Below are 72,089 nucleotides of genomic sequence, written 5' to 3'. Positions count from 1 at the left end.
CTCGCCCATTGAAACTGCCATGCGATGAACTGCCCACGTGATCAATCAAACCAATTGCATGTAAGCTTTGCACAAAAGTATTTTCATCTACTACCATTATACAATAGAAATCTTCAATACGTTTCAGACTGCTGTCATTTAATTCATACTTGTATAACACCTGTATTTAAAAAAAAACACTTAACATCAAAACGTACACATCGTATCTAAAATAAACCACAAGTTGAAGAAACTTCCTTGAAATAAAGATTTACGGCACAAATGCACGATTATTCTCAATGATATTTTGTACTGCATGAAACCTTAATACTCTCTCACTTCAGGGACGGAATATTTTAATGTTGCATTGAAACATTGAATGTACCAGCTTACAAGAATTTTTCGCTTCTAGAAGAGAACTGCTCTTTTAGTTTTTTTTTCATGTTTCTTTTTACGTTTTTGCAGAAACTAGTTCTTTAAGAAACGGCTGACAGATTTTTTTTACCAATTTAACTTTATCCGCTTTATTGATATTTTTCCATGAAAATTGTGTCACTGCTGCTCTGAAGTTTAAATTATGGGAGGGTTTGTAGCAATCTCTAATGATACACCGTCCACTAATGATATAATGTTGCATAGGTGGTCAGGATGTTGAACACTAATGATATAATTTTATCATCAACAAACAACCGAACCGTCCGCTAATGATATAACTTCAGATTTATATCATTAGCGGTCAAAACTCGAAACCTCTAATGATATGGAAAAAAATGTGAAATAAGTACTACCTTGACCAATAATGATATACATTTGCATACATTTTCAATTGCATTAGTGTATGTATTTGCAACCTTTAATGATATGATGTGATATAATATAATTAAATGATATATAGTCGAATTTTAAAATCGTACTTAAGTATACCTGCGCTCTATACTTACAAAGGAAAAATATTAAGGACAAAATGACGATATTTATATTTGCAAACAAAATCTACTTACGTGACGTCATAGATGGACAGGTCATGGACAATGGTGACTAATGTTGAGTCTAATATGTTAGACAACCTCTGTATAATGTTTGATAAAGATTTGATTTTAATACGATACTACATAAGAATTGGTTAAAATGGGGGAGGGGGAGGAACTATTTGATCATATATATAGTCCTTTATTGTATTATACACCATTCTGACATTACCCCTGACATTTTGTCGTTTTACTTGAAATAAAATAGTCGCATACAGACATAATACATACAAGTTTTGACTTTGTCTGTAAACTTCAAAATCCAAATTGATCATCATTAAACAAAAGGAGTTGTGCTAGATATTTTTAGTTGAAGAAAATTTGAAGAAAAGCAATTTTATGATATTAAAATAACATTGTAAAACTTTTAGAGGGATTTCATTAACACAATAAGGTTCAATTGATAAGACTATTTGCTATGTGGTCTGTAGTAAAATTTAATCGCGAATCTATTGTTAGGTTGAATATGTAGGTTTGCTAATTATAGATTAGATCAACAAAGAATATCAATTAATTTTGGTTGAATTAAAACTACTTAAACAATAATGATAATGTCGGTGTAACAAAAAATATTGACCCGGGTTAAAAATTGACCCGGGTTTGATAAAATTATATCATTTGTGGTCAACATCCTGACCACTAATGCAACATTATAGCATAAGTGGACGATATATCATTAGAGGTTGTTACATACCACGTTTCAGTCTAATGAAAAATCAAATGATTGAAGTCGGAAAAATCAACCTTTCAAATGTCAAATCACTCAAGTCAGCAAATATTGCGGACAATATGAAAGAGTTAAAGTTTTAAAACTGAAACTTTTAAGAATATACATGTACAGTTTAATTGTGAAGAGCAAGTTACTCTTCTGTTCAAAGTCAATTCAAAACTCTGAAGTCGGAGTCAATTTTCAACAGAGTTAAGTTTGTGTCGATGTCATTAGAGGTTTGAATAATATTTTTGAAGCTGTTAAAAAATGACTCCGGGTATATATCTCACGACTTTCGGTCTCAAATTTCAACGTTGAAAAATGCCCCCCCCCCCCCCCAATCAAATTTCAACCTGGGTCAATGTTCTTCGTTACCCCGGCGAATGCGTCATAATTGTCTAATACTCCCCAAACACACCTACAAAAAGTGCCTGTTTAGTATTTGTATTTGTATTGAACACATAATTTTTTTCTATCAAGTCATCAGAAGTAGAGATCATTAGCTAATTATTCATCATTTGATATAGGTAAGTTTAAGAAAAGTTTTTGTTAAGTTGAATTAATCAAATAATCACTGATCGCGACGTGCCTTATAAAAATATGACAACTGTTCATTATGCTGTCAGTTAATTATAATGACTTCTCAAAATAAATTAAAGTGGTAGAGATTTGCCGGAAATATTACATAAACGGCCGGATTTGGCTTTAACATCTTCGCAAACCACGGCCAAAATGAACATGAACGAGTTATATATACGGATTCCGGACCGTGGCTTGAGACGATGCTGTTTGACATATATTCTTTTTAGCTGTATCTTCACAGTTGAAAAACAGGATACAGAGTTCTTAGTCTTAATAACAAACTGTTGTAATCGGGAAAATAAAAAAAAAAAACCCGCATCCATATCGGCATGAATATCGGACAGTATTAGGAATTAAAATATGGAGTTGAAAATTTTAATCAGATACATGTTAATTGCGTAGAGCAAGTTCCGTTTCAAAGACAGTTAAAAAACCTGTAGTTGGTCAATTTTCAACGTGTGAGGTCATCAGAGATTAGAAAAAACTTTTTTAAGCTGTTGAAAAATGACCAACTGTAATTGATTATAATATTTTGTCCTATAGCTATTGTTTTCTCTTCAATTACAATTTCAATAGCTAAATCAAGGAACAATTTAACTTTTTAAAAGTTAAAAATCTAACAAAAAATCGAAGACATAGAAATTTTGTTATTTAGAACAATGTTGAGTTAAGGCAAACATGGAAAAACTAAACGTGAAACACGAACAAAGGGTTCTTAGACAAGGTTTTGAAAAATTATGTTAATCTTTATTTGATGTGGTGTTAACATCTTTTATATTTCACATTAAGAATTATACGAAAGATACAAAACGTTTTATGCTAAACTCCTTTAGTTTCTTGAGTTCCAAGCAAGAACAATCAGAAAAAACGTTTCTTAATCAGTTTGCTTTTTGTTTACAATTGACATAACGTAGTGCAGGTGAGCTGACTGAAGATTATTATAACCACGAAATTGATTGACGTTTAATCATCTGTCAATACGGTCATTTAGATGGAAGATTGACACACTGACAAACGGATTAATGGAATGATAATAAGACCGTTACACTAACCAAGATTGATAATGGTGTCAGAAGTATATATACCTACAGTTAAACATATCAATTAAATGAGAATATATGGTAGCTTAGAAGTGTTTCGGCAAATGATTGATTTGCGTCACAGCGAGTATCTTTTTTCTACTACGTATTTAAAAAAGGAACGGTACACCGATTAGTTATATAAAAGAACACTTATAAAGCTGATAAATGTTGAGCAGTGAAAGTTCTATCTCAGGCCTGTGTTAACTTTAAACCACGGAAGATATATTCCTGTGAAACTCAAACATGCATTGTTTATGCTAATGAATTAACAGTTATAGCTCAACCGGTACCACATAGACAATTCAATTGACCTATAAACATTACTTTTCTAAGAATTTGTATTTCTTCTGCATTTTAAATTTATAATTTTAGGAATATAAATCATTTTTGCTGTCGGAATAATTGATTTTTTAGCAAACTGAAATTTCATTTTATAAATTTAATTACTCGCAAAGTAATTATTTTTTTATAGAATGAATTCATTTATTAATTTTAACACATTGTTAATGATATCATCAAAAGAAAAAGTCACATCATGTCGAAAGAAAAATTCCGTGTGAACAGTATGTATTTACCATAGACAATGACTAAATGACTCTCTTATCGATTTATAGAATGAATTTCCCAGTGCATGAGCAGGCATTATTATCACTTAATTAAAATCATATTTTTTTTTCATCATTCATTGATACATTAACGTCAAACTAACGTTTGTACACAAAATATCATTGATAAACGAAATTCAGATTTTACTACATGTGTTGCATGCACTATCTAAGATCCATTTTTGTTGAATTGAAAAAAGGGTTTGACGGTTCAATATCGAATATTTACATTCACTAAGTATTTTGATAACTATTTTTTATGTTAACAGATTTTAATTCATGTAGAAATTATAAAGACTGATATATGCACAATCAAGTAAAACGACCTATTTGCGTATGAAGTCTGCTTCTTTTAACTTTAAAAACCTGTTTTCAAATGCATTGTTCAGCTACTATTTCTCTCATTTTCATTTCGATAATTGGATTTTTTTAATTGTAATTTGGGTGTTGTTTTGGCGTGGATTATTACTTGACAGATCTAAACTTTAGTTAAATTGATTGCACAAACTCCATTGACTTGTACGAGATAACCTTAGATTTCCCAGTAGATACCATTGTAGTGTATAAAATAAATATAATGAAATTAAGGTAGTCCCAGTGTCTTTGGTACCCGGTTCTTTTTTTTACACAGCGTGATATATTTTCCGGTTATATTTTAAACACATCAATGATCATTTAGGATGACTTGTATTTGATTTAAAGTATTGTACAAGTATGATTAGGTGACTTCAGTTCTAATATATTGCTTATATTTGTCAAAAGCAGGAAAACCATAAATATGTCAAAACACTTTGTGTAAAATTATTTGCCAAAAAGTGGGGAGAGGGTACTACTGAACTAGTTACTGAACTACTACTGGCCCCTGTGCATAAACTTTTTTCTCTTTGAAAAATGAATACGATTTATTTATGAAACTATATTTCAAAAATATGCCATATAATATTAATAATAATATATGTAATGAATGTTTATCTATAAATCCTCTCGTCGACAGATAGACCCCTATTTGTCGCAAGATTTCCGCATACTTTCGAAAAGGAAACTTTAAAAAAAACAACAGTCCAAATCCCCATTTTTTACGGTTAGAACACCCGCAGGAGGCACAAAACACCATCATGTCCCGTTATCGGCAATTTGATAGGTGATAATAAGTTTAATTGTCGTTTAAATCTAATTCAATAACAAAGATGGCTAACAGCACCTTCTCGCTCGAAGTCGCATATGACGTCACATAGCTGCAATAATGTAGCCCTCTCCGATTTTTTTTATATCTGATGTTTACTGGAGAGGGCTACAATTCCACAGGACCTCCGTAATGGTGCAAAATTAATTTTTAACGCGGCTGACTTCGGTCTGAAAAGATCGATTTTATATTTGACTTCCTTTAGATAAAATGATTTTTTAATTCAGATTGAACAAATTGACCGTATATAAATCAAAACCAGATAAAACACATAAGCATGTTTACCAGTCGTCTTTTTCAGCAGCCATGACAGTTCTCGCGTGATTTTATGGGATGTACGCTTGGAGTTTTGATGAGCTTGATAACGTGAATGTCAGTGTAAATAATCGATCTTACCTCGTTATATCACTAAAACATCATTTAAGGAAATGGTATAGAATGGAAAATTCATATTTACCGCGTTAATTATGTTTAAAATAGGGGAATTCCTATATTCAGTTCAAGATCCGCTCCTGAATTCTCATTGGCTGTCCCAAAATAAAACAGGTCAAGGTCAGTAAACATGGCGGACAAATTCAACTTTCGTTGTTGACATACATGAAAAATAACCGATATATGGACTATACTTGATATTTTTGGATTAATTTATGACATAGACATCTACAATGTTTGAGTTCTGGTAAGAAATGCAAATGTTATTGTCATTTATGTACGATTTGAGACGAAATTGTTGCGGGAGTGAATCACTCCCGCACTTGCACCATTACGGAGATCCTATGGAGTTGTAGCCCTCTCCCAAAAAAAAAAATCGGGAGAGGGCTACATTATTGCAGCTAGACGTCACACATCATGCAGGCGGGTAAATAGAGATATGCATATCACGACATGTGATTTTCATCGCTTTCAAACTCACGAATTAGCCAGATTATTTTATGAACACGATAAAAAAAACTTCATTTTTAATGAGTATAGAATAATTTTATTTTAAAAATTCCGAAAATTGAAAAACATGCGATATGTTTTTTAAATATGTCAGATCGAACTTGTGATATGGGTGTCTCAGAGGAGCACATGATAGTTAAAACGCTTTGAGTTTATCCTATTAGTGACTGTTAAATTACGTCTATTTGGTTCATTTCTATTTTTTTCAATGTTTGCAACCAAAAAAAAAACCCCGTTGTAATACTAGTCAAACAATAAATGTTTCATAAAAATAGTGTGTAAACTGAATAATTTTTAAGAAATTTCCAAAAATATGAAATATTGTGATTTTTTTGGGAAAATCAAGTGAAGACTAAATTTCATATTTTTTTGTATATTTTCTGTAGAAATTAAGTAAGACCTTTTCATTTAACGACTATCATAAGATTTTCTTAAATTATAACCTAATGTATTTTGGTGCATAATTTAATATAATATGAGATTTTGCTTTATTAATCAAAAACTTTCTGCTGAATTTTTTGATTCTGTGAGCTGATGCTAACTTAGAAAAATGAAAAAATAACAATAACAAACCGTCAACCATCTCAAAAATCCATAAAACGAATTACAAATTCAAAGAGCAACACGGACCCCTTAAAAGATAGAGGTAGGATCAGGTGCCTAGGAAGATTGAGCATCCTCTGCTGACCGGTCACACCCGCCGTGTGCTCTTTGTCGTAATCGGGAGGAAAAAACGGAAAAGCCCGAAGACAATTAGGTGAATAATTATGAAAAATTTCAGTTAGCGTGCGACCCACTGGAAGATTGTATTTGCTGACAAGGTCGTTTTATCGACCATAGAACTGGTCGAAAACAAACATGCAAAGGTATAAATATTTTGGCTTCTGTAGTAAGTTTATAAGTTGTTTTAACTGTTCAATTTAAAAAAAATTGGTTTGACACAAAGAACAAGGTTGGGTAATAGCCAAAAAACATTTGGATTACCTCAAACGCTTCCTGTTGGGTTTCTTACGGACTATGAAAATAGCAATCATTATAGAAAGCTTCTACAGAACCCGAGTTTAACTTTTTTGGTACATTATCTACCTTCTAATATACATGAAACTCTAAAGAATGCTTTTTTATGTTTTCACATGCTGTTCAAACTGACAGCAGCTAGGTTTTTGCTGGTTAAAATATTGAACCAAACACTCATGTTTAGATTAGACTGTTTTGAAAGTTGTCATAGACCGCACGTAGTACTTAGATAATGAGGTTTCACATTTTACATTCATAATTCCATCCACAATCAAATAACCCCAACACCCATTAAAATTATGTTAATTGTGTTAAACTATTCCTGTTTCAAGATAAAACCAATAATGATCAAACAATAATCTTTACAAAAACCCGGTCAATTATTTATGTCCTAATAACCGTTTATAAGTCACGACGAACACAAATGAAAAATTACATCAATCATTCAGTAAATTAGATATTCAGTCCTAAAATAAACGACTATACAATATACATGTCAACATTTTAACAAAGTAGATACACATTTGAAAGGTGATTGGAAAGGTTAAGCCCTATATTTGAAAACAAAAAGCAGGGAATACATAGTTGTATACCAGTGTTGCTTAGACCATGAAGTGCATAAAACGAAAAAGAAAGTTAATTATCTGTTGTGTCATTGTATTTTTTCCGGAATTATATTTTCTCCCCATGCTGATTTTGTTTTTCTTTTATATACTTCCGGTGTTTTAAGCACGAGTTTCGGACACAAGTCCCTTCAACAATTTTCATCTTGAGTTATTTTAATAGGCAATCATGTAAGTTTAAAACTTTATAAGTAGTATATGCGCTATTTTTAGTATCATGCTATTTTCAGTGCAGATTTTTTAGGCCTTTTATGTGGAACTTTAAACAGTAAAAACTCAATTCCCGTATGTATAATTTTGATATGTATGATATCATATGATGATTTGATAACTATGTATAATTTTGATATATGAACAGTTCATTTATTGTTGGTATAATTTTCCAGCTTTCACAGAATGTCCCACAAAAGGGCTGGTGTCTGTTTCCAGACGTGTTTTGTTGAATAAATTGAAGATACAGATTTGGGATATTTTGTATTACTGACTAAACATTATCTATGGTTTCTACTTAGGAAATGAAAGTTTTTGTGTATGTCAACAGACTTGATTTAATCAAGTGATTAAGCTCTTAGAAAAACAATTTAGAGGTAAAATATTATTTCAAGGTATTTTTCATTGGAACTTTACATTAAAACAATTAAAAATTTATCTCAGAAATAACGTACTAAATTGTATTGCGCAATGTCACAATAACCGCATAACACAACGTTGCATCATTGTTTTTAATCTTTGAAAAGAATCAATTCGGGACACATAAGGGAATGTCTCAAACGCTTCATAATATAAATTAAATATTGTATGGGATAAATAGAACATCTATAATTGTGTGATTCTATATTTGCTTTATCCAACTCGTTTAAATAGTTATATTCGCTCAACAAGCCTCGCGAATATATAGACCATTTCAAGTCATTGGATGGTAAAACAAATATAAATTCACACACACAATATATATATATATATATATATATATATATATATATATATATATATATATATATATATATATATATATATATATTCGAAACACTGAATGCATGATTATGATGTCCATAAAGCCTTCTAGCAAAATTTAAAAATGCGTGTCCTGTGGATAGGGGGTTCAGGCCCTTAAGGTAGGATCAATAAGGCTCTATAGTAGAAATTTATAAAATTTGAAAAATTGAGATGATATTTTAAAGATTAATTTGTTTATTTGAAATAAAGAAAAAGAACATTAATGTGATCAAACCCAAAAGCAACGCATGGTTCATTAAAAACAGAAGTGTAAATTAATGTTTATTACAAAGATATACGATGTAGTCTGTCCTCCATGAGTTTCAACTTATATAGCTGTCTCCAGTTTTATTATCCTTATAATTACTACATGTTTATAATGATTTTTTTGTACCTCTGACTCAATTTATATGTACATTGTAATAGTCTATATTTTTCCTCATGTACCATACGTTTGAAATTATGTTCAATGAACCGAACTGCACTGAGAAATACAACAATTTACCTTTTCTTACTTTTTCTCTTCGTATGGAAAATCAAACACTTTAACGTAATTGTCTAGACATTAAGCAATTAAAACAGTTAGCAGTAGTGGTCACAGACAGGAACCTGACCAAATGACATGTTATGTAATATGTTGGAATATCATTACAAAAGGTAACAATGACACAAACATAGACGGTATCTTCAAACTGTTCCCTGAAAACATGGAAAGGAGAAGTATTGACAATACTTTTGATAAAACGGCCAAAACAATGTTAAATCATCTCTGTGGCCCAATCTATAGTCTCTTGGCTAGATGGACTGCCAGATTTTGCTATTTGGTGCGACATTCAATAATGTATACGATTATTCTAAAAATGTTATAGTAAATGTGTATCTAATTTATACATTTCAAAATCAACAATACACTGAGTGAGAAGCAGCATTCAATGTTGTTCTAAACACAACTTAGTAAGCGATTTTTTATACTTATTATTTTTTGGCTATGTTCTGCCTGCCTTTAAGCAAACATACCTATTCAATATTAAATAATTTGGCATTGTAATTAACTAATGTTACATAGTAAACCAACACTTCAATTCCACATGTGTTCATTAATAACATACATTATTTCAATACTTCAAGCACGAATACAGTTAAGAATTCAATTTACTAACATGGCCGGTCTTTATATGATACTTTTTTTTAAAGTTACCTTACCGTTTACTGCAAATTGATTTCAAGATTTATCTTTTCAAGAATGAGCAACCAAACAGACTTTATCCATTACGTCTCGTTTTTAATGAATAATTATTGATTCTATCTTTGTTAAAAATTAAAAAGGAGAAGACTTTAAAATACCAACCTCACTGAACCAATAGGTCTTAGAAAACCTAACAAAGCATGAGTGAAAGCAATGTCAGCCACTACATTGTGCTCGAAAGCTAATGAAAATAATATCGATTTCCGTTTTTTTCATATGCGTCGAGTGCTTTTAGTATTAAGGAAAAAGATATAAAAGGCACAACACTCACGAATACGTCGATCATAAAATGTGAATTGCCTTGCGTTTTATTTAACTCTTGGTTTCAATCGTTTCAATTATTTCACAGCAAACCTTAACAACTTTTAATAAGCATTTCAAAATTTCAAAGGATTATCAGTGAGGCCAAAAAAGAATTGAGGTACGTAAAAAAGTAAAATCAAGACTGCGTAAAAGAGAAACTATTTTTTGGAAACGCTCTTTTCTGCTGTTTACGGACCAAAATCAACAGAATTATCAATAAACAACGTTCTTGGGATTGTATATTGACAAAGCCGCCTTTTATTTTGGATAACTCAAACAAAGGACAATCGAAAACCTTTTCATGTGATGATATATCCTTAATGAACAATTTGAGAACAAAAACCGAGGTTGTTTGACACCCCTAAATGCGTTACAGTCTTCCCGTTTATCAAACAGTTGAAAAAATCGGCAAAAAAAGGATCGTTCAAGATCGAAAGTAAATCAGTTTTAAAGAAACCAGGAGAAGGGTGCCACGCCAGGATGCAAAGTAATACTAAGAAGGCAACTTTAAGAAAAAACAGGTCACAGTTCTCATTAGCAGCTGGAGTCTTATATCCAACACGACATAAAACAAGTAATTCAGGATGCCCATATCAATGTAAAAACTGTTTCCGTGCGTGTCTTGTTTCTCAAAATTATATGCAAACTTTGTTGCAAAGGAACTATAACATTGGCTCCAATAACAGTGGAAAAAAATAAGATATATTTCATTCGGAATATTGACAATTGGATTAAAACTTTAGAATAGTCCCAATCTATCAAGCAGCTGATTTAGTGAAAACATGCAAGGTAAAGGGATATATGTTTTGTAACACAGACATACAACTACGTGAAAAAATGTACATGAATACGCATCTTCCTTTTTAGGTCAATTTATTCACTCGGAGTTTTCCAACCCCCCAAAAAGAAACGAAATGAACATATTAGATATTCTATGCGATAGATTTTTTTATGATCAATCTATCAAGAAATATACTACGCATAAAAACGAGACTGATTGTAACTTAGTCGCATTTCATAGCAAATAAACTACTAGTTTGATCGTTTGCGATTGTCCACTGTCTCTTAACAGAATCTGGTTGGTCGTAAGCCAGTTAAAATGTCACAGTAAAGAGACTTTGTGGCAAATTCTAAACGACCTCTTCCTTATAGAGGAGAGCCAATGCATTCAATGGACATTGTAGACAAAATGCATCAAAGCCTCTCAGCCTTTCTGTGTGTGACAATTCGTCCATAAATCATATATGTATGAACGCAGTTTACGGAATTCCGACGTGTTAAGTGCAGTGATTTCAGTCGTGTGTTGACCACGGGAAAACATATTTAGTTATGGGACATTGTTGGACTACAAATCGTTCAGTTCTCATTTTAGGAATTACTATTTTTGATTTAAATTATCAAAAAAAATTAATATTCACAATATATGATTTATGATTCCGTACTTATTACCACAAACAATGACCTTTGCCTCTGGCATGGAACCATGTATTTTAGGACTAGTTCAAGTTATGAAAAACCCTTTATGAAATTGTCATTCAACATCTCAATGCAAAAGATAGCTGTATTCTATTTTTATCAATCTTATTAAATTAATTAATAGTCTATCACAAAATGATGTATTGCTTCATTCATCAAATTAAATCTAGACAATCACCAGATTGGTGACGAGTTAATTGAATGGATTACGATTGTAAAAATGCGCTTTTGAGATTTAGGCTGACTCCACTCTGAAATAATTCTCACTTTGTTCATTGACAATTTATTTTGTTGTTTACTTTTGATATTACGTGATTTCGAAAAGTTTCATGAGTCATGCTACCTCTTCATACCAGGAAGCATACATCAATGTATAAACAATTAAAGTACATTGAACTCGTTTGGCATCCCTCCTTTTACGGTCATTCAAGTATCACGACCACAAACAAAGCAAAAGAGTGCAAATGTGTTTGCGGTTGTGATAATTAAAATGTTCTTGTTTCAAATTACATGTGCTTGAAAGACACAACTCGCCTGAAGGTTATTTATGTACACATTTTACGAGCTTTGTTAATTCTTTGTCAAATGGTGATTTATTTATTTACATAATTTTTCAAGTGGCTGTGTAATTTTTCATTCTTAAATGACTTGCAAACATTTTTTTTTAATTTTACGTTTTTGCACCTCATAGTTCAGCGAGACATATGGGCAATTCGGGACAAAAGCAAACAATAATAAACCACAAAACGGCATAATACCGTTTTTAAAAAACACCACTGTCTAATTCATTGACTGGTCTCCCCAACAAGTGCTACTATCTAAATTCGTATCGTAAGAATACAGTGATTATTCTTCCGTCTGAAAAACAATTTCATTCATTATACATTTATCTTTAATGGAAACATTGCACTATGTATTTGGTTCATGAATTGAACAAGAAACACTAGTATATATATAGAAAACGAAGTCGTAACCTATACTTGTAAATACTTTTGTATGTGTGCTATACTGGTTTACGATATTATCAGTAATGTATGTTACATATTAATGTCAAAATGCATTATCGTTAGGTCTTATACATATACTTTTAAATTTGCATACATATGTTACAAATGATTTTCTGTTTCATTATCTTCTGGTTCAGATTTTTAAGAAACTGGTTGGCGCACTTGAGAAAAAAATTTAGACCCTCCCTTTAATAAAACAGGGTAAGGCTAGAACGATGAAATCGTTACAACAAAGACCTTTTTTCATTCATTTTAATCAAGTTTCATATCCGTGATCAGCTCTACAAAATTTAGTAAATAGAAATTCCAGTTTTGCGACTCTTTATTAACATGGTTGAGAGAACATGCCAAATTATTCAAATCCATCCTAGAACATGTATCCCGTGATACGATCTATTTTGAAATGTTAGGAACAAATTTCTAATAATCTTACCACGATCGGCTAAAAATAATATAAATGACATCATTAACATTTCTATACATGGTTTGTAGAATTATTTACATCATTTGTTTATTTGTGTTGTTTCGCAAAAATAAAAATGTGATTGAATTAAGTGATGCACGTCACGTCTCATCGGCAGTGTGTCAAGTGCGTTTTCATTGGATAAATTGTCACACCTTGTTTTAGACACTTCGAAGGTTCGTAGCTATAAATAGAACGTCAAGTTAACATGGACAACATATTAGCTAAAGGCCTCATTTAGCGAGGACGGTGTGACTATACTAGTGCCTTAATCATCCAGCATGTGTTCTAAACGGAGTTCATTATTCGCCGTTATCACGGTTTTAATAGTTCTTTTTTGTGCATCTTGTATACATGCAGCACCATTAGAAATAGTTTCATACAAGGAAGGATGCAAAGAATCCAAAATAAATAATGGTTTGAAATGTGGTATGTTTTTTTTTTTAATCAATTCTTAAACCCTAGCTTATTGAAGTTTTGTGTGTGCTTTTTAAGTTGACAAGGAATTAATCCAAATTTTTTTGGCATGGGGATGAAAGCTTTTACGATATTTGTACTATATGTTACTAATAAATGTTCATTTATTTTCGTTTTAGCTAGAGAATTTGATAGACTTTGGAAAAATGAAAAAACTATACATTGTCCGTTGCAGATTATCATTTGTATGGTAAGTGGTTTCAATCCTTTTTATATATTCGTTTTATTGTTTGGAAATGATATGTCAATGATATATACCGATTATGTTAATACGAAATTAAAATTTTGACATTTAAGACGTAGATTATCAATATTATTAAACGAAGGGAATCTATTATTTAGACCATATAATTATCAATATAATGAAACAAAAAAAATTAACCTTATTTATCTGTTTTGTTTTACAGATGCGATTCCATATACAGGACTATGATACTTTAAAAGGGAGAGTGGACTTCATGCGCAAATAACTCTGTGATTAGTGTAAAAAAAAATGTCTTGCGTTGTATTTATTGCTGTTGATATGTATTAGGCTTTTTTCAATTTTCTTCATTATTTATGCACTGTTATGACCGTTTTGTAAATCCATCCAAGTGCCAAGTTATTGTTATTTTGTTATGATTATTATATTTTTATATAAAAAATAAAAATTTACTGCTTTTCTTTTTTATTGTATACGACGCATACATTTTCTAGCGTGTTATCTATTTAGGCATACATCAAAATGTAACCTCATCATTAAAGGCTTAATTAATATTTTTAATTTAAACATATTTGCAATGTTATACCATTCTTTTACACCGTAATTATTTCAATTAATTTTTCCTTAAAAAATTCATCATAGAACAATTTAGCTTAGAAAAAACAATACAAATATCTGGTATTGGTCAGAAGAAGAATATATGTCAGAATTTAGCTACATGCTTGATTTTTTTAAAATAAAAGAAATTTAGGGAGTGTGATATTTAAGAATACGCGAACATTAACGAAATATACTACAATACACGTTCTGGATGAAACGTGTTAAACTTGCAAAACCAGATAAGCAGAAACGTGGATTTAATAGAAAAGTAACCCGAATATTCCATTATTGAAAAGCAGTTATTAATATTCAATATGCGACTTTGTAACGTTAAAATTATATATTAAAAGTTTAAAGTTATTATTTTCCAATGATTCAGAGCCTTTAATAATATGTTTATTTCCAAACAAATTTTGAAAGGCAGTGTTAAACAAAATTAAACAAAAAATTAATGGAGTTAATTAATCGTGGAAATACATCTATTCTAAAAAAAAACGTATTTTTCTTCATCGTTGATAGAATTTTTCCCGGTAATTAAGTCTTCCTCTTTTAGAAAAAAATCAATGGCAGATCTGCAGCCTTTGGACTGAAGGTCGCAACATGAAGCGTGCATAGCATTTGGCCGAAGTAGGTTAATGAGTTTGACCTCGGTGCAGCCTGATGACCTGGGGTCCATGTTATAAAGTGTCTATCGTCTCCTAGTCTAAAGTCGTGCTTAAGAAGGGCATATGTATATTAATATTCTTAGATACAAGACACGTGCTAAGCTGGAGAATTTTTGTAAGTGAAACTATAAGCGTGTGGCAGATCTGACATATTTTATCACAAGTTTGAAACATGAATGACAAAATCCGGCATTTAAATAATCATAAAAGCATTGTTTTGTTTTCTTCATTTGCCATTAAAAACAATAAATATTTAAATTAGATCTATGTGAAATAGATAAAGTTGTTCATCACTAATGATAATATTGCCAATGCAACTGTTTCATCATAGCATATTGGTTAATATATAAATTTTAGGATTAATTTGATCGAAAATGAGTTCTCATTTTTTATATAAAACATTCCTGTTAATAATATCCATTAACTGCTAACCTTTTCTTTTCCAGAACACTTTAAACAGAATTCCAATTTCTCTATAGCACCTCACTTTTTGTCAAAGTATCAAATACAATTGCCAAAAAAAATTATGTGCCTGCGACAACTAAGAGTTTATAAAACATTTGAAAAATGAAGCAGGATTATTTCAATTAAAATCGAAAGTGTAAAAGAGATAGAAATACTTATCAATTAGGATTCTCCAAATAATTTGTACATGTATTCCAAATAATGTCATATACTGTTGATAAGTAACATACATTTTTTACCAAAGGTTACAAAACGTTAATTAAAAACTGTAAAATGGCATGACCTATATCCAAATAGATATGCAATTACATGCCTGTCTGCAGAAGAAAATTATCTCCTGCGGGTTATATTTTTTTTCAAAATTCATTCATAAAACAATATCAATCGGTAATGTAAGAAACGATTCGAAACAAATTTATAAATCTTTAAGATTGATCTACATTTTTTGGATTTGCTTCACCTATAAATCCCACAAATAAACATGAAGAAAAATTGCCCATCAAGTTTCTTTTATTTGTCTAAACGATACAAGAGGTAAACAACGATTTTTACACATGTACAAAATACAAAGTTCGCTAAAGAAGAGTAAAACAGTGAACTTTTACAAAAATAGACATATTTTAATAAGTTATTATCTGTAGAAAACATGGGAATCTCAAATTATGTGTGGCTTCGTTGAACTTGTAGATTACACTGGAGAACGTAAAGAATGTTAAATTGTAAAGCAAAATTTTAGATCATGTATTTATACATTTCTGATGGAGATGGGGCGGTCTAACAATATATATTAAATAGATAGATGTTTCAGAATTTGTCCATTATGTGATAAAAACTACATGATATTTTTACTATATTATAGAATTCACGGCGTTTTACTTCAATTTTACTTTACAATTCGACACTTTTTACGTACATATAAAGTCTTTATGACTAAATATGATATGGACCTAAAATGACCCCTAAAATGAACATCATCGTTTTTCTGTATTTCTTTGTACAAATATACATGTTTAGACGTCCAGAAGATTAAATGATATAAATTTGATATCATGCATAAAGTTACAATTATACATGTATAAAGTGACATTTTCGTCCAAGGGACCGGATGCAAATTCTTTCTTTCGACACATACTTTGTGTTAAAATTGCATATAAGCATAATGCCCCTAAAATGAACAATTACTTACTTTGCTTATTTTATCTTTACTATCAAACAATATTCATTCATATTCCTCTAAATTATAACATTTGAGCAACAAGAATAAATTTAAAATTTGAATACAAAATTTGAAATTTTGGTTTATTATTTTTATAATGTTTTCATAACCTTATGCATCATGGCTAGTAGATAAGAATGAAGTACATGTAATTAAACGACATATATCAAGTAAACCAATGTGGCATCTTGTGCAATCAAAACTTCTTATGTTCTATGATCTATTGAGGTACCATTCCACTACCTAATAACATCCTAATAGCATCCAGATACCTTTTCGTTTACAAATTTAAAAGGTGCATATTTGTATGGAATGGTTTGTAGCAACCTCTAATGATACACCGTCCACTAATGATATAATGTTGCATTAGTGGTCAGGATGTTGACCACTAATGATATAATTTTATTATCAACGACCAATCTAACCGGCCGCTAAAGATATAATTTCAGATTTATATCATTAGCGGTCAAAAATCGTAACCTCTAATCATATAGGAAAAAAATTTGAAATAAGTACTAACTTAATATAAAAGGAAATGTACTTTTATCCTTGCTTCACCCCTATGTTGTTAGATAAAAAATTTTGAGGCATTTTTGCAAGACCCATACCCTTTGATTTATTCCCCTTGTAAATATTTTGTTTTATAAAACTAAGACATTTACCACCCTTGCTCAGTAAGAGCAATAAACAAGATATCCATACCCTGCTATATGTCTGATTAAAGTTTATAAATGCGCAATAATGATTTTATCAAAAACATTCTTGAAATATGTTTGTAATAAAGGTAACGGCGTAGTATGGCTTCTTCCCATGCAGATTTGTCTCGATACGAAGCAAAAAAAGTCAGAGATATCATTTTCAAAAGTCTAAAGATGCATTTTCTAATCATACGTCATATATTTAAGTACGACGCCTGCCAGAACTAAAAAGCACGTCGAAAAGTAGCTAGTTTGAAGGCAGTATCTTAATACCTATTCTTTAAGTCTTCATATGATAACAATTTTGAAGCTAATAATTGTTGAGGACGTAAGCGACTAATCAATTTTGTTTATAAACATAAATTTTCAATATTTTGCATTTTTGTTGAGCGCGCCAAAATCATACATCTGAGATAAAAATAACATAATGTATGTTAATATATTCAAAAATTAGATTGAGTTAATCATCAGTAAGCACGTTCAAGAGAACTTCCTAAGGTACGACCTATTAATGTTTCTAAGATACATTTTGGAGAAAGTTAGGACCATCCCCAAATCACTTTATACAAAGTTTAAATTCATAGCTGGTCTGATGTCTTGCATACATTGAGGTCCCGATAACAAAGCGCTGATAGTAGGAAACTGAGTCCGAGATAAATTCATAATATAAATTGTTTTATGGTACCATGCTTGACCTAAAACATCATATATCCCTTTCACAAATATTACCGATTTAAAAAAAAATTGTTAAACTTTGATGAGCAATGTTTTCTCCTTTAGCGGATCGTTTTCTCCATTAGCGAATTTAGTGTGAAATATTCATTTCATTGAACCCGACAATTGATGAAAAAATAACCATGAATCCGATAGGGAAAATGACTACCTGCAGGTATGTTCACAAAGTTATCTAAGGACTATGAGCCCGTTTCACAAAACTATCTCATTACTAAGATCTATCTTCAGACTAAAAATTTTCATTAATTTCATCATAGCCGTTTTACAAAACTGTCATTATATTTTATGATTATCTAAAGATCTGTCATGACAAACAAATACACGTTTTAGGTCCAACTAAACATGGCGACAGCTTATGTTTTGGATCAACACAGAAAGCTCTTCAGGAGAGACCAGGTATTAAGAGATAAAAATAACCCCTTAGACTATATGAATGACGAGTATATCATGGATAAGCTTTAACGTCATTTGATTTATGAACTTAGCTCATTGTTTGTTTAAAGCACCCTACGAGGAGGTTCCATGCCCTCCCCATATTACTGCAAATCATGGTGGCACTCAAGTTTTATGCCGGTGTAATGAAGAATAATGACCCCCGTAGAATAATGACCGGGGGTCATTTTTCGACGTAAAATAGTGACCCCCCCCCCCTTGCTGAAGACTTATTGGATTTTTCTGAAGAAAAAAGACCCAGGGGTTATTTTGCTTTATGTGAAACATGACGAAAAATGACCCCCGTAGAAATATGACCCCCGCTGTAAACAGTTAGAATAGAAATTGGTTATCCAAAAGGCGACTTTGAAATTACTTGAATTTTCACTCTGTTTAACTGATTTTGAAGTTATAAACACCGAACTTGTAAATAAATCGCTGGATATAATTTTTCATATCCGTAGCAAGCACACACAAAACACTCTTACAGATTATCTGTTAACATATACGTTACTTTTCTCGTTGACCTATGGCGGGAAATGACGCAAATAAAGAAAAACAAATTCATTCACAATGAGGATATTATGTAATAATTAAAGAACAATAATCATGAAAGAATAATTGTTGTAATAATATAAGCAATATTCATTGGTGATTGAATTGTCAATCGAAAAATGATACATGTATATATTTTTATGGGAAAAGACTAAGGAGGCATGTATCGTAGGAATATGAATACATTTTATTTACATTCTGGGGGAAAGTGATATTTACAAAAATCATTTAATGTTAGTTTTGTTTTCTTCTACGTAATACATGATCATCAATATTCAACTTAACATTTGTTGTAAAGTTGTAATTGCGATCATGAAGAGACTTTATTCTTTTAGAACAAATGTGTGAAGAGTACATGACTATGGTAAATCTTAATAAATGATAAACACTGATCGATTATAATAAGAGATTGTTTCTAAAAGCATTGATAAGGGGTTCGGGCTCATATTTGGGGTTTTATATCCCCCTTGATTGTGATCACACGATCTTTACTGCATCAAAAGTTGTCAATGCTCATACAAACTATTGATACATTAATCATCTAGATATTAATTAAAGTATGCCGATGATAAAGTAAAATATGATCTCTATTCGAGTACTCTCAGTACTTTGACGATTTTCCTAATTGGCCGTTAACTTTACTGGCGTTGTGCCGGCTAACTTCAGATTGGTTATAATACCAAGTAACATTATTTTGGTTTCATCATTAATTCTGGGTGATGCACTTGCATACCCAGCAGTTTGTAGTAGGGGAAAATCGTCAATGCAAGTATAATTCATAAACAATATCGAGTATACTCTTTCGTCGCCAATAAACAGAATTTTGTTTTATAGTGTCTTGTATCTCTAAATAATTTTAATCTGTTGTCACTCGCGCGTAATGTTATGATACATATGGTGTTCTGATGGGGCCACTTCGACCTTCGCTTATTCACCAATGGGGCGAAGATGCGAAGATGCGAAAGCAAAGAAGCGATAATACAATTGCTCCTTCGCCTTCGCAACCTCGCAATCTCGACTTCACATCTTCGCGCTTTCGCATGCGCCTTTTTATAATTTCGGAGCTGTTTATCGTTTAAAGGGTTCCGAGTATGGTGTTCCGACCTTAGCACTTTCGGTCGAAGATGCGAGAGTGCGAAGTTACGAAGGCGAAAGTGCGAGAGTGAGACGGCGAAGGAGCGAAAGTGCGAAGATGCGACAGCGAAGCGCAAAGATGCGATGGCGAAAGTGCGAAGGTGCCAAGGCGAAGGAGCGATACTACTATAGCTCCTTCGCCTTCGCATCTTCGCACTTTCGCCTTCGCCTTTTTTGAAAGCATTCAGAAAGTCTTGGTCGATTACATAGAATTTGATGCAGGCACCATACCATCTTCGCTAGCCAAGGGTTTTCGGTACACTTTACCCCCAATAAACCCTTGGCGGATTTCATTACGAAAACTCGGTGATGTGGTGGCGCTATCTAGCGAGCAACTTGAGTTGCGCCCGTTGCATATTTACATTTTAATCGAATTAAACAACAGGTTATATACACACTACGGCATTAATGCAACTTGAAAACATGTTGACTACCGAATATCGGAACATAATTAACGATGCTATTAAACACGAATTAAATTATAACCTAGGGAAAGCACAGACTGTTTTATTCATAGTGTTTTGTAAGGACCTGTACCGGGAGTGAAAAAGTCGCCGATTTATATGAAAGCTTTCATGCTATAAAATCAGGTATCGTTGTCGTGAATATTGCGGACCAAAGAAATTAAATAAAACAGAGCTCACTGAACCTTTATAAGCAATAACCATAAGCTGGAACGTACATACTAACGGAATAGGCAACTTCTACATTCGCCATGTTTACTTCCCACGCTATCGCGCGAGCCTTGACAAGTTTGTAGAACTATGGTCAATCCAAGTAAAATATATGGGTATTTAAAGCGATCTGGTTAAACCATCGTTTGGGAGGCACTGTACTCGAGAACTTGTGTCTCAACTTGTTAAAAGCACCGAATGTTTTACCAAAGATCACACGTGTTTTCTTTTAAAGTTTATATTTACAAGCACTCGATTGGATCAGCTACTCGCAGCTGCAGCAAATCATAAAACGGAGCTTGTCACCGATTTTTCGTTATGAAATCCGCCAAGGGTTTATGGGGAGCAAAGTGGACCGAAAACCCTTGGCTAGCGAAGATGGCACCGTACTCGCCAAGGTTTTCCGATTAATCCATGATATTATTGGTACACATGCGCTAGGCCATTGTGCTTACTATGAATGTTTATAAATATTTTAATGTGTATATGTAACATATATGTTTACCAGTGCTGGCTATGCCTAATCATTATATACTCCACATAAAATGTAATGTCCGCCATAATGTATACATATGCACTTCCAGACTCCTGTCACCTACCAGCTGTCTGTTACCCGTGGATCAACACAATAACATTCTAATTTCATTATGCAAGAATAATAGCAAATGTTGTATCATCAGCATCAGCAAATGAAAAAAAAATGACAATAACAAACCGTCAACCATCTCAAAAATCCATAAAACGAAATACAAATTCAACGCAGAGCAACACGGACCTCCAAAAAGATAGAGGTAGGATCAGGTGCCTAGGAGGAGTTAGCATCCTCTGCTGACCGGTCAGATTAAAGATCAATTTATATAAAATTTCCACGTTATGATAGAGGTGTAAATGACACCACCCGGGTATCTTCTGGCATTGCTAATTTCCCAAATGTCATTGGTGCTGTCCTTTACAAAAAATACGTTATTGGGAATCAAAATTTGTCAATTGTCATGTATAGATTTTTGTAATGGACAGTGCAATACACGAGACTCATATTCCTGTAAAAGCTCCGAAAAATTATGAGCAAATCCTCGTGAACAGAATTTATTTCATTCTATTAACATTATGGCAGTTTGTGTTGCAAATTTAAAATTGAAAAAAAATTCTGGATCCACTCATGCCTCTGTGAAGTAAATAGAAAAGTGCATTATTTTAAATCTTAAAGTATTAAAAAAAAAAGAAACAACCTCTGCACAATTATATTATAATTCGCAATAAAAAAATTTGTATTTGCAAACATCAAGTTTGCCTTAAGATCGATAAAAAGATTTCTCACTTTTAGGATAGTTTAGTGAAATAGAAGTGAACAATCTTATGATTGTCATAAGTCAGATCATATGACATTCTTAAGGCAGATCTTGTTATAGATCTTATGATTGGTTTGTGAAACATAGCCTTAGTTCGTCTTAGAATACATATACGTCTTAGTATTACGTCTGTTTCTCGAAGCTCTCCTAATTTTAGGAACAGCCAGAACTTTGTAGTACATGCTTTGTCCTAAGAACATCCTGAATAGTAAAATCACGTTTTTTGATACTGGTCCTTTACTGGGACTAATTCTGACTACATCGGTTGATATAAGCCATGCATGATCATTCTTATTTTTTATCACTTCATGCTAAAAAAACTTCAAGAAAACGATTTTGAATAAAATGTACTTATGTATTTTTGAGATAGATAGCAATTTCTTATCTAACCTGTACCTACATTTATTTATATTGCAGATCAAAGGCATATTTTCTTTTCTCAAATTAGCGGTTATTTTGATTTATGTGGTTTTTTTTTCTTCATTGCTATTCGTCACGGAAATATATCTAAGAAAATGTATATTTTTTGTAAATGTACACAAATTACTGGTTTTAAAATTTTGTCGAAGTGTTTACTGATTTATTCCTGCATACGTCTATATGAATTGATGTAAAAATAAAAATGATTTTAGTAGGTTAGAATATCCTAACTTAAGATATTCCTAAGTTACTGTCGAGATACATGTACATCTTAAGATGTGTCCCAAGTGGATTTTAGGATGTTCCTAACTTAATCCCGAGGTCATATCTTAGAAACACTTAGGTCATATCATAGGTATGTTTCGTAATCACACGTGCTGATTTATAAACTTGATCCACCTATGTATGAAAAAATTTAATTTAAAGTCTTTATCAGTGATTAATATTGCTAATTTTATGTCTTTTTATGCAATTACGAAAAAAATACATGTAAATGGATACAGAAATCAAAGTACTGAAGTACTGACGGGAGTTGATTTTATCGATCATTATTAATCTTAAAATCAACGATATGTTATTTTGCACGGCAAGTAGTTTCTAAACTGTATTTTAATTCCGCACATTTTTATAATATGAATTCTCAAACTTTTCCGACAAGAATTTCGAGAAAACCCAATCTGAATCATGTTGTGTTAATTTCATAAAACTATGTATCAGTAATCGAAATATTTCTAAAAATTGTACACATGTCTGGATCCAAGCAATATTGAACTCTAGTCTCGTTCAATTAGACGCTCGGCTCTCTCTGTTAATCTCCGACTATCAAAAGACTGTTTGTCGGAGATTTACGGATACAGCCGAGCGTATGGTTGAACGAGACTAAATTGAACCCTTCGTTGGAATACAAACGACTACAAAAAATATCTAAATTGTTCGTACTATTTAAAATCTGGCTATTTTCAAGATATTTATAAATACGTTTCTTTGAAAATTTATGGTTCAGCGTACAGTACACCGAATTTTTCTGTTATTTTCAAGATCTAAGTCTTGTCAGTGGTGATGATTTGTGCTTAGGTCCAAACACTGTTTCACTTTCGGTTTACCAGAGAAACTGCATAGGAGAGTTAATTAAAATCAACTCCCAAAAACCGAATACGAGGGTTTTCCAAACGTTGCGCCTGCGTATAAGTGACGCTATTCAATTAAAAGAAGACACAAAAAATGAAGTTTGGGTCACAAAGGGTTTGAGTTATTCGCATTGAAAACATGTGCCAATATTAATTATATACTGTATAAGACGTAGTTGGTAAAATATACATTACTACATCTTGGAATTGATATGCAGCGCATTAACAATAACAAAATAAAAATCGGCATATAGAAAAGAACATCGCGAGGAAAAAACTCTCCAAAAAAAAAAATCTGCATTTTTTTTTCATTTAATCAATAAAAAAATTTAAAAAATTTTTTTAGCATAATTTACGTGAAGCAAATTGCGGTAAAATGCAACTTCAGGGTCTGAGGCGGCGTAACGGTAACTATGTAATTTTTAAATCAAAGTACTGAAGAACTGACGGGAGTTGATTTTGTCGATGTTAATTTATTTTAAAATCAATGTTATGTTATTTTGCATGACAAGTACAAATGTACATGTAGTTTCTAAATTGAAATACGCACATTTTAATAATATGAATTTTTGGACTTTTTCGACAAAAATGTTAAATAATATTTAAAGATAAAATTAATTCAATCAAACTATGTATCGGTAATAGAAATACTTCTATGGATCTATGGATCCAAGCAATATTAAACCCTAGTCTCGTTCAACCAAACGCTCGGCTGACACCGTAAATCTCCGACAAGGATTTACGGAGACAGCCGAGCGTCGAGTTGAACGAGACTACATTAAACTCTGACGTAGGAATACATACGACTACAAAATATCTAAATTCTATGTACCATTTAAAATCTGACTATTTTCAAGATATTTATAAATAAGTTTCCTTGAAAAACAATGCTTTAGCATACATTACATCGAATTTATCAATTATTTTCAAGAACTAAATCTTGTCAGCAGCAATGATTTGTGCTGAGGTCCAAACACTGTTCCATTTCGGATGGTCTGAGTAACTGCATAGGAGAGTTGATTAAAATCAACTCCCAAAAATGAAAAGATTTAGTGACAAATCCTATGAAAATTTTTTAAATAAATGAAATAAAATATATAAAATTACTTAGAATAGCATTTATTTATTTCATAGTTTAGCAAAAAAAAAATGAAAAACAAACAAACAAACAAAAAACAAAGCAAAAACAAACAAACAAAATTTTATAAGAAAGAAACCACCACCAATAGAAAATGGGGAAATATTTTTAAAACCCATCTAGAAATTCATAGTGATTTGAAAGCTGGGTTGTTCAAGGAAAATAATTTTTTCTATGACATGTACAAGTATGGAATCGGTGATCATTTGCACTTAAAAAATATTTTTAAAGTGGCATGGTCATGATTTTGGTCAAAATATATTTTTCTGATTTTAATGTTTACAATGCATCATTAAGGCAGTTTTATTAGGCAACCAAAATTTGAGTGTCATTTGTTAGTTACAAGTGAGTTAAAGAGTTTAAAATTCTTCACTATGTAAACAAAGCTTTTGTTTATTTTTTGAATGTTGTAAAAAAAAAATTAAGTTTCGGACCTAAAATGATTGTCTTAAACGTTAGGTACAGTTTATTCATGCTTAAAATAATTTTCAAAAACTCAATGTGCTTAAAAAGATTTTTTACTGCTATATTAAACCTATGTAAACAAAAACAGGGCACGAATTCTATTTACATGACAAAGAAATGTGAGTCCTGTATCTTGCAGATAACCCTACCACTGACTAATAAATAAAAATAAAACAGAAAAAAAAAATTTGACCAAGTAGTGACTATACCCCTTTAAAACAAAATTAGAAATGTATAGTGAATGGGCACGTGTTCAAGGAAAATAATATTTTCGGAAATCAAATGTACTGATTGTAATTGAAAACAATGTGAAGGTTTTAGCAACGACTTTTAAAAGACTGGTCAATTTCAACGTCGGTCGCACCTACTCAATGAACGGATTTTTTTTCAAATTGCGTTTAAACATATACCGTCGTGCATGGTTTGTTGGAAATACTTATGAATTAAATGCGAAAAACAATAATTATTATTTAACCTTGTTTAGCTTAATGGTATGTAATGAATTGTAAAATCCAAGAGATTAGCTTACTGGATAAACAGTTTTTTGATTAAAAAGTTTTTTAATAAATTTTTTTCCTTAATTTTCAACAATTACCACATAACAAATTTGTACTACCCCAATAAAACAAAATGCATCGCATAGGAACTGTCCCTCATTTTTTCATGTTTTAACTGCAGTTGTTAAGATGTATGGTAATCTGGTAAAAAATATCGAGCTATGCCAGACAAGAACATGATTTATTTAATTTGAAATGGAAATTAATTTTTTATCATATTTTAAATATATTTCATAACCGTAATATGACAAACGTGATGAGAAGATGCAATATTTAACTCCGAACACGACACAGTCCGGACTTTCAGCCACACTTTCGGTTAAACACAACCTTTGTTTGTTTATATATATCGGTGGGACAATTTTACTCTGATCCTATCATGTCAACCTAAATGTACACATTGCTCTAGTTTTCTTATAATTGTCTTTCAAATATCAAAGTTCCATGGGAGAATGGTGAGATTTTTCATCCCATTTAGAATCCAACCAAAATCCCAAGGGCGAAAAAGTACTATAGAATAAATTGCCCCACGTGGGAGGAAAAATCCTATTATTGTTAAAAGATAGGATTAATTCTCCTATAAAATGTCAACAAAATATCCCGCATAATAAAAAAGATGAGATAAATCCCATGATTTTTTTTTATATAGGATAGATTACCCCATTCATCACAGATATTTTTTCTCAGGATTTCTTATAATATTTTTCTTTTGTTATTTCTACTTAATTTGCACATTACATTAAAAATTCTGTCTCATAGTCATTAATTCGATCAACAACTGCACAAACATTTAATGTTTTCAAACGACATTAATCTTTTAGACATGTGAGAATTTATTGGGTTGATTTTTCAAAATACAATAAGTTCAAGTTTGCTACAAAAAGCAGATTCTAATCCTCAATTAATACTGTTATTATTTGGTTTTCATTTTTAATTCATCTAATTAGACTTTCTTGTTACCTATCTCTTAGAAACCTAATTTCAATACATATCATATCAATACACAACGTAATGAGAACAAACATGATTATAGATATATATATATATGTATATTAATTACGATGTATAGTTTTGTTAGATCAAAAGTGGCATGATTTGTTTTTCAAGAAAACAACCACCTTAATTGTTTATTAAAGTTATTTTAATATTTGTACAATATGACACTCATGTTTTTAAAATGAAGTGATCTATTAGGTTAGAATTTGAATAGAGGATTATGTTAGACTCCTATTGATTTATTAACAAATTCTGGGAGAAAACTGTTGTTTGGCCAGCGTGTTTTTCTAATATCTCTTATTTTAAACAAAGCTAATTCCTTTTTCCGTTGTTATTCGTTTATCCCTGTTTGCTGAATACCGTACGATTTGGAAAGAAAGATGGGGAGTAGGGAACTGTCTTTCTGCAATGAATGTCAATAATATTCTGGTAATTGAATGGGTTTTCCCCCGTTCTCATAGACGGTAAATCGTATTCATTTTTGTTCAGAAGTCATCATACTATCAACTCCTTGATATTTGATACAAAGAATTTGTAATTTATTCATATTTTTTCCAAGTACGTTAAGTGTCTCGTAATGAAAATTTTTAATGTACCTTCTTTGAAATATTTTTTTTGTCCAAAATTAAACCAACCATTTTACAAAGTACGTAATTTTTATCAACGTGCGTTGCTTCACTTCATGCATATTTGAATTTCTCGTAAATCGTACACTATTATATAAGATGAAAACATTTATATGGCCTTTGTGTAAAGTAAACTATTACGTTACATTACATATTACATATCTTACCCCCCCCCCCCCCAAAAAAAAAAAAAAAAAAAAAAAAACTGTTTTTCCTCTACAAAGTTATCTTACAAATATGACTTGTGTTTTGTAACCTTGAATCAGTAGGGCTAAATGTATATTCTAGAATCTCATTCATAAGATAAGGTCAATGAATTTAAAGCGCAATAAGAAAAATAAAACAGACGTAAATGTTTTCTGTGGTTAAAATCCCCTTTTAAAGAAGGGTTAATATTCTGAAAACAAGTGAAAAAGTTAGGTGTCATTTTCTGAAAACAAATAATTGAACACACTATCGTAAGTTTTCTTCTTTTCTAAGAATTCTATAAATGACCAACCTTTTGTAAATTGGTTAGACAGTCACTTCTTATATGTATTTTAATAGCTGAAGGTATGTCGCTCTCTGTCTGGAAAAATAAGGATGGACGACTTGGGAGCAACGGTGCCTTCCCCAGTAAAAAACTGCAATTTACGGCGCAAAAAAATATTGCGCCTGTTTTGTACTCATTAAACTTATTTCCTTGCAAATTCTATACAAATATTTGATTCTGAAAAAATCCTCAAACATTGTATCATAGATATCGTCACATTACTTGCTTCTGATATACTTTTAAAAACCATCACCAGTCCCGTAAAGTGAAGTGGTGCAGTTTGTTAACATGTAAAAATGGCGACTCTCGGTCTCGACGTTAATCCGTTCGCGTGTTTCGGGGAAAGTAATGAGACGATTTCAGTAGTAAATAGCATGAAAATATAATGTTACTATTTTTTTCTACAGAATTGTGTGTAAATAAGGTTCAATCAATTTAAAACAAGCGTAGATTTTTGTGCGCCGTGAATTGTAGATTTTTTATTATTGGGGGCACATAATTTTATTTCAGACCGGGAGCTGAAGACCAGCAGCTACTATTTTTACGGTTGATTCTCCATTATTGTTAAAGAGTTATTTGGCTAAAATGCATCGTATTGAACTTAAATGATTTTACTCTAATATACGTCTCTTTATTAGTCAAGGATGTCTGATTTAGCAAACCTTGGATGTTCAAAACCCAGATTCTCTGTTTGGAAGAAATGTTCTTCAGAAACCGTTTCTATTTTGCTTTGTATTAATTTTTTTTTAATTGTATTACTGTGTTCTATTGTGATCTATTTAGAATTTAAAAAATGAATATAAACATCAATCAATCAAATTTTCAATAAAAACACTTCTGAATTCCAAACATACATCTGTATTAGCTTTTAAAGATAAATTTATATTATATTGCATTGAACGGCGACACCTTTCAAACCAATGCGTTGCAATGTAAAATGAACAAAATACTGTCACCAAACACAACGTTAAAAAAACTTTTTGGGGGCGATTTTGGTCCATGTTACTAATTTTAAACGATGCTTCCTTTTATAGAAGGTGCAGTCCCTGCTATACCAAGATGATTTTGCAGAATTAAAAAGACAAACTATCTCATCTAATGCATGTTTGGAAGGAAAAATATTTGGTATACATAAAATATCTTTGTCGACCACCTTCATATTATATTGGTTGAAATATCTAATAATATAAGACGCCTTACCTTCAGTGGTTGATTTCCGCCTTCTGAGAGTGTTTTGGACAAAGGAATTCATGCTATTTGGTACTGAGTGAACTTGTTTTGATCGGGGAAATACAGAACATTAATGTATGAATTCCTAGTTACGTATACGTACAATTACATGCGTAAGTTCCATATTGTGTAGTTTTTTGCGTAAGTTCCATTTGAAGTAGTATTATTATCGAATAGTATGAAGAATATATAATCTAAAGGACGTCAATATACTAGTACATCAAATGCCTTTTCAAATAAATTCAATAAAACATCACACTTTTATATAAATTGAAAACAATTACGCAGTCTCAATTTTGAAATGTTTATGAATGTTTAAGAACAAATCGTCTTTCTGAGAAATGTTTTGAAATTAATTTTGAAAGGTAAGGAAATATTTTTGAATATTTTGGGCATATGTGTGAAAGGTTACATTGACAATGACAATGAAAATGTGTCTGTGGCATCGGCCAGTCCTCAAATTGCATTTTAATTGTATTATTCAGTTCTAGCCCTTAAAGCTGGAATTGTCGTAAACACTTCAATACATTGAACTAGTTGCTAGCAAAGTTAAAAAACAAGATAAGCACGGCATTGAGGGTCATAATACCACGATTGAAAATGTAATTTTGAGATCTGATATACAAGCAAGCGATTTATTAGGGTTCATTGAGAGTTTCAATGTTTTATGATTAATGCTAAAGCCAGCTGCGTATTTATTAGAATATAACTGATGGTTTGATCTCGTGTGTTTAAATTGCATAAACACATCACCAAATGCAACATTTTGGTACTGTCTAAGTACCGGTTTAAAATAATTAATGATCGCAAAATATTTCATGCAGGTAAAAAAAACCAGTTTCATCATCTACTATTCTACGAAAGCCTATTGATCTCATTTTCATTTGTAAAAAAAAAAAAAAAATATCTATCTCAAACAAACGCGAAACTTTCGCGATATTGTTCAAAACTTTTTAATTATAACGCAAAATTTTCGTGAATAAATTCGAAATTTTAAGATTTATTAAATAATAGAAATGTTTATTTTACTTGATAAAATGAGCCCAAAAGGCTTTCGTACCATTCATTGTAAAATTCGTTAAAACTTTAGTCACATATATAGACACGTGGAATGCCATGTACCATGTATACTCTAATTTTTGCATAATGAATTAGAATTTCCAACCTCATTTTCATAATTAACTTGAGTTAAAAATTATATTGGGCGTGGAATGGAAATCCAATTAACTCATCAAGAATGTTTATATGAATGTTGATTTCTGTTTCATAAATGCAGATCAAGATACATGTATTAACGATTCAGTTAGTACCTGCCACCTGTGGTCCCGACTTCTTTCTGGCAACATACTGTAGCAGTGCATATGTACTATTAAAACAGGAAATATGAAGAAATATTCATTCCTTGGGGTCACGACTATTTTGAATAATAATGCTGTGGTGCCCATTGATAAAACCCAAGTTTTCTCAACTGTGGATTTGATAAGGAAATGTTTTGTTTTGGAACATTCTTATCTTCAGCTCTCCCCAAATCAATTTTCTGAAACAGACCACCTATTAGAAATCTGTTGTGATTTGTATTTATGACTAATTAGGCGTAGTTAGTTCGCTATAGTGTCAAATATCCATTCTTTTTGGCTGTTTTGCCTCAAGTTAAAGTATACCAGATGCAAACTGTTGTACTTTTTCAGCAGCACAGTTCACATCCAATGCAGGTGTATACTGAAATTATGATAATTATGTAGATTTTTTTATTCATTGACAAATTGTGTTTATGATTTAATACGTGTATCAAAATGTAAATACTTATTATTTGAAGAAGGCGACTGCTAGAAATTATGAATAGTCAAATAAATATTAACAAGAATTTCGGGGTTTATTCCAAGTTCAACACGCATACATGTAACAATAATCAACAAGTGGAAAATCGTTTGTTGTGGATATTGAGTTTTGTCACGCCCCAGTGTTTGAGGGGATTATGGAACTCTAGCAGGTGAACGGGAACGTCAGTTATCTCCCCTAGATACTGTAACTCTTCAAGTTCAATCCGAATGTCCTCTACCAGAGTTTTGTGATCTTCACAGCTCCAACGTAGCCGGATGTCCTGGATCTCATGCCTCAGGGATAGCAGCTGCCTGGCAAGGGCCTGGTCCATCTGTCTCATCAAAAGCTGGCCAAATAAATAAAAAAAATATTGTATTAATGCGACTGTTTTTGTCATTTATGGTCGATAAATAAACAATATTCACTCACAGATTTTGTGGAACACATCACGGACCTATACGGTTCTATCTACAATATTTGGCCAGATTTTAGAAAGCATGAATAATATCTCTCATATTAATGAATTGTTTCAAAATTAAAGAAATCTATTTATACACTCAGTCTTCATTAATATCGCATCCGGAAATATTTTTTTTCTCCCGAGGCTCACATAATTTATGTTTTCCCCAACCCCAATCAACATTTGTGTAATATGAAAAGTTCATATATAATTTCTCATGTTTATCACCTATGTTCATAAATATTACTATTTTAGACCAAATGTTTCTTAATTGTTTGATTTAAAATTTAAAAAACCCAGAAGAATTGGAAATAAAATACGACTAACTAAATATGCCAGTAGTTGCCGAAAGAACCATAAGCACAAAGAAGGGTCTTTTTTAATTTTCTTCTTATGTGATGGTTTAGCCTTGCAAATTCCGGTGCGTCTATGTATACGCATTGGTTTTAGTTCAATTTTCAATTCCAAGCTTTAAGATAACAGTCCATCTTGCAGTAAGAGCTAACTATAGCCATTGTGAATTGAATTGTTTCTGCTTTTAGGGAAAAAATGATACAAGATGTTGATATGAATCTAAAATGCCAACCATCAAATACCATAAGGATTATTGTAATAATAATGATTTTGATTTATGATTTTTGCAAATGTCGCAGCTGTTAGATTTATAAAAATTTTCTCAGTCCAAACATTTCAATCCAATACAAACAGGATCTACTTGCACGGTTTTGATTCTAAAATTAGGTTTGAAACGTCCAATAAATTTTAATTGTCTTTCAATCGACTGCTTATTGTATACTCTACATGTACATAAACCTCTATTTTTAAAAGTTAGATTAGAAATACCTAGAAATGTATATAGTTAAGAACATTTACATTACGTGTCAGCCGAAAAAATGTATCTATCTATCGAACAGACATTTTATGGTATTGAAATATTTAGAACTAATTTGTTAAGAATCATTAAAATTTAAGATGACCTTATAAGAATTTCTAGCCTTTGAAAAAGTCCCGAAGAATGAATCTGATTCATAGAAATGATGAATATGTTAGTTTTTCACCTTAAATTTTGATGATGAATTTGAAGTAAAGTACATGTTTGTCCTGCGAATATGAATGACTGAGCGCGTCGATCCCTGCATTCTTGGAATGTCTGCAGGTGCTTGTAAAAATTACCCTCTAAATGGCTTCATGAATCATATTCTTCATTATATCGTGAGCAATCTAGCATTTTTATCAAACTTTGAGTGGGGTTAACATCCTGTATTAGCAAAGCGCGCATCAGTGGAATTGGTCATATGATATTTATCATAGAACTTATATGATCTGCTTATCACTTTTTTATCACTTTTTTAAATGATTGTACACCTGATTACCTGCAGTATATTTCTTAGGCGTTAAAAACAAAGCAATAGACAAGGAAAGGTAATTCATTAAATTCAGTGAAACGTATGTTATTGAATGCATCTGTGTTCAGTTAAGATTTGCTCGAATTTAAGTAATCGCTAATAGTGTGATTTGATGTTATAACGTTTAGAAAATAAAAGAATAAAACCATTCATGAATAGTGAAATTTTCCATTGCTATTCAATTCACAATCAAAGAGTTAAAAGTTTTAAATCATATAAAACTCTTTTATAGATATAAAGTATACCACTCTCGATTTTACGTTATCGGAACTTAATAAGTAAAATTTTTCACTGAATTTTCAGATCAAAGAGAAAACTAACAAACTTAAATTTCATTTCAAAAACATCTACAACAACTCTTTAACGTACCAATTCATTTCGAATCCAGTTTAATGCTTCGTCTATTGAAAGAGATTTTCCATCACAAATCACCTGTCCAGCAGTGGATGTCTTCTTTACTGGTCGTTTGGTTCGAATCTCTTCTGACCAGTTAGTTAAAGAACTGTCACACAAAACAGCCTTTCGATTCCTTTGTTTAAAGAAGTTATCATAATGGTTAGTTTTCCAGTTTATATAGCTTTGCCTCTTTGTCTGAAGCCGAAGTCTCGACGCCGTGGCACGAAGTCGCACGAGATCGGAGGGTGACCCCGGGGGGACTAATTTCAGATCCTCTGGGTCGGTTAGAGAGTCTGCATTTTCAGACACACCTTCTTTTATCACATTTAACGCTGGCTGTCGAGATATTGGCTTCATAATTTAAAACTCAAATCCCTGAGAAAATCACTTCATACAGAAAAAAGTTTTAAAGACAAATCCAAGAAAAATTCCCCTTGGATTGATTGGCACACATGAAAACGCAATGTTTCACAATAAACAAGCCTTCCATTGTCTGCAAACTCTGTATCATTCTCTTATCCATCGTTTTAATTGACTCATCAGGGTAAAAGCGATCCCAACATGTTTACCGATGCCCACGATTATGAGGTGCATGTTGCATGCTCTCTGTTCCCTTGTGAAATCTGAGTGGTTCCTATCTATCCAGAAGTTCAAAGAGTCTATTCAAATATATTTTTTTCAAGGGGGAACTTTCTGGCGGGCACTGTGAGGTAAACTGAGACATTTGTTAATTACCGTGAATGCTCAATTGGAAACATGTTTGTTTCATCGCGACCCGGGCTATTTTCTGATTCCGATCGACAGGAACTATCATCCGAGAGTAAGGAGGTATGCTGACTATTTCAGAGGTTGTTTTTCTAGGGCGGTGAGCCATGGACCAAGTCTCTATTACATTAATTTGAGGTTAATAACATAAAACAAAGACATTTCTTTATTATCATCGTGTTTCCCCGGGAAATTAATGTTCTCTTATTTCCGATAGGCTTGTAATAAGGAAACTTGGATTAAATGTAAAACTCCTATATATGAAAGTTACTAAAAGGAGTACAAAATTGATTTGAAATGGACTCAAAATGAAGAACAAACGATTAAGCAAGCTTACGTAACGTGCAATAATTGATGTTTTATGTTTGAGCTTTTAACATATATTAACCACTATAGAGTAATTGAAACCGGGTGATAAATCAACCAAGAGGTGCTGTATCCATCAAATGCAATACAAGACAAACGATAAAAACTCGTCTTCTCCCTCGGCTTTAATGGCTGCCATCCGACGCTAAACGCCGAGTGATTGTGTGGAATTTTAACTAATTCATCTTCTTTCCCTGCATCTGTAGCCTGTCAATCACGGGTCCTGAGGCAATCAAGGCATGATAAATGGCAACTCAACGGGAAAACAAGAGCAACAGGCTATTTCGGTGCTTTAAGTGTGCTCCATCTGAACAATATATAGTACATATTCAACTGATAAAGACAGAAAAAAGATTCTTTCGAGAAATGAAGATGTGGATATTTTATTATTACCTTACAATGTCAAACTACATGCATTTTGGGTGCTCGAATTAAAAAAAGGAAAAAGGCGATTTTAGAAATCGACTTCCTATTTTCACACCCAACTGTCCATTCAAATATTTCAACCATTCCGTCCGTGAATTTTCATTTCTGTAATATTCTATTTTGAAATTAGGAAACTTCATTATATGAAATTTTCTCGTCTTCAGAGCTTTGAATCTTTGGTTGGTACTTTCCCGCCTGTTCCCATGAATAGCTGGGGTTTCCAACCAGGTTCTGTTAACGCTGGTCTGTCGATATTAAATTTAGAGATGTCATAGCGGGTTTCCCCATCAATGGCCATCTCACTCAGAATCCTGCCCAGAAGGCTGGCAAACCTGTAGACAAGGATTCAAGAGTAAAAGTGTAATACAAGTCAATTGTAATCAGATCTCTCTCTCTCTCTCTCTCTCTCTCTCTCTCTCTCTCTCTCTCTCTCTCTCTCTCTCTCTCTCTCTCTCTGGTCTTTTCATCAATGAAACTATCAAATGAAGCATTAACTTCCTTGACTTTTTGCCCGGATGTTAGAATCTATGTTGGCAACTCTCTCTGAGTCAATAAAAACGAACAATTAGCATGCCTAGATCTGATCAAAGTACATGTAAACTATGATCTAGAAATAATAAAACTTACTTATAACAGTGGCCAGCTCCACAGCACAAAATGACGTCGTCGTAACCTTTGACCCTTTTTCCGCAAGTGTCTACAATAAAATGGCGGTCTGGTGGCATTGTGTATAAACAGGTCTTGGTATACATCAAAGGACCCAGCGACTGCAAAAAAAAATTAATATAATAAAATCTTTTTCTTGTAATGTTCTCTTGGGTTTTTTTGGTCCAACAATTAAAAAATAAAAAACAGAAATCAATTAAGTTTAAGCGAAGAACGCATGACAGAATCGATATTTGTCGCAATAAGGAAAGACATTTCAATAATCATTTTATTTTTATTTCCAAAATCAAGGGCAATATATTCGTTCAAAAGCGCCAAAACGCGTTACATGTTGTAATCTATGACTAACTGGGTGAGTTTATTATGTTATTGTGCTGTTTAATATTTCGAAGTGAATGGCAAAATTTCAGTTATGTTCAACTGGGCTATATTTTTTTTTAGAAATATTTTTATTTTCTTTTTTATGTTTGATAATTTAAAGCATAATACAAGTCCGAGTCAAGCATTCAAACATTTATATCTCCGCGATATTTACCCGTGGAATTGTCTTCTTCAGGTGGTCAATGCATGCTTTTTCACGGACCGGATCTGGGTTGAAGTTCCGGCTATCAGCGGTAACCACAGGGCCGCCAGCGTCAATGCCAATCTTACTTCCGGAATTGCCATGAATTGGAAGTCCATAAAAATCATACTTCTCAGAATGGTAAATCCAAATAGGATAACTGACGATTAACAAAAATTTACAAATTGAATAGAATGCATTTTTATATCAACTGTGAACGTATATTGATGCAAAGGGATTAATATTGAAAATTGCAGTGATTTTATGATTTTTGTATACTTTTCTTTTGTAAACTCCTTGATGTGAGGTGTGGCGAAGTATGTGACTTGTTCCTGAGTGACGTATACAGGTATATGGAGCCCGATAGAACCCAGCACGTGATTTATCCACGCACCTGCCGACACGATCAACTTCCGGCATACAAACATGCCCTTCGGAGTATAAACCTGCAAGTATTTATTTAAGCAAGATATTAGTGCAATTCAGATGTACTTATTGTGCTATTTTGCGGCAGAGATACGTAGGTTTTAATATTTTAAACTCTGATTGCAGAATCATTTGAATATTTAGTGGTTGTATATAATCACTTTTATCCATCCATCTGACATTTTCTCAATTCTCTGAACAGGACAGTTTTCAATGACAGTGGCGCCGTGCGCACGTGCGAGTTGAACGTGCACTGCGTTACCCATCGCAGCGTCGACGAGACCCGCCATTGGCTCGTAGATAGCCGTGTACTCGTCGGAAGTCTCGAACTGCGGGAATTTGGCGTGAAGTTCGGAGCCTGTCAGCCTCTGATATCTTGAAATATCAAAAATGTCTATGTTCAAAAAGATGAAAAAGTTATCATAAACGCTCGTAGTGAAACATCTAGAATTTGTCATTGTCATTTGTCATTAATTTTGTTTTCCATGAGCGCACGGGTCGTAGAAAATCGTGATAAAAACTATAGAAAATGTGTATATTATAAACATTTCCCCACTACATAGAATTGATTTTAAGTTTTCATTGATCTTATTGTCTTATCTTGATTAAATAATAGAATGACTAAGTAAAAGTAATTTTTAAGTTAATGCAATTTTAAAAGAGACTTTTTCCGAATGACCGAGTCGCGTATGTGGTCCTTTTTTCTCTTTTTGTAATCTTTGTTTTAGTGGTTGATTTGCAAAGTCACGTTCCATTGAAAAAAGATAAACAAGATATTCAAAGGAGATAATATCTGTAATCTGATATTTAGTACTTCAAAGCTTTGGTTTTTGATTAGTTTTTAATGATTATTTAAGGAGGTTTTATACCGGATGTTGTTGGCGTCCATTGCCACGGCGTATTTGTCGATCAGGTGCCCCATCTCAGCCTTTTTGGCCCAGTTAACTCCCCCTGTTTTATACACCAGCTGTACACCTGCTTCTTTCTCTACTTCCTCCCAACTGTAAACAAACAAGAGTAATGTCCAGGTAGGTATAAACAAACCACACTAATTACCATATTACAATCTACATAGTTATCTAGTAGATCTAGACATGTACCCTACAATTCTGATGGATGTTTTCTGTCAGCTATCCATGGTTTTAACAGTTAAACATCCATAAGGTTCGTAAAATACATATTAAAAACATGTCTTGATCGCTCGTTTAAAAAAAATCGACCGAGATAATGGATGGTAATTTTACTTTTAGTTACCTTTTCAGAGTTTATAGGAATAAAATGACATCATATTTTGCGTAAAGAGGGTCATTCCATGAGATTGAGAAAATGCACTGATATCATAACACATAAATTACAAGCTAGTACATATAGAAATATACATAGTCATGTTACTTGATCTAGCTGTTGATGCTATTTTAAAGGAAAGCTAAATTGGATATCCTGATAGGGAAAAATCTTATTTTACATTTATTAATGAATTATATTAATTTTCGTATGTTACATTAAAGGATTGGAATTTATCAATTTAAACTGGACTACAACAGACTGTATTCTAGTTAAGTATCATTTTACAGACTGATACGTACGCTTTATAGGTGTCTGGAGTCAGCTTGGTATACATATCATCGTGGTAGGCCAGGCGTCTGAAAGTAGACGGCAGTTATTGCCCTTTAATCAGCAACGCCACAGGTATAATATATACATGTATGTAGTCTAAAAATATGTTACCTAGAGTTCTGAAATTTTGTCGGAACAACTTTGTCGTAAATCTGTAATTTACATCAAAAATTACTATTTTCTTTTGTTCTCTTCTTTAACAGTTCCAATTTTTTTTATTGCATTCTCACATGAAAACGGAATAAAATTTTGCTGTAAAGAATTTTGAGAGAATAGATAATTTGTATATAAAATTAGGATTTATCGATATTGAAGTCTTTGTGGGAAGAATAGGTAAACATAGCTATTACATGATCCTGGAATGGTCCTGCGATCCTCCATTATCATGACCTAATTTAAACTGCTCCAATCCCAACACATCTACAACAGTAGAAAAAGATACTTGTACATGCTTTTATTCAATGTGTTTTAGTGTTGCTTCTTCTGCGTTCACCATATTATATACATGTAAATGTTACTCATTACATGTAGTAACGTGTACTTACCTTAAATGAATTCTTAAAACTTGCGTAACTTGCAAACAAGCTTTTAAGAAACTTTAACTTTTCAACTTCTTTTCATATCTTTTGTTTATCAAACTTGTCGTTTTAGATGCATTTACATTACAGAAAATTTGTACAATGTGCTTGTGTGTACTTGTAACATTTAGAAATTTATAGGACACGCGCTTGCATCCTTGTCCATGCAAAAGGGTATGAAACTTAATCATGTTGTTTTCATCTCTCGAATGCAAAAACTGATCATTTAATCCTTTATTGTGAACTTGCTAGGGTTTATAATTTTGCAGGTACGTAAGTTGATTTCGTATAAATACCCGGTGTTGCTTACCTTTCCCTGCTCTCTTTGCCAGCCAATAGAGGGCAGCACTACCCACGCCCCCGCAGCCAACAACAATGTAGGCGTAGGTCCGCCGCTCCCCGTCCGCCATGTCACAAAGTATCTGTGCTAAGGTCCGTCAAAAGTATTTTTCTAGGTCAATATTTAGGCCTACACTTAGGTACGGTGGCCGGTTACGACAAATAAACTGATAAAAGCGATTTATTTATAAAATCTACCTTCTATAATAAAAAGTTCGAATAATGAGACTCAGAGTAACGTATCGAACCCTTGGATAGCGAATATGATATCATGATTGTGTGGAAAAAAAATGCAACACCATCCGTGAGTTACTGCGCATATTAAAAGGCATAATCAATATCCTAATGAATGGATAACATTGTGGAATAATGGATAGATTAATTTGTTTTAAAAAGTGTTTTATATATTTATATATATAGTGGGTTCCAGAGGTCGTGAGTTCATGCCCAAACCGGGGCAGTCGTGGTGGAGCTCAAATATAAGGAATTTCCTGTGCATATTTTATATTATATTATATATATATCCACCGCCTTGAGGCCCCCAGTGGATCTAGGGCAAAGCCCTTGTGGGGGCCAGGGGGCTCCCGGGTTTTGAGGTGTTTTAAGACACTTTTATGAGCTAATCTTGTTAGATTTGACATATTGTAAGAACTAAATAACAACAAAAACTGATTTGACATTCTTTTACTACAGGTCTTACATATATTTTTTTTAAAAATTTGATCACAAAAGGGGGCGGGCCCCCGGGCCCCCCTCTATATCCGCCAGTGTATACTGCCGTAAAATTGTACATGTATACACTGACGTCAAATATGAACTGTATTATCCAAACAAATTTTTACAACTTATAGCAACGAAACTATGGCTTCTTTTCTTTTTTGTAAGTTCTTAGCCGACGATAAGAAAAGTTGATATTATAATTTTATTCTATAAAACAGCAGTTTAAACACTTCTTTAATTGCTGTCTTTTATTTTCTTACGAAAAGTAAGTTTCATATTTAATTTAACCTGAACAATGCACTGACTAGTCAACAATGTTACACAAATGTTTGGTTTACCAATTCTTAGGCTTATTATACCCAGTGTTAACCTGTGTATTTGCTATAACACAATTTCAACCACCTACATCTCATCATTACAGATCTGACTTTGATAAGTTGTACCCACCGGTTATTTTTCCCTACACTCAGGTGTGTTAATTGCTGGGTGGGTACATGTGAACAATACACATGTACCTTAGGTATTTGCTGAGTAATTAAAATGTTAAATATTTATGTATAATCAGTTACTTTCAAAAAGATTTACAATCTCAAGACTAGGTATATTAACCAAATATATATCAGTGAAAAACAAGAAATCATATTGACGCAAGCGTCAAAGGGGCCGCTAAAAATATAATTGTTGTATGAATCATCATTTGTTGTTTACATAAAAACACACCACAAAGGAGAAAATAACGTATTGTTTGTACTAATTTTTATGGTAAATTGTAATATACTTTCAGCAACTTGTTTTGAAGTTTGACATTTTACTAAGTAATTTATAAGTAATTTTACTTATTAAGAATCAAGTTCATTACTTTAAGCATTTCTAACGGTAATTGTAAGATTATTGCCATAGTATGAAGTAATGGAGAACACATTGATTTGTACAGTATTCTAATACAAAGTTTAACTCATCATTTCCTCTTGGAGATTATGTAATTCAAACTATTTTGATTTTTTTTGTTGCATTGTATTGAATTTTAAAACTATATGCATTAGTTTAAATGATTTCAAGGGACCACATGATAAAATTGAAATGGATTATTTCAAAGGTACATATAAGATCATGCTCAGCTGATAGAATCTGCACAATTTTAAAATTAAAAAAATAAACCGAATAATTTTTTTCCTAAATGGAATTTTAAATCTTATATCCACTTCAGTTTCTGACGTTAATCACATATATAGTCATTTATTTGCATGAGGTTCTCAAAAGAATTAAAAATAAATCACGTAAGTTCAAATTCAATTCAATTCAAATCAGTTCTTTCATATTTATTAGTAAATAATTGATATGGATGTCATTTCATGATATTTTTCTACCGCATTTTATATGGAAATATAATAAATACACACGCAAAGTCATTTTATTTGACACGGCACATAGAAATTCAAATATATCATTTATATAAAATTTAATGACATTCAGGTCTCAAGTATTTCAAGTCTTTAGTATGTCCCGCATACCGATCCTGATGCATTGTTTTGAAAAGAATGAAGAACTCCGAAATTTTCCGAATAGATTACAGTCTCGATAAAAACGCGCCATATACGGCAATCTATTAAGTATGACCTACTTTTCATTTACGAGTAAAACAAAAAATATGTGATATTTTCTAAAAGGCATAAAACATATTTCTACATGCAAATTTACTTTTAATTCATAAAAATAAGCATAGTATTAATTCTATTAAAAAAGAATTATCCCGCAGAAACGCAGTAATTGCTAGCGCTCTCGAGCGCTAGCAACTACGTTAGTCTTTTTCACTGGAATACGCATGCTCGACTCCACAGTGGGGGATTCTGGGAATACTGTACTACTGCAGATAAACTGTACCATTTGAATTTCGTTTTATCATCTTCACATGAAGTTTTGTGTTTTATTGTAAATGTCAAAAAGTAACAGTAGCTTAGGTCTTATAATGCAAAGTTATTTTCAATATTATAATAAATTATAGCTAGCTTTATCTTAAATTCCTTCAAGCTCGGAAAACAACTTCGGGTATGTTTTCCGAGCACGAGAAGATACGATTGCTACAAAACAGTACCAATGGTTCTTGAAAATTTTCACCTCGAAATTGAAGTAACATTAGATACATGAGATGATTAATGCACAGTCAGTGAGCTATGCCATTGCCGATGTGAAGCCCACTCTAGATTCACAATTCTAAATTGAGACCCCACTTCAGGACTATTCCAGTACACCACTGTGTCTCCTATTGTTAATTAATCGATTCAGAAATTTGAACTAATGTTTTAGAAATCTGCTTCTGTGTTTTATGATGGCTACAGCGATAGCTCATCAATCTTTTTAAAAGATAAGCTTGTAATATTTAAATGTGTATCAAATAACGGACCGCCTTCCGGCGGCCCGTAACAAATACTGAAAATTTTAGTTCGAATTTCCTCTGTTTTGCTAAAAGTCCAATATTGTTTAAGCCTAATTGCATAACATAGTTCTTAAAGATATCGAATGTAATGTCAATAATTATTCATTTTATTAATGATTTTTTGTGTTTAGAACAAAGAACAAGAGCGTACAATGGCTGACAAATCCCCCGCACCCAGAATGTTGAAATGGCATACGTACATATAAAAATAAATTTACATTTGAAAGTGTACATCTGTAAGTGTACATGATATAAAACAGCATTATCTGACAAATTAAAAAATATACATTTATACTTTGTACTTATTGCGTTTGTTTTATATGTTTATTTTCTGAACATAAACATCACGATCTCATATCTGCGTTAGCGCTATTTTTATGCGACATTGTGTGTAATGAACATTACGTATTTTTTATCGTTATCTAGAGCGTATTAAATATACATTTTTTCAAATCGTATCATTTTTTTAAAAAGGTGTTTTACTTTGAAACCACAGAAATTAAAAGTAAAACGACGGCTATAATTCGAACACCCTCTTATACGATAAGTCTAGTCAACAAGCCTCCGCCAATCTCACAGAGCTACGCTGATAACACTACAGTAATGGTGAATAACTTTGGTTGTTTGACAATCATTAATTACTTAATGAAAGTGAAATGTTTTTGGTGAAAACCACGGATTTTGACCTATTGTGGGTATAGACTCCATTTTGATAAATCATTAATAAAAATGAATAAAAAAATAAATAAATAAAAGTACTTTTCGGATGGAGTCAAGACCCATTCATTCCTTAAATTTGCAAGTTAGAACAGTAAATGATCAGGATTTTTGCATAAAACGCTGTGCAATTTAATTTGGAAACCCATATCTGTCGTGTTTACTGAATGAAAGCATATGTTTGACTTACACAATAAAATTTACACTATAAACAATGTTAACAAGCCAAAAATTAATATCTAACTGATTGTGAAAATCGTTCGTCTTCTTTGCTCCAGGTGGGGGAATTACAACGCCTTGTACACCCCTGTCCTTTTACTCTTGACATTGAAATTTATGACAATCTGAATTTGGGAACTCGAACCCTTAGTTAGTGAAGCAAAATCCTGACATCAACGTAAAGTCTTCCCAATATATATACAAAATCTTTTAACAAGTTTACAATATTATATATATATATATATATATATATATATATATATATATATATATATATATATATATATATATATATATATATATATATATATATATATACACCCCAAAAGTAAAAAAAAAATAAAAATAATTTAATATATCATATTGCCCTCCCATAATGAATGTAAGTACAGGTAACTTCTGAACAACCGGTACCCTAACATCTTTCATAACAATCGCCTAGCGTGCAGCGTATAATTCGATCAAAACGTCTTGGGTTCCTGTAGGGGGTGGGGAAAGGGTCGACATTCAAAGATAGGACTGTATGATACTATTTGTCATTGTGAAAAACATTTTATTATACACTGTCTAGTCAACAACGTTACATAAGTCTTGGTATACGAACTCTAATGCCCTAGTGTTCACCTGTATTTTATTATTATATGATTCCAGCCACCCACATCTCATCATTACAGATCTGTCTCTGACAAGTTGCACCCATCGGTTATTTTTTCCTACACTCAGGTGTGTTAATTAATTTGTTGTGCGGGTACATGTCAACATACACGTGTACCATAGGTCTTTGCTGCGTAATTAAAATGTTGATTATTTATGTATAATCAGTTACTTTTAAAAAGATTTACAATCTCAAGGCTAGGTACATGTAGATGGTCGGATTTTGGAAATAATGATTTTATCTAGTCATATTGCAATAATTGATGATTAACTATATCTAAATACGTTATTAAAGCAAGGCAAAAATTTACATGTACATAGGAGGTTTGGGGTAAAATATAATTTAAACAAAAAGTTGTAAACGCATGAAAAATACCAGCTTTTCAAAGAGATAATATTTTGTTGTCTGAACATGATATTGATTAAATGATTAATTTGCAAACAATCAATCATATTCTATGCGCTCCGCTAAGATTTTGTTGAATTTTAGTAAATATGATTGATTTTGCTTAATTGTCTTATGTTGTCGTCTTGATCCTATCTCGCCTCAGGTAGATATATTCTTCGTCATAACAATTAATGCATAAATTAGTGTCCCCTCTCTTCTATATTGTGAACACCAGCGCTTATGCGAAATAGAGGTGCTCATTAGATTTCAGTGCATGCTTTCGGAATACAAAAAAGTAGAAAATTCTGTAAATAAGTGATCATTTTTTTTCCATTACAGTCGATTGGAATTTTATGATGTGGAAAATCTAAGATATCCAAACTCCAAAGACAGGTGTGGAAAGGTAAGAGAGTAGTAACCTCTGTTCTATAGATTTTACCAGGGCTTGTTTGTTTGCGATTCTGGAATCCACTAATTAGGCTACAAAATTATATCACGAATTCAAGTTTTTGTTTTAGACGAGACCCAGCTTGATTTGTATTTATCTCCAAAATATACACAAGGTTGTATTTTTGTGTTTAAGTTAAATAACAGAAAATACAGACGAGAAACAGGTTTCTATAGAATACTTCGGAAACGAACATTAATTACGTTGTTGCGACGTGAATTAACATGGGAAGACATTTGTTTAATAGCTTTTGTGTGTATATACATCCATTTTTCTTCTGTGAAATAAGTAAAAGGTTCTCATTTAATGGCGTTTTATTTGTTTGACCTCAGTATTCGACATGTTGATATATATACAATTTACACTTGCGTGTTCAAAACAGAATGTGTACTATATTTTCTGTGTAAATCAAATCGGTTTTGTTGTGGAGAAAAATTTAAAAACAAAAAGAAATCCCACGCTCTGTTTAAAGGATGGTCTCGAAACGAAAGAAATACTGACGTCGAAAATTAATAGTTTTTAAAAATACAGCAAATTATATAAACAGCATAAAAATGAAATAAATAAATGATTTGTTTTACGTAAAATTCTCCCTCGGGCCGATTGTAATGATAGCAGGAAGAACTTAGCGACATTTTGAATTCTAATTAATGTCGTACGTAGGAGACTTTTATTTATATCAGATTTATTAATATATTTCGTCAAGGCGGTACGCATGAAATTCAGAATAATGAAAAATATTATTCACCAAAAACTTGCATGCAAATGGTTCAAATTTTGAGTGCAGCGAAAGAGTTCATTTGATTTTTTAAAATAAGAATGGAAATGTTTCAGATTAATTCATTTACAATAAGGCAAGTGATTGCACTAAACAAAACCTACATGTCATCATAAAAGTTATCGATAATAATTTAGATTATATAGAGAAATCAATCAGAAATTTAAAAAAAATTGCTATTAGAATTTATGATTGATTCAAATCAGTCATCTTATATTTAAAAAAAAATGATTTGAAACTAAAAAAAAAAAAGGAAAAATTAGCCATTTTCTTGTATTTTTAGTGTGCTCTACAGAATTCCTACAAGATGAAGAAATCCAGTGTTTGTTTTTTGTCGATGGCGGTCCTCCTAGTTCTACTCAGGCCGCTGCGTTCATTTGAATGCCCAGAGTACATGCGTCGCCGATACGACTATATCATAGGTAAGGGGGCCCAGTTCCATCGCACCCCTCGTTAACATTCAGTTGATTTTGTCTGTGGAATGTTATTTTTATTTAGTTTATGATCACCGTGCCTAACGGTACATGTGTGTAAGCAGAGTGATGTCGATTTCCTATGTCATGACCTAAGTTGACCTGAATACTGACAGAGCAACATGTGTGAAATGTAACACCTAGCGGGTTAAAACTTATTATAAAGGTATCCATAATCCATGTATGAATGTTGTCTCTAACACAAAAAGCCATAGGCATGGACCCGAAGGTATACAAAAAGATAAAACATAATAATTTTAATCGAGTCATTTTTAGAAAAAGGAGATATTTCGTGTTAGATATATACTAGTACCAATCGCACTCTGTCTGAACTATCAAAAAGTACGTGTAAGTGAGTTCCCTTAATAAAAAAAATCACAATTATAACATAACAGAGAGAGAGAGAGAGAGAGAGAGAGAGAGAGAGAGAGAGAGAGAGAGAGAGAGAGCGAGAAAGACAGACAGACAGACAGACAGAGAAAGAGGCAACCATTGCATAGTAAATCCATGTAAACTGCCAATTCTATGTTCACAAATAAGTAGATTACAAGTACACTGCTTATGAAAACTTGTGTATAAATATATGATAATCTTATGTATATCTTATAACAATCATTTAGAAACAATACGATACTGATACTTTTGCGTATAACAGTTGGGTCTGGATCTGCCGGAACCGTCCTTGCCGCGCGGCTGTCGGAGAACCCGGATCACAGGGTGTTGTTAGTGGAGGCTGGGGAGTCGGACAGGGAGAGGAAGGAGACCCCCTACATAGACATCCCCGCCCTCTACCCCCTATTGGTCAACTCCAGCGTGGACTGGGGCTACTACAGCGTTCCCCAGAGGTTCTCCGGATACGCATTCAATAATAGGGTATGGTTTTGAATTTTATCAGCTCTATCTAAATCTCTCTCTCTCTCTCTCTCTCTCTCTCTCTCTCTCTCTCTCTCTCTCTCTCTCTCTCTCTCTCTCTCTCTCTCTCTCTCTCTCTCTTGATATCTGCTCCTATTTTTTTTTTCGGAAAAATGAAAAAATCAAATTTATTATGCTAAATATTTTTAACAAATCTATCCAAAACTTTGAATTAAGTTATAAATTTAAACATGAGTGATAATGGTGTATGAAACGTTTAAAAATATATGAAAAAAAAGTTAAATTTTAAATCATAATCGAAATATATCTTTTAGACAGAGTAGACTTAACTGAGCAATACACACAATTAAAATTCCCTAAAATTGGTTTTGAAGAATTGCCAACAATCTGTGTCAAAAATTATATTCGTATATATACAAGTGAAAATGAAGATATTCAGATAAGTTTAGTTAAAATACAACGCGAATTCAAAACATTACTAAGCTAAAACATGCATCAAAAATGATCATTAAAGGAAATGTATAACAAGGTTATGATAAGAAGAACAACATGTATATTTTTCAGCAATTTCCTTTGCCTCAAGGGAAGGTTAGCGGGGGTACATTCAGCATCAACAGAATGATCTATCAGCGTGGAAGTCGCCATATTTATGATTATTGGGCCTCATCCGGAGCAACTGGTTGGAGCTTCCGGGAAATTCTAAAGTACTTCCGGCGGTCAGAAGATATCAGCGTTCCAGAATTAGCAAGATCAAGTAAGGCATTGATCAACCTCAAATGATAGATCAAATGTGTGAGAAAAAGAAAGAAAGAGAGGCTTAGAGATAAAGATAAACAGAAATATGACAAGTTATTATATCAGGAGAGAGAGAGAGAGAGAGAGAGAGAGAGAGAGAGAGAGAGATGCGTAAGAAGCAATGTAGGTAAACAAAGAAATGCGTTAAGCCCTGAACGTTTGACCCTTATCTGAATTGACACATTTAGAAAAAATTGAATAAATCATGTCGGTTAGAATTCGCTGACAGTGATGGTGATTACATATTATGATGTCAATCGCTTTTAACAGAACTCGGTAATATACATTACATGAATAATTAAAATATTTCTTTGCATGTCTGAAGGGTTGCGGTGTTCTTAGTCTATTATTATATCATCAATTTTGTCAGTTTCCTAATTATGTATTGTAAAATTGTCTCATTTTCTTTACTTGATTTTAAAGCCATAGACAATTTATAATTTATTGGTAGAATTTAGCATTTTAAAAGTGTAAAAGGTCGCTTTTTGCATAGACTTTATTTTAAACGAAAGATAATTTTAGAAAACACCATAATTATCATTATCATCATCCCTTTTATCATCATCACATCATTTTAATTCAAAACATTAGTTTAAATTGCTAAAACCCTCTTGTATACTCAAAATGAAAACATCAGAATTCTATGGCACATTTATTAAGCTAGTCATGATATAATAGAAATGATATTTAAAGCGGTGCCGTGGAAAGCAATCTATTCACAAAACAAATCGCAAAGCATTCTTATAATTAACGATTAAAATAGAACAGCTACATATACATGCTATTAGAATTCATTTATATAATTATTAAGCATAATATGCAATTGCAAGTTAAAGACGATTAACCTTATTTCTAATAAAACATAATACTGAAAAAATAAGTGGGGGTAACTAAAGATAGATTATACTGTGTATTAGATAGATTTAATTTCATTTGAGGTTTTTCTTAGTTGGTTTTCAAATGTTACTTTTCATAAACATTATGAATTCTCGATTGTGTTTTTGGTATTCAGCTTAAACACATTTAATCAAATAAAATATTTCCATCACCTATCTGAACCTGTGAATACCATGAAGTCTTATTTCTTTCAGCAGCTTGAGTCCTTTGAGGTATGAAACTATCAAATAAGTTTCAAAACATGTAACAACAAAATGTTCTTCGAAAATGCAAATATTCCAACCGCAAATAAATCTTTTAAGGGGGCTGGATGGTCAACAAAATAACCACATGATAATCTTAAGGTTTGAATCAATGAATTTTTTAGCCCATAAACTATTTATTAAAGAGAAAAAGTTTATAATACGTTATTATCAAAATCTTTAATTTTTTCCCTACAATGTTATACCAAACTCTTCCTCTAAAAGTGATTTTAAAATATGATTCAAAAATGAGTACGACCAGCACAGTCCTCTTAAAATCATTCTCATTTTAAAGATACAGATACTTGAAGAAAGTAAAAATCTTGTGACCCGGGTCCCCTCCATTGACTCAAAGAATACTATGCGCATTATCGATGAAGGTATCAATTTTTATCCGTGAGATACTTCACTGTTTAGTCGAATTCATATCTAAATATGTATTTGTGTACTCCTTCGTTCTCTTTTTATTTGTCAGAATATATCTTTGAAAACTATCAATTTACAATTTTCACATATTTATAAGCTATATACATGTACTTATGTTCATGCGCTATGCGTAAACTCTGATGTAAGTATGTGAAAATTTCAACACAAAATGAAGAAAAAAATCATAAACTTTTTTGGAAACATATTTGTTCATCATTTCATGTATAAAATTATTGCTTTTAAACAACTTGAAAACACGCACACTGCTATTGGTTCTTTATCGTGTTAACACCTACTGTGACACTCGATGGGGTGTGTGTGGGAGGGGGTCATCTTATACCCTCGATTTTAATTTCAATGAAATGTTTCAAAAGAATTGTGTTATGGACATAGTTCTTGGGACTATAAGGACTTGGGGGCCACATCCAATTTTTTGGGTCGATCCTCATTTTCTTTCTGTTCAGATTTAGATTGAAGCCCAGTTAGGCACTTTAATCAAAAGTGTGGTTTTTGGTTAGAAGTTTATTTTTTTAAATAAAATTTAAAGTAAATGCTGAGTTTCACCGACTGGCTAGATTATTGGAGTTATTTCTGCATTTAATGGTTCAGTACCCCAGATCTACATTGTAGACAATGGATATACAGAGGACTGGTGCATTGATTGACAGCTATGCAGAAGGTCTGACTCATTCATTAAAACGTCTGACAACTTAAGGAAATACGTGAATTAAAAGTTTTATTACAAAACTTAATTGTTGATTACAGCACAATGCCTCCAAACAGAAATATCAACATTGGTTAAGTTTCTTGGTGGTGGTTACTGGTATAACCACTCCTAAATTCAAGTTTTGCTATTACATCTTATTGTACATTGTATTATTAAAGCAATATTAGCTGCATTTTTATGCTGATTTTTTTTTACGAAGATGTTATTTTTTTTAAAAATTTAAGTTTTGCTATTACATCTTATTGTACATTGTATAATTAAAGCAATATTAGCTGCATTTTTATGCTGATTTTTTTTTACGAAGATGTTATTTTCTTCTAAACTGACAAAAAATATCATGGTTTTTTAAATTTCTGTTTGCCATATTTTTGTGGGAAAAGCTTTTAAGAAGCCTTAATTGAAGCAAAATTGAATTGTTGCTGTACAAAAATTGATCTGCTATATATAAAATATCCCTTAGAAATCTTTTTTTCTGACAAAAATCTTGTAAAAAAAAATATCATAAAAATTGAAGTTATATGCAGACTTATCATATTAGCAGGTTTTTGCTGCAAAATAAAATTATAAAAAAAATACAGCTCATATTGCTTTATGCGCTTTACAATACATGTACATGAAAAACATTGTTGGATTTAAAATGACTGTGAATGTAAAATGAATGCTAGAAATTACCGCTTATTCTTCACTGTCCCCACTGTCTACAGCATTTGTACATGAACACAATATATTATAATGTTTATAATTTCAATGATTATTTAGTGAGATTAGTAAGATATAGAGCTATTATTTGTATATATGATATGTAAACGATTTTTAGAAGCGTTGCCATCATTATGAAGATTCATATTACATGTATCATCATTATTAATGTGATTAATTTGACTATATGAGCATCATTGTCAACATTGTTGTCACCATTACTTTTCCCTGAACCATTCTAATCATCATCATCATCATCATCTTCATCTTCATCACCTTAATCATCATCTCTTAAATCATCATCCATCATCCTTCATTCATTGACCAGTAATAACCATAACGTAACATTCATCCACAGCGTACCACGAGCAGTGTGGACCCCTCAGAGTGTCCCGTCTACCCCCTAGCCCGCTCCTCAGCCTCTATCTGAAGGGAGCCAACAGTCTGGGCTACCGGACCATCAACTGCAACGAGGGGATAGACGTCGGTATGTGTTACAGCAGAATGAGAGCTAAAACCTGTCCAAATAATGTTCTGGCTACATACATGTATGCACATTAAGGAGACTGTGTAGTCAACAAATTAACCATCAGGCTTCGACGTCACCAACTTTCCTCAGGTCAATACTCAGCCTCAAATCAGAGGTTTTACCTCAGGTTTATGCACTTTTCTTTAAAGGATTTAAGTTGAGGAAGGAGTAGAGGGATTTGAATATTTTGGTGACGGTGGAGCCAAATCTACCTTACAATTTAAGATTATTACACTTTTCACCATAAGCTATTATTTAGTATTGAAAATATCCTCATATTTTAGCTCTAAAATTTGAATATTTCCTATATTTATATAAAGATCTCCTTTTAAAGGCGATTAATATAGTCTTAAAATGGCCACGACCATCCAGACCTCTTAAATAATAATTCTGTATATAATTATTTTTATATAATTTTTCAAATTTAATGATGACTTGCGTTATTTTTTTTTTTCATTTTAATTCTATCATGTCGTGAAATGCCAGGGACGGAAGTTTCAGAATACATTTTATTATTCTAATCTAAGGTGTGTGCAGGATACATACAAACATTAAATTCGGCGAGCGCTGGAATACACTTAAAGGCTTTATCCGCCCGGCCCTAGGGAGAAGAAACCTTGACATGGTCACTGATGCTCATGTATCTAAAGTAAGCATTTATGATTGGCAGGTGCCAGACAAAAAGCGACGCAACTCTTGTCACAATTTGCTATCTGCGTCCTGTATATAGTTCTGCTAGTTATCGAACATAGAAGTTCTGCGCTATACTAGTAGGTGGCGTAAAACAATGGGAAATCTATCATCAGAGTTAGTATACAGTTCTGAATAAAACGTTCGGAGTTTTTGCTCTTCTTCCTTTTCGTCTATTGTCCGTACTACTTCTTTTTTATCTCTAAAACTTCATTTGAATTAATGTCATCGTCCTTTTGATCACTCTTTAGTATCAATTTATTATCTAAATATTAATGATAAATTAATTTACATTTCCATTACAATCAAAATTAATCAGAATCCACAGCAATTCTGTAATTTAATAAACCTTTGGCTGTCTCTGTACAGCAGATGTTCAATGATTTTCAAAATGATAGAACTTAAGTGCATTATTTTCTCTTTAACTATTTTTTTTTCTTTAGTACTTCATAAAAACTTTATTGCAATATTTTTTCTTTAACTCCATGCCGTGTACTAGTGTACTAGCTGGTAATTAATGTTTTGCATAATACAATGTACATGTGTAATATAAAGCCTATATCTAATTTAACTACAATTTTACAGGTTTTGATTTCCAACAGAAGGGCACAAGGTATAGAATTTATACACAGGGGGATTTCCTTTAGTGTACAGACGGATAAGGAAGTGATATTGACGGCTGGTACATACGGGTCCCCAGCCATTCTAATCCGGTCCGGAATCGGTCCAGCTGACCAACTACAAAGGCTGCAGGTTCGAACCTCTTTAATTCTCAATATTGATCTATTCGTTTTAATTTTTTACATAAACTTCAAAAAATGCCGGCCCGAACATTTTTATGTTGTTCATCATACAAGCTACAAAGAAGCCATCATGATGGAGCTTTCTTTTTGTGCTTATTTTTTTTTTTTTTTCTGATTTGCCAAATCTGCATGTGACAACTCAATAATTATTGCTGCTATTGCGGAAGGATCGGAATGAAAACTTTGATATACAGTATAACTGAAATCTGGCGTTATTGATCAAAAATTCACTAAAGAAAGAATTTCAAAGTACATGTACTCCAAAATCGAAATAAGATTTATATAGCCAATATTGGCGATTGTGTATTTATTTTAAGAGCAGATGACGTCATCTGTTATATAAGCATATTTTCTTAATTTTGGATATAATAAATAGAAACCTGAACCAAAATTAATTGTCAATAAATATCTTTTCTAAATACTTTGTACTAAATTTTAACTAGGTAACCTATAAAAAAGGACAATAATCCCCTAGTTTTTGCAATTTTAAAAGAACACACAAAATAACCAAGAAATGCGGACACTTATTTAGAATTCTTTCGATGTGTAATTTACTGAAATATAAGCGTCATTTTGCATAACGCGATGGTCTCAAATTATAACATACACCAGATAGTAATTATATGGTACAATCATACGACCCTTGTTTTTGTACGTAATTATAACTCATTGCTTAAACTGTCCTCTGTTACGGGCATCTTTAGCGCCATAAAAGTACACTAAAACTGATGACGTCTTCATTCTATTACAGCCATACAAGAATAGGCACCATGTCTATATATAATACCTACTGTTCTTGCTGTTCTGTCGCAAACATTTATATACCATAGGTTAGAAGCAGTCACTCCAAAATTAATTTAGAGAATTGGATTAGGTTTATGTCATAGATATTGATATTTCCAGCCGAATTCTGGAACCACAACATATATTTACATTTTCCAGTGTCTTTGCCTATGATAACACTACATATCGATTTTGTACTATATAACTCATAATACAAATGACGCCAAAACGAGGCGCCGGCGGAGTTTGCTTATCAATATTTAAATATATAATCGTATGATGGCTTAAAATTATATAAATATAAGTACTAAGGAATCATTCTTTGAATATTATGAGATGATAATTTCGGTCGGGGTGTGATCAAATCTATCATAAAGCCCTTCGGGCTTTACTGGATTTGATCACACCCCGACCGAAATTATCACCTCATAATACTCAAAGAATGATTCCTTATTCTTATGTCTGCCTATAACAAAGCTAATAAGGGACCGGTTTCTCTATTGCATTTGTATACATCAAGCACTTGGCACGTGGAGAAGTCATAATTGATTTGAAGAATCTTTTTACCGTTCTTTACGGCTTTAAAGGAATTATGTAAAAAATTAAACGATTTTTTGGCATTCTATGTTAAATCATGAAAAATTAATCACGATCTCTGTATTAAATTTGACATCATTTTAAAGAGGAGATCAAGGGCTTGGTTAATTCCGTTTTTGGAGAGACTGTAGGCATTCTAGGTATATTTTATTCCTCAAAAATGAACAAAACTCCGAAAATTGTTCCTTTTTTCTTTCATATTTTATTTCATATTATTTACAGGTTAAAGCATGATTTTTTCATTGTGTTTACCAAAATTGTTTGCCCCAGTACACCCTATCAAACAAAGCTATTGTTATGAAACATCATTGAAACAATTTATATCTTAAATTTATAAACCTGTAGGCACCTTTCATTTACTTGATCTTGACTTTAAGGAATTTTAAAAATCACCGCATTATGTTTAATTTATGTACATCTTGGGTTGTGGCATTGTGGCCTATAATTTAACAGTTTAAGAAGACATAAAAAAAAATTCTGCTTTCGCATTACTAAGTTTCAAACGTGTCTGGCTTACAGGTGCCCCCGATTTCGTTGATTCCAGTTGGAGAATCATTACAAGACCACCCCACGGTCAACATCAGAGTTCTGTTAAAGGCTCCAACCATCAAACCCCACGCCATTGCCGACCAAGTCAAGAACAACCAGTACTTGTTCCAGCGAACAGGTAACGGCAGTAAAAATCATAGCAACTCTTACATGGCAAAGACAGTCCAGAAGTGCCTCTTGGCCCTACAGAGTTCAAACATCTCAGATGTGTGTGCTTTATCGCAATGTTATCCGGTTTGATGGTTATATAAAATTAAATCTGGTTTTAAAGTTTCAAGTGTGACATATTTGGCCATATCATGAAGTAACGACAAAATCCAAATATTATAGATTTTACAATTTATTATTTTCCTACATCTAAAGAATATTACCTTAGTCTAAAAATGACTTCGACCATACAGCCATCCTAAATCAATTTGCTGTTGACTTGTCAATAATTCATTCTATTCACTGCAGAAAGCCTTTATTAAAGATATTTTTCGATACTTATACACTCTATTTTCAATACAGTTTAGTATTAATGATAATTACTAACGTCATTGATTTTCATGGATGTTTGTTCCACATAGGATTGCTAGCAGAACTGCGGGGGACGGAAGCGCTTCTTACTCTACAGTCGGATCCGACCTCGATCATCGCCTACCCTGACCTTCAGATAACCTTCACCAGTGCTCTTGGTGACCATGACCCCATGATTGATTTTGTGGGCAACAAAAATCTATCCGTAAGTAAACGTACGGATAACACTGTGTCCTATTGAAACAACATTAATCAACATTCGTGGAGGATCATTTTAATTTTAATATTAATTCAAAAGTTGTTGATCAGCATTCAAATTTTAAAAATAGGAAACCCATCTCGCAGAAGCTGACACTGTGTCTCGTTGTTCTCGTAAATACCGATTAATTCATTCTTATATTAATGCTTACACATGAATCTATTGACAGGGATTTTTTTGTACCAAATAATTACGAGTAATTGTAATCAATATTTTCTTGAAAATAAGAAATGCCAAGTGAGTTTGGCACACATCAGTAATTGGTCTTGGTTTTTAGACGCTGTTTTTTTACGATTCTAAAATGTTAATTTTATCTTTTAGTTCATAAAGTCGTGGTATTCTATAGCAAGGGGCCAAGATGGGGTGACCATGAACATAAAATTACTGCACCCGGTCAGTAGAGGAAGCCTGAAGTTGAACAGTGTCGATCCCAGAGTTCCCCCTGTGATTGACCCCGCCTACCTGTCTAATCCGGAAGACATCAGGGTGCTGATCAAAGGTATATGAACTACCCTAATTAGTATGTCAGAAGGAAATGCTGATTTTAAAATGGCAATATTTGTAAACACAGTTTAAGGACAAATTCTGTAATACAACAAGACTTATACCCTTTGAATTTTATTTTAAATTTCAAAGAGTTATTATTATACTAGAAGATTTATAATAGAATTGCCATGCTGATTAAAAAAAGTAAGATTAAAGAAAGTTTTTTGCCAGCACATCAACGACATTTAATAAAGTATCCATGAAGAACACTTAAAACAACAACAAAAATTTAACTATCTGTTTTCTTTTTTTATAGGAATCAGAAAGGTACAAGATTTGATCAAGACACCTTCCTTCCAAGAGGTCCAGGCCTCATTCGGGCCTTCATTCTCGGGCTGTCTCCATTTAGCGCGAGATTCTGATGCATACTGGGAATGTTACATCCGCCATTTTATGGAACCCGGACACAACCCTGTCTCAACCAATAAAATGGGCTCCGTTAATGACGGCTCTACTGTGGTGGGGCCAGATCTCAAGTAAATATTAACATTTTAGAAGTATGAATCATATCTTTATTCTTTCCATGTAATCCATTTGTTGATTATAATTGTAATTAACATTAATCGTGAGTACATGTGATAGGGTCATACTAGTTCGTTCAATAGATAAAATTGCATATTACTGTTCTTAGAAAAACCAATTTATTTTTCAAATTATATTTTAGGTGTTTTATTCTTTAAAGCAAAATAATGCACAGAATACGGTATCGCTATTAAAAAAATAGAAAATAAACGGCCTAGCATTTCCTTTATATTCTATTGTTCTCGGTTTCATGATGATATGCCATCAACATGATGAAAGTCATTGATATTGGCTTTCGACAGTTTTAACCTTGAGTGGGATTTGATTGGTTTCCATGAAGTCTGTTAATAATGCGGTTTTTGTTGACAGGGTTAAAGGAATCATCGGACTGCGGGTTGCTGATGCGTCCATTATACCCGAGATCACAGACTACACTAATGCCGCCACCATCATGGTCGCGGAGAAAGCGGCGGACATTATAAAGAGCGAAGCCAAAATTCCACTTCCTCCTGTACCGTGAAAATATGGGATGATGGGACACAAGATGGCGCTGGGAGAACAGAATAACCAAACAAATTTAAAAGGAGCGCAAAGAAAAACGAAAACGAGACAATCGACTGATTAAAAGACAAAAATAAGTTATAAACAATTAAAATGTGTTATTGTTGTCAATTTTGCTTTAATGCTTATTGATACTTTTATAATTATGATGACTGGGTAATTATCTTTTGAAGGGCTAATGTCATCGGTTGACAGCAACTGACCCATTTGTTAGCCTTCAACTAGTTTAGTATTGTTTTATGGTTTTAAGTATTCTAGGTAACCAGTGTTACTACCGCTTTTTATGACACAAACAATGATTATTGACTTTTCCTTATAATTCATTTCGTTATTAAAAGCGTAATGCGTTTTTCTTGTAGTTTATACACATTCAATTCAGAATACACAAAAATTCGTTTATAATTAGCATATTCATTTTTAACATTGTCAATATTTGACAGAATTTTTAAATAAAACCGATGTTTAACGATTATGATTCGTTTATTGTCTCCTTTGATTTACAGTGTATTCTAAAAGCATTTTGTGTAATATTGTTTGATCTCTTTATGCCCCTTGTTTGATACATTTATTTAAGAAATAAAGATCGAGTTTCCGTGAATATTGCAGAATATTCTCCGAGGTCGAGAAATGTTGTTTAAAAAATTTAAAAGCGATGGCATTGGCCTCGTGTTTTACATTTCAAGCAAATAGATTAGGTTATGAATCCTGCAACATTCACAATAACAAGATCTTTATGTCTATTTTAATGACAGCGTGCGTGCCTAAAATTGAGAAATGTGTATAACGTGCTCGTTAGTTGATATCGACTGTAGTAGGTAAAAAGAGGTCTTAGAAAGGGTCGTATTGTACATGTATTTCAATAAATTTTAAATCAATTTCAGGCACGCACCCTAAATTGACACATACATGTATGGAAAAAAGTTCCATGATATACAGAGGAAGGCAACATTTATATGTAAAATAAAATATTATTTTTTCTTTGATAACTTATGGCTGTTTAGAATAAGTTCCAAAGATTGTAAACTTTTTTAAAGCTAAACTTGTCATGTTTAGTTTACTCTACAATGCGCATTGTAAACAATACAAACTTGACAAAAACATCCTGAAATTCATGGACATTGAAAGATATCTAGATTAGAATGTGACTTTTGAAAATGCAAAAGCATCTGGTAAACTGTCTTTGATATTTTTTTATTCGCTATCATCAAAATGAAAACTAGATAAATTATCAATTACAATAGAATATTTTTTGTAGACCATAAAAATGAAACTATAATTGCAAAATCCGCATTTCAAATGACAAAAGGCTCCAAAATAGGACAGTTTTAAATGAAAATTTTTTATAAAGGTTACCTTGCCATATTCTTGGCTTCTCGTGTAGTTGTACATGTGTGAAATCACGAATCCATTATTTGTATTTTCCTTTATATGACTATTATGACCTTACTCCGCAGCATCAAGCTGAGTGAAGCTCCGTTTACGTCATAGAACAATAGGATTTTATGTAAACAGATGCTATCCATAGCCAAGATGTAAATGTGAAACATTATTGAATAACCATTTTTATGACCAAAAAATCAAATTACGTTCCTTAAAAGTACACCCTGGTCTACTTAATTAAACAAATGAAAATGTCACAGTATTTAGTAGGTAATTAAAAACAAAATTTGCAACGCCATATACTCAATATAAAAGGAAACAACGATTTATTGTGCAAATTAAAATGTACAATGGCGTCAATGCAAAACTAACAGGATTTTGAGCGAGATCATCTGGTTATGTTGATTATTTCAAAATGAGACGTTTACTTTGCGACTTTGAAATTCAATTTATTCAACATTTTGTACAATGTACAAGAGCAAGTTAGGGATGCTTCAGAAAAAAGGTCTTGTTTTGAACACAAAGCACTGTCGACAATTGCTATCAAAATAATGAAATAAAATATGTATAAACAATTACATATATTTGTTATCGCGTGCTTACTCCTCATGGACACTGGCATTATTAAAATATTATTGAACAAGAATATGATCGAGCAATGTTTCATATTTACGAATGTTCATCAAGACACGTGTACAATGTATGCTGAAACATTACATCTTTAAAACTTTGATTTGAAAAGAAATACTATACACGTAAAATTAAGCAACAGTACTGTTACTGCTTTTGTATAAAAAATTGTCCATCTGTCCTTTCATACATCTATTTGTACATCTATAATTATTTGTAACTTTGTGACATCTTCGCCAGAACCACTGACTTGATTAAATGAAATTTTACCCAAAGCATCCTTCGAAGACTGGCTCTCAAGAAGTGATAATTCAGAAATAATAGGAAAGGGAATGATTTTAAGTTTTTCACATAGATTTCTCCTTTTCCCCCATTTTAATAGGGAGGGAAATGGGGTCAAATTTTCACAACACTTATCTTAGTGAAAGAATAATATAAGCTCATATCATATTGGTGGATTTAGATTTAAAATTAGTTTCAAATTCGTTTAGGCAATTGGTGTACATTTTTGTGACATTATAAAGAATATAAGTGATGTGTCAGGCTCATAGAGGTCTGTCAATGGCACAGTATCAAAGGGAAATGATATATAGAAAGTATTTATCCCTAATACCAAAGATAGAATGTAAAGTCATATATGATATAAAATTGGTTGCTATACACAATTCAAACCCATCTAAATTTCATATTTTATTTTTTAAAAAAATAGGATTGTACATTTTTGTTTTTGTGGTAATTTTATTACGACTATGCTTTCAAATCATGCAAACCAGTTTCTAAATAGTTCAACATGTGGCGAGATTAACCAACTAAAATAAACACTGATTTACAGGTATATACAATTTTGATGCTATCAGGAAGTATTGCCTTTATGAATCAGTTTACAGTCAATACACGATTTCTATTTTTATTATCAGTTATCATGAACATCACAACATTGCTAACTAGGTCAAAATATCAAATACAGTTATTACATGTATTTGAATTGAAGAATAGGAAGTGTCATGGATTGGTATCTTGTTATACATTGTTGACATTTATATAACGACAACATGAAATAAAAAAATCAATTAAAATGTTCCCACGCGTACTGAGGAATTTAATCCAGACTTAAGATTAAATAACTTCATCCCATCCTCTCGCTTAACCGGTTACAAAGGGTTTAAAGCTAATTAATGTTTGCTTAAACAGGTAGTAGATAATTTGTGTTCCAAAATTTAGCGTACCAAACTTGGACGAAAATCAAAAATATCAAAATTATCCGACTCTTTATGCTCTGTTTAGCATTGCAATATATCAAATCATAGTCGTTTTTTAAAAGGGCATGGTCACGATTTTGGTCAAATTTTATTTATCTGTTTTTATTGTTTACAATGCTTTAGGAATGCAATTCTAATAATAAAATGAATTGTGAGAGTAAATCCTAGATTTATAAGCAAGATACAGGGCTCACAACTCTTTGTAATGTAAACAAGGATCGTGCCCTGTTAAATATACCAGTAAAAATCTTTAAATTTTCAAACTGATTTGTTTATATTTTTTTATTCATTTTAAACATAAACAAACGTTTAACACATTATTTTTGGTCTAAAACTGTAATTTTAACTTCAACATTCAAAATGTAAACAAAGGCTTTGTTTACATAGCAAAGAATTGTAAGCTCTGTAACTCGCTTATAACTCAACAAATGACACTCAAATGTTGGTTACATATTAAAAATGCCTTATTAAAGCGTTTTAAACATTAATATCGGAGAAATAATTTTTGACCAAAATCGTGACCATGCCCCTTTAAAATCAACTAAAATATTATTCATATATCCTATATCATAAAAATCGAACAACACACAGTTTAATAATCGCGAGAACAATACCACACAAGAAATAAATGAGTTAGTTTTTAATTCTTTATACTTCTTTTATAATTCTCTATGCATTGTCACCACATTATTTTGTGAAAGGACGTAATCACGATTTCATCTGAAAATGTTCATTTTTCAATTTTTTAAATGTATATAATGCTTCATTATCGTGTTTATGATAGTCAGTCATATCTCGAGTCATCGAATAATGAGCTAAATTCGGAGCCTTCTATTCTTCTGTATGCAAAGTTCAAGCCAATTTTTAGTTTATATATTGAGTGCTGTTGAATACAAAATACCAGGTTTAAAATAAAATTAAATGTAGCAAACACTAGTGTCTGTCTATTTACTTTTGTTCGTAACAAGCATGCTTGTAACAGAATCTTTACCAGCAAAACAAGAATATGGCAAGAACTTTGATTACAAAACGAATAATAATTTGTAAAGTTAACTGTACATAATCACAGGTAAAATTGCAACATATGTTCAACATATGACTATTTTATGTTTATAAACATAAGGTAATCATGATTTTTCAAAACATTTGTTTAATACACTAGGTTACACATATGATTTACATATGTTTAACATATGGTGCTCGGTTTTATGACGAATATATGTTTTAGAACATATGTTGAACATACCTGGCAATATAACCTGTATATCTTGATTATCATTTGACAACTGCCCCTGAACGTTTCTTATGAACAAAATGTCAACTCAAATCTTTTAGTTGCTGCAACATTGCTCACTGTTAATAAATTTGTTTCTATGTAATTGTATAAAAATAAAAAGTTTGGGTAAGTTTGAAAGAAAATTACATATTTTAGACGCATCAACCAATTTGTATACACTGTTTTCTGTGTCAAACCCTATTGATTTCTTAAGTGTCGGCAAAATTTCTATTGATATGTCTTATTTCAATGAGTAGACACAAAAGTTTTTTGCAAGATAACAATATCCTCAATAAAGAAATTATACATTATCCATTTAACAAACGAAAGACACAAACAAAGTCATGTATTATTCCACACACATTAAAAAAAAATTACAAAAACCATTTTCTGTCACACGGAGTAGCTCCGCTTGGCGGTGTTTTTGGCCTGTATCACTCCACCTTCTTTGCCCGGACTAGAAGCATAACACCTCCCACACTATGCAATTCTGCTATTCAGCCAACTAAAAGGTGACTGAAAGATGACTTAAAAGTGACTGAATCTTAGAGCTATGACATTCAGTCACCTTCCAAACCTCTTAGTTTCCTTGCAGTTGAATAAACGATAGAGACATACTTTGTCCATCTTTTGCTTTAAATATTAGTGTATCACCAATTCTTCAAGTGGTGAGAACAACTTTTTTTATGAGAAAATAGTTTTGATGGTTTGCAAAATGATTGGCTACATGAATCGGCTTACAGTTGACATATGATTTCTGTTTCCAGCTATCATCAGCGCCATAACTATGCAAACTTCATATATAGAACGGTAAATGTGATTAACAAGTATTTTGTTATAGATTGTTGACATTTATAAAACGATCACATAAATAAAAAATGCAATCAAAATGCCCTCACGTCTACTGAAGAATCTAATCAAGAGCGGGTATAAATATTTCATGTGGATATGTAGTCGGTTTATCAGTATTTTTTGTATTTTATATAATACATGCTCCATAATTCCGTTAATCTCTTAATATTTTACAGCTCAAAAGTTCGCATCAATAACCTGACACCGATTTCCTAAAAAGCGCTATATTTTAAATCCTATCCTTTATTTTGTTCCTGGTCTGTCTGTAAGGTTCCCGTGAGACTAAAATTTAAAAAATTATTTGATTATTATAGTGAATACCGGATTGTTGAATGACAAATCAGTATCGGATTAAACTGTGAATAATAAACTGTAAATTACTTCTAAAATGGCGAACCTCAAAAGTAGAATTAAGCAAACGTTTGTGAGCCACTATGCACAGAAAACTCGATTTAGCCATTATTTTAGCAATGACATTTCCTGAGGATGTACTACATACATGTATGTAAGGATCCGTGTTTTCACTCAGTACTAATCATTATACGTCAAGAAGCAAAATGTGCTCGGTTCGAAACAGCATCGTCCTGGGTCGCATGAAACAATATGTACAATGTCCCTCGAAAGTAAGAATGAAAAAATCTGACGTTTTCATCTAAGGGATTTTCAGATTTCAGATTAAGATATAAAACAGGTACAAATGAAACTGTTCTACAAAAGTTTTACATTTTACATGAAACTAACCATCATTTCAAAGAAAAAAAAACAACCGTTCATGTCTACATTTTACATAGTTTTCGTGTACTTCCTGGTCGTGATATACGCATTGGATTTGGTTACAAAAGACATATATGTTTAGAAAGGGTTTCAATGATGTAATGAGCATAACTAAACTCAAATGTTGTTAACAATACATATTGTATATTATGGCTTAAAATTTTCCTCTTTTTTTAAATATTCAAATATTTTTTGGATGCACGTGTTTTCTTATCACGTGAATGTCTATTAAACATCAAAAAGTCTGATTATAATTCTGTGTAAGAAAAAAGTATTTGAACACATTTTTGTATTGTTTGTGTTGGTAAAATGATTATGAATAAGATTTAATGCGATTAGGTGGAACAGTTCTTATTACAGTGTATATGCAATGTCATCGATAGCGATAATGACGTATAATGTAATATAAAACAATCATTCTTAATTCTTGTTGTAAAGAGATAAATGTTTGTTAAACAAACAACCATTGGGTAGGTGTAGCTTAAACAGGGATTTTTAATACCAGCTAAACTCGGTTAATATATGTGGCGAAAATAAGACTTCTACAGAAAAATACACCTTTATTGAGGTAGCCGTGACTCCTTCATTTACATTTATTGCTTTAAAATTAATTATCAAAACGAAAAATAGATCAAAATAATGTAATTTAAATCATTTGATGAAATGTCAGTCACTACAACTAAATCTTTTGACAATTATTGCATAAAAATTCAGATATCGTTTATAACATATTTGAATGTGCATGTACATATTACACATCCATTTGTACAACGTGGGAACTCCCAATCAGCTTTAAAAATTTAGAACGAATCGTGAGGTTAAGGATAAATGTGTAAAACTTTTGCGAACTAGTAAAAAAAGACAAGTCGTCGAGTTATTGTATCCTTTCTTAGTAAGGATATTACCGAAACACATATAAACGTATGTTATTAGCAACCGTACAAATATACCTGTACATACAAGAGATTAAGAAATAATTAATATAAATTTTGAACACCAATTTGGGAGTAATCATAATTTTGTTTTATTTCAAAGAATCAATTAGTTCGGTGCTTCAGAAAAGTCCATATCTTTCATTGTAATCTTTCTGTCTTACGCTAAGGTACACGAAGTGTGAAGTCAACCAGCGAGAAAAAAATATATCGAAACCTTGTTTATAATATTTTGCATGAACAGTTATACAATTTAAAAAAACGAAGTTTGAAAAGGTTTTAGCGTGCCTTACTCTTATTGTGTTCTTTCTCACATTGTGAAAATAGGATTAACTCAATAATGTTAACTTTTCTTTGAAACCAATTTTTTTTTAAAATAATCAAATAAGTGCAAAACAGTTATCAGTTCGATATTCTCCACTATCTATGATTTAAAAAAAATGAGAAAACTCTAACGCCATTTGACAAACTCCAGCGGAAACAAGTGATAAATCGATATACATCACGAGATATAGGGCCTTTTATATGGCGAGTCCTGATTTGTATAACTGATACAGAGATATAATGATTTGGAACAATAGCTTCTCAAAGATCGTTGACATTTTCGTGTATATCAGTTTAATGATCTAACAAAGGGATGAAATGTTCTAGAAAAATGTCTTTGAACAAAGGTGTATGTAATAAAATGTAAAAAACCAAATTGTTAACTTATATATATATATATATATATATATATATATATATATATATATATATATATATATATATATATATATATATATATATATATATATAAACACACACACACACACAACGGTGACAAGTCGCTTTGAGAGAAAATATAAAGCATCTGCCGTTGTAAGTATTTCTGTCGTAATCTCGACAATATTAAAACACCAAGTCTTGTATCTTTTTTTATACATGCACTGTCATTTACAAAAGTTAAGATTCTTTAAAATGAAAATTTGTATATAATATTACCTCTACTTTAGTTGGATATAAACTTGAGAAAACTTCATAAATTAAATCGATAAATTACAATGCTCATATGAGATAAATCAATTCGATTTTTAATTTTGCTCGTTAATTTTTAAAATCTTTCTGGTGTTGTTTTCTGCTTTCTACACACTACTTCGAATGATTTCTTTGTTGGACTACTAGATGCGTAGAAGATCTTGCAGAAGATTCATCGTTAGATAACATTTACATAATATATCAAACCTCTTGCCACAGGACGTGGCTGACAAAGATTCAACTCCTTTCACAAGTCATCAGGTCACTTGCTTTACTTCGATAGAATTGTAATAATGATGCATCAGTTGAATTATTAATCGGGCTATCTGTCCATCTCGACGTTCCTTGTCTCATCAGTGACTTTTTTCTTTTATGTACTTCACCAGATCTCACGAGGGAACGCAAAATCAAAGTATTGTCTATTTTTCATAGACCCGCGATAGCAAAGATACATTTAAGATATAGACGATGAATTAACTAATAAAGGTAAGAAAATTACTGACGAAACAATCAATCTTGGCAAACCATGACCGCTTAATTCTCTTTTCGTTCAACTTTGTTTTTTTTTTCTTTTTCTTTTTTTTACATTTGAGTACATTGGGTCCTTTTCATAATTGTAAAATTACTCTTGGCCCTTGTCGTTTTTATCTTAAAGAACATCATCCTCCAGTTTACGTTTCGAACAAATAACATAATGGCAGACTTAATACATTATCTTTTAAGTACTTGGGTCAAAGTCAAGATAATTTCACACTGCAAACATATCTCCTTCAGGACACTCAACTAGATATCAAGAGTTATCTATCTAAAAGTGGAAAAGAGAGGTCAATACATGTACTAGTACGCATAATGTAAAGCATCACAATAGCGAACAGAGAAAACATTGATTTGGCCAAGAAAAATTACAAAGTTAAAATAGTACCATCTTATGAGATGTGTGTTGGAAAATGAAATGTTTAAGTATAAGGGAAAAAATTCAAAAGCTGTTGTGTTGTGATGTCATTCCATTGTCTAGAAGTCTAAATATAACCTTAGATCCTCGTTGCCTGAGACATACTTAATATATTGGGTATTTTTCTGATAATTAGTATTTGTTTTAGGGGAGAAGTGTCCCACACAATATAAACTCATCTTTATATTTGATATAGGATACATTTGTTAGATGCATTTGGAATGTTAAGTTTTGAAAAACGGGAAATTGTCGGTTTGTACATATGTGTCAATGAATAATGAATAAAGATTATTTTTCATTATATTAAATTCGCTAAAACATAACTTCGTCCACAACATTCTCGAAAATGGAACAAATTGGACATAACTTTAAATGATTCAACAGTATTGCTGTGATGGCTCAATACTTGGTCAGGTTGAGAGAAATAAATTGTGTCGAGCATTTTTGTCTTTTCGTTTTTAAATTTCTGATCAGATTTAATTTTGTGTAAGATTTTTGCTATCATTAATTTGTCTCTGTCTATTTTGTTTTGTAAATATTGATATTAATTGGTATAAATAAACGACACAGGCGCACACAAGAAAATTGAACTGAAAACAATGATTAGTCTATTACTGTGGTTTCATTAATTTTCAAGGGCATCAAATTTCGTGGATAAAGTGAATATCACAGTTTCAAGGATACGTAAATTCGTGGCCAATGACCCTATCAATACAAAATGTTTATAAAAATTGCACTTCAGTGAACATTTAATTTCGTGGATCAACTAAACAACGAAATCCACGAAAATTGGCATTCAACGAATATTGATGAAACCACAGTATTGCAATGCACTTTATATGATCTACCAAGTTTGACTGTAAAAAAAATCCAATTAGACTCTTCAATAAATTTTTCTTTTGATCTTTTCTTTATCATGTCCAGTTATCTTGTTTTTATTTAGTACATTAAATTAATCACTGAATTCTTTATTTTTTTAATCAAGTGGGTCTTAGGTTTCTATTATGCTGTAAAGGTCATGGTATTAGTTTTACATCATCTAAGTACTTTTATTATATCTTTAAAAAACAAAGAAGCCGTCAGAAAGCTTTGAAAAAACAGAACCAGTTTAATGATCGACAATTCTTCAACGCACTTTGCCCACACAAGAACGATAGACTAGGTCACCAAATCAAACTCCTCAAATCAATGCAGAACATATTGTATAGAAAAAATGTTTTCTTTTTGTCAATTGTTTATACAAATACTAATAGTATCGATACGATTGAAGCAACATTGGACACAAAAAGCAACACGTGGTGACACATCTCCCGTCATTAAAACATACTTTTTGTTAGTTAAGTACAGAATTTAAGGTCTCTTTGTATAGATATTAGAACGAGTATAAGTAACATATTAGTATAAACATTTACATATCACGCGGGTTGCTTTTTTTTTTAATCCGTATTGGCTGCTGCCTCCTCCCTTTCAGAATTTGCTATTCCTGTAATTAAGGAATAAGGAATCATTCTTTTAGTATTATGAGGTGAAAATTTTTTCTAGCTTGGTCAAATCCAATAGAGTCCAAGGGGATTAATGATAGATTTGAACACGCTCCGACCGAAATTATCACCTCATAATATTCAAAGAATAATCTCTTATTATTTATAATCATATAACTTTCAGCAATTGTACGATTAAATAATTAATATTGAAATATTTATGTGATTTTCATTTAATTCTTTTAATTATTCAAACCCCGCTTGCGCCACACCAATATGCCATTTCAATTTATTGGACCTTACAACTCGAAATCGATTTTGTAGTGTTAAGACAGACAAACACTATGAAAAATGTAATAGAAATAGACATTCTGTTTTGATCTCATCGTAAACAATATTTCTGATTATAAAAGGAATGATTTGTAAACAGCAAATGTTCAACGTGATATGTTTATACATGTATGAGGGTTTCAATAAAAGAATATATAAAACATAACTTCTAAAAAGTATGTAAACAATATCATGAGGTCAGCACATACTGTCATGTTTTTCTATCTATTGAACAATCAAAACAGGACGCGCTTCTTCCAGTGCAATTAAAGCTAACGAAATTGCGAGAAAGACCATTCAATCGATATTTTCATATCAATTTTCCGTGGTCCATTTTCGTGAAAAATTCATCTGTTTCTCTTTGATAGTGAGTTCATAGACCCCCGATGCACGAAACATCAGTTCTTTAGTCCTTCAGAATAAATATATGTACCGGTTGTCGACTAGAGCGTCATTGCAGCCATAGTTTGACTTGTTTTTGAAGAGCGCTTTCCTGACATTGACAATATTGATTTTGGCGTAATTGCTTTTCTTTGTTTTTGCCATAGAAACTGTTGATCACACAATGTTCCCATTGAAAGGTTCTATGGGCCTTTCCATAAGTGTCTCTTTCTTCGCTGACCAGTGCCTTTATATTTCGAAGTGATTTATTGTGCTCTTATAACCATGCTTGTTTTTTTGTCTATTGAATACATAATGGCGGAGATGACAAGAGATTCTGCTTATGATATGATTTTTTATACCGTGTCAAGTTTAGGTATATCAGTATCATTATACTGGGTATTAGATGATGAAAAATCACGCTAAATGCATGATGCATGACGGAAGTAAAAAAAAAATATTTTAAAGATTCTTGTTCTGTACATAATTCATAGTGCAATATTCTTTTTAAATTCCATCATCGATTTCACCATCTTAGACTATTAATTATTAACTTGGTTAAACTACACTGTATTTTCATTTCAAAAGCCAACACAAAAATACGAGTTGAATTTAAATATGTAGTTTATTTAAAAAGTTTCTTTTTCTTGAGGAACCACATAGACCGTAACTTTTAGAGCTAGTTTTATTTATATTTGGACGATATTTGATGAATGAACAAAGGGAAAACCCTAAAGGTGTCCGATGCATAGTGAAATCACCCTATGTGAGGAACGTACAACATTTAAAGGGGAAAAAGGTGTTTCTTTCTCATTGTGCAATATATTGACAAGCTATTGTGGGAGGAGGATAGAAGGAAAGAAGGCAGCCATATAAAATTAATGATAGATAAATCAATAGATGGATGGATAGATATATAGAGATGCTCCGATATTTGTTCGGTTAACTGTTGTTGTTATTTTTAACTCTGTTACCTTGTCTGTTTTGTGTCATTAGACATATTTATTGTCCATCAAAAAAAAGAAAATTAGTAACAAATTTTGCATTATGCAACTTTGCGTGTTTTGCTAGAATAATAAACTTCTTTTCCCCTTTGTGATTTTCCACGCTTAATACTAATAATTTCAGTCCTGTTGTCAGCTCCACATCGTTTATGTTAGGATAATCAATGTAGTTCAAGTCATAGTTTAATGTGTCCTTTCTCAAATTTGATTGTGATTCTCTCAAAGGGATCTTCCCGAGGGAGACTGATTCCAATAAACATCCAGAAATAGTGTTCCTACGCATAGCAAGGAAGTTTTGTTTTTGCTTAAGCATTTTTGAACTCTACAGCTAGAAGTGAGAACGGTTAAATAAGTGGGCGACATGTATTGCTCTTTAAGTCTACTTAGAAAAGACAGTACAAACTTCAAAAAAATACATGTAGACAAATTCGTAAACATTATTAAAAGTTGAGGACTTCATGCTGAGGTGTGTTACCGTTTTGCACATGTTTGATATTTAGGCACAGACAAAAAGATGTGAATTGCGTATTTAAAAATCCTGTTACGTGTATGAGAGTCACATATAACCATTATTGCTTTTGCTTGAAGCCAGGTCATAAAGTACGATTGTTATAACATCTAGTATCATTTAGCAATATGGTCGAGTTTCAAGCAAAGTGGTTATTTTAGAAATGTCTGTACTGAAAACAGTTTCTGTTGACATACGAAGACTGTTTGATATGTTAGTAGTATGTGTATAATAATACAGCGCGATAACGCTCTGCAAGACTTCGTGAATGATTCCATACCTTCCAAACGGTACAATAACGAACCTTCAGCTCCACATCGTTTTTAACATATAGTCGTACGTCTTTTTAATAGAGCCAGTCGTTGAACAATGTTGTAAAAGTAGTTGGAAACGGGCTAAGAATATTGAAAAAAAACAAGTTGCTGTCCTTTAAAAAAGGACTACAATACGTGAACCATTTGTATGTGTTTCCAACGAAAAAGTGAAAGCCTTAAGATTATCAGAGATTCCACCGACTCTAGCCCTCTGCTTTTAACCACTAAATTTGTACGTTGTATTACGTATATATGTATGTATAGCCCTGACTTTTTATCTCAGAATTTAAAGGATTCATACTTCTAAAATAATTATGATCTATCTATGAATGAAGTTTGCATGTACAGTATTAGGCATTCGGTGAATTTTACTATTTGCGCACACATTACGATTCGCACTACTTTGTTAACTATGCAGTGACAGCTTTGTGTAAATTAAAAATTTCATATTCATATGATGCAATTTTCTTGAGATTTAAACTTTTATACAGTGACATAATTATTCAATCATACTTAAATGCTTAAAAAAATTAATCGGGAATTTCTCTAGCCTCGCCTACTATAAAAGTAAAGTTAAATTACTTGTGAATTCGGAAAACAACAAAACATTGCAAATTATGCTATTTGATGCATGCTGTAGTTTCGGCATAACATTAACTTATTTCATAATACTGATAGTTCATATCACATGCCAATCATTTTTTAAAAGGAATACTTTGTTTCTGTACTGTTTACCGACAACTTTACAATTACAGCGCCTTTTAACTTATGTGTGCATACGGCACGAAATCCCGTTCCCGATTCAGATAAACGTGTGCTAGCCTGGTTCCCTGAGCTACCCATTACGCACAGGAACCAGGCTAGCTCATGCGCAGGCTGAATTTTCCCCATAGCATCCGGTTTAACCTCGCTTATATATTTTCTCAGGGTCCACGCAATCAGAGCTTATATAAAAATTCGCACGAGACAAGTTCATTCGACAATGCAAATTGCTACTGAATTTATGGAAGTTAATGGGTAATAAGGTATTTTATGAGACAGTTCGTAGGTGAAGAAAAACAATTCTGACTAGGACAGAGTCTGCCAAAGATTCAGCAAAATCTTGCCGAGGTGTATCTGTAACAGGCAAGGCAAATGTCTCTTATGAAAAAAATAATAATTGAAAGTGATGGCAGATACACGATTTGTGATATCGTCAAAGCTATCATTCATCAGACAAACTCACAAACATGAGCTTAACATAGTTTCACAGTCGATAAACTAGGTTTATCCACTGTTAACTATAGTTTACGGATCGAAAACTATAGCTGACGACGTTAATCTATATTTCACGTCAACGCGATAATCTATGTTTCACATCTGTTAACTATAGTTAACACTGAAAACAATGATTTGCGATTATTAAACATAGTTTATCTGATATATATAGTTTCACCATTGTGAAACTATAATTAACAACTCTAAACTATAGTTCACGAATGCAAATTGTATAATTAAAACATTAAGGCGCCAAATTCACAAAAATGCGATAAACATAGTTTTACGTTTGTAAAGCATGGTTTACAAACAGAATCTCTCATTTCGTATCTGACATGCGGAATTTTCTGTGAAACTATATTTTACGACCCTAAACTATAGTTTACGATTGAATCTATAGTTAACTAGAGTTTTGTTCGTAAATCATAGATACGTTCATCCTAGTTACAGCAAGATAAGAATTTGCCTTAACAACGATCATTTTCATTGGTTGTTAGGATATATATTTCTTTTTGACAAGAAACGTGATTTTTCG

General features: G+C 32.1%; 3 protein-coding genes and 1 long non-coding RNA gene across 4 annotated transcripts; 2 read left to right on the top strand and 2 right to left on the bottom strand.

Annotated features, from left to right (window-relative positions):
* The first annotated feature begins 13,473 nt into the window (after window positions 1–13,473).
* On the top strand, window positions 13,474–14,358 carry LOC128186117 (uncharacterized). Its single transcript, XR_008243893.1, has 3 exons — window positions 13,474–13,670; window positions 13,838–13,908; window positions 14,126–14,358. It is a non-coding gene; the product is annotated as an uncharacterized LOC128186117 (long non-coding RNA).
* A 17,030-nt stretch (window positions 14,359–31,388) lies between these two features.
* Window positions 31,389–34,418, bottom strand: LOC128186071 (protein FAM167A-like). The gene is made up of 2 exons (XM_052855797.1): window positions 33,591–34,418; window positions 31,389–31,701 (listed from the first exon to the last, which is right to left on the bottom strand). The coding sequence occupies exons 1-2, from the start codon at window positions 33,972–33,974 to the stop codon at window positions 31,444–31,446; spliced, it is 642 nt and encodes a 213-aa protein (XP_052711757.1). The 5' UTR covers window positions 33,975–34,418; the 3' UTR covers window positions 31,389–31,443.
* Window positions 34,419–35,102: 684 nt separating this feature from the next.
* Window positions 35,103–39,495, bottom strand: LOC128186070 (monomeric sarcosine oxidase-like). The gene is made up of 9 exons (XM_052855796.1): window positions 39,334–39,495; window positions 38,796–38,865; window positions 38,415–38,471; window positions 37,698–37,829; window positions 36,990–37,203; window positions 36,682–36,848; window positions 36,376–36,562; window positions 35,802–35,941; window positions 35,103–35,506 (listed from the first exon to the last, which is right to left on the bottom strand). Exons 1-9 carry the CDS (start codon window positions 39,431–39,433, stop codon window positions 35,335–35,337), a joined length of 1,239 nt encoding a protein of 412 aa, XP_052711756.1. The 5' UTR covers window positions 39,434–39,495; the 3' UTR covers window positions 35,103–35,334.
* Window positions 39,496–44,727: 5,232 nt separating this feature from the next.
* Window positions 44,728–58,152, top strand: LOC128184427 (L-sorbose 1-dehydrogenase-like). The gene is made up of 12 exons (XM_052853881.1): window positions 44,728–44,897; window positions 46,004–46,142; window positions 46,849–47,066; window positions 47,631–47,820; window positions 51,211–51,339; window positions 51,909–52,030; window positions 52,657–52,824; window positions 54,774–54,921; window positions 55,373–55,527; window positions 55,903–56,080; window positions 56,384–56,603; window positions 57,019–58,152. Exons 2-12 carry the CDS (start codon window positions 46,028–46,030, stop codon window positions 57,167–57,169), a joined length of 1,794 nt encoding a protein of 597 aa, XP_052709841.1. The 5' UTR covers window positions 44,728–44,897; window positions 46,004–46,027; the 3' UTR covers window positions 57,170–58,152.
* Window positions 58,153–72,089: the final 13,937 nt, after the last annotated feature.

Source organism: Crassostrea angulata, chromosome 5 (assembly GCF_025612915.1).
Source record: "Crassostrea angulata isolate pt1a10 chromosome 5, ASM2561291v2, whole genome shotgun sequence".
Lineage (NCBI taxonomy): Eukaryota > Metazoa > Mollusca > Bivalvia > Ostreida > Ostreidae > Magallana > Magallana angulata.
Note: the sequence above shows the minus strand (reverse complement) of the source record. Positions and strands in the feature narration are given on the sequence as shown.

Excerpts from the sequence above, each read along its gene's own strand:
- LOC128186071 (XM_052855797.1), bottom strand. The coding sequence starts at position 33,974 with ATGAAGCCAATATCTCGACAGCCAGCGTTAAATGTGATAAAAGAAGGT. Across the intron at positions 31,702-33,590 it reads ACTGGATTCGAAATGAATTG|CTTTTGATGAGACAGATGGA; the intron begins GTACGTTAAAGA and ends TTATTTGGCCAG.
- LOC128184427 (XM_052853881.1), top strand. The coding sequence starts at position 46,028 with ATGAAGAAATCCAGTGTTTGTTTTTTGTCGATGGCGGTCCTCCTAGTT. Across the intron at positions 51,340-51,908 it reads CAACGAGGGGATAGACGTCG|GTGTGTGCAGGATACATACA; the intron begins GTATGTGTTACA and ends TTCTAATCTAAG. Across the intron at positions 54,922-55,372 it reads GTACTTGTTCCAGCGAACAG|GATTGCTAGCAGAACTGCGG; the intron begins GTAACGGCAGTA and ends TGTTCCACATAG.
- LOC128186070 (XM_052855796.1), bottom strand. The coding sequence starts at position 39,433 with ATGGCGGACGGGGAGCGGCGGACCTACGCCTACATTGTTGTTGGCTGC. Across the intron at positions 37,830-38,414 it reads ACTCCAGACACCTATAAAGC|TTGGGAGGAAGTAGAGAAAG; the intron begins GTACGTATCAGT and ends GTTTGTTTACAG. Across the intron at positions 36,563-36,681 it reads AAGGAGTTTACAAAAGAAAA|TTATCCTATTTGGATTTACC; the intron begins GTATACAAAAAT and ends GTTAATCGTCAG.